Genomic DNA, 67,708 nt, shown 5'->3' on the forward strand with positions numbered 1-67,708 from the left:
AAACTCCTCATCCGTCATTTTATCCGACATCTTTTCCTTTCCTTGTAGTGCTAAATCTAAGTCATCCTGAATTAGGATAGCTTTTATTTTTAATTGTCACATTTCGATGTTTGCACTTCGGTAAAATTTCTCAACATAAGACTTTGTTAGAGTCATTTTGGCTATTTAAACTAACCCGGTTAGATCTGACTGTGATACCAATTTGTTAGGATCGGTAAACCGGGTAGTGCAGAATTTTAGCCAAACAATGTTATAATGACAATAACAAAGATAATACAAGTTGATAATAACGGCAATTAAAGAAGATAAAGAAGACACAAATTTAACGTGGTTCAGTCAAGGTGATCTACATCCACAAGCGGAGAGGAGCAATTTTACTATACTAACAAGAGTACAAAAGAGAGTACAAAATTAGAGTAAATACTCTAATTAATCCCAAATACCCCAAGAGAATAACCTCACAAGATCACTCCAAAGAAAGGGTTCACACAATTATTTTCCAACACTCACTCTCTTACAAAATACTCTATAATAAAATAAAGGAAGAGAAAGAAAGACAAGAGTGAAAAGCTCTTGAATTGATGTATTTGCAAATGAGGAAAAACTCCTCTATTTATAGCAAGAAATCCTTGGCCTAATAGTAGATATTATGTCATGGCAAATGTCATAATTCACAAATTTTGTTATAATAAATATTATGTCATGGCAAATATCATGAAAATTTGGCGATATTATATTACTCTTTTTGTCTCGTAATGCTTACGCCTTAGGCGCCCGAACATATGTCGAGATGTGTCCAATGCCAACATTTGAGGCTATAGTTTAATAGTTAGATCTTCAATATTCATTAACTACTAATTGTAAAAGTCTGGTTGAAACTCCATCATTTTAGCCAAATAAAAAACTTTTAGCAAAAATAATGAAAGTATTAGTTGTGTATTTTCTGTTATTTTTTTCTTTAGATATAATGTCTATTTTTTTTAATTGTGTATTTTTATTTTCGAGTCAAATCAGTAAAAAAACAAATGGCTACAACTCCATTATTTTTTACCAAATAAAAAGGTATAGCCAAAATAATGAACTTGCAATTGTACACTCTTTTTATTTCTTTTGATACAATGACTATTTATTTCAACTGTGTATTTTTAATTTTTCCGGTAATATCTGTAAAAAAAATATTTTAAAGCTATATAAAAAATTATAGCCAAAATAATAAAAATCAAACTATGTATTTTTTATATCTTTTTAGATGCCTTGACTATTTATTTCAACTGTATAAATCTTTATTTTCATGTCAAATTCAAGAAACAATAACTAAAACTTTATTATTTTTAGCCAAATAAAAAAATTAGCCTAAACAATGTAGTTCTAGCCAAGTTTTATTATAAATATATTCGAAAAAGATTATCTAAAAAAGTAACACAATTAAAAAGGTATAAAATATACTTTATTTTTTGAAAAATGCCACATGGATAGGAAAATCCACGTGGCAGGTGAGTGCATGCCACTTTCCTAGGATAAGATCGTCCAAGGGGTAACAACTATCGAATAACCAAGTATATTGGGGTAATTAAGATCACAAATAGGTTAAGGATGTAACCAATAATACGTGCCAAGTTTAGGGGAGGGGTTTAAGGTATTTTGCCTAAAATATTCATATTTTTACTTTTCCCAGGTCTTCATTATTCATTTTTAATACTTTTCTCCCCAAGTCTTACATTTCACTCTATTTCGGTCATTTATAATTGTTCTTTGGCAAAAGGTCCAAATTTACCTCTCTATTTTCAAATATTGTCTACATCTAACTCCCGTTATATTATTCAGCCAAATTTATCCCTACTGTTATACTATCCGGCCAAATTTACCCCTACCATCAACAAATTTCAAAAACTACCCCTCAATCCGTCATGTGACCCAGAATCTCCCAAATCATTTTAATTGAGTCACTTCTTCTTCTTCTTAATTCACTACTTTCGAAATAGTTGACATTTACCTGCTTTCTTAATTGAAAAAAATAAGAGAAATAAATATTAAAATATTACATCGGTTAGTAAACAAAGTATAGTAAATTGAAGAATCTAAATTAGGTAGCTTGTCTAAATTTCAAAAGTATTTACAACACCCCAACTTTAATGAATTCGTTGCACCAAATGTATGGAGACTTTGCAAGTATTAGTAGTAGGAGTTGAAGTTCCTTAAAGACTACATTGTCGAATTCAACTTTGCTTTAATCAAATGCCTAAGGATTGTGCACTCTTAAGTTAGTCGATCGAACTCTATACTAACCAGACAATAATAAAATATATTCAAATATACATGTATATACATGATGAGCAACTACATATAATACACAATAAATAGACCCACTGAATTCTATGGTGCGTATATGGTTGAAAAATAAATAAAATTTTAAACCAATTCCAAACTCATTATCACAAGAAGAGAAGTGGGTGCAATGGTAATTAAAAATATTTATGAATAATTTATATAGTGTAGTACCTTTAGCATTCACATAAATAGTAATTTATGGAAATAGTGGAGCAAGAAGAACAAGTGGTCTAAATAAAAGAAAATTGGGAGATTTTGGATTACCTAACATATCAAGGGGTAATTTTTAAAAATTTGTTGATAGTAGGGGTAAATTTGACTGGATAGTATAACGGAGGCTAAATGTAGACAATATCTGAAACTAGAGGAGTATATTTGGCTCTTTTCCCTTGTTCTTTTCATGTGACGGGGGTATGGAAGTGTTACAAGGTATAAGAGATAATTAATTTCGAGATTAAATTTGAGATGAGTTTATCCCACGTTTGGTTGGGATAAAATCGTGGTATAACTAATCCAGTAATTAGTTATCCCGTGATTGTAGCGTCATATTTATTCCAATAGGAGGTTGAATAACAATTTTCGGTTAACTAATCCCACGATAATTAATCATGTAATGACATGTTTCTCAACCAAACGACTTTCTTAATAGTTTAGTTTTAGCCAGTAACAACTTACATATAAGTTATGACCTATATTCATACCATACACTTTTAGGTTGAATTTTAGTATTTCAGTTGTTTGTTAAATTCTTAACATTTTGAAATTACATAATGTGAATTGTATTATATAATTGTAAATTATTCATATAAGACCAAAAATCAATTTTCTGATTTACAGGATTTATCTGTAAGTTGATTATCCTCCCCCCCCCCCCCCCAAATGCAATAATGGAAAGAGTAGTCTTTCAATAAACAAGATTTAAACATTGTATTCGAAAATGTTTCTTTATTTTTTATTTCTCATGATGCACGCATGAAATTTTATTTTATGATGATTTATTTAATGTTTATGTTGTTAATTGTTAGGACGTTATAGTTGATTCGTATGGCATGGTAATTTAATATCGTTTACATTTTCCGTAATTATACCAATACTTAGGATTACGTAGAAAGTCTCAATACTTTATTTAACTTATAAATTTTATGATTTTTGTATTTTTTATAGTGTATACGGTTAAAATCGGGCCCACCCGATTTTACTACTTGACCGAGACCGGGAGGTTGCATCGAAGGATGACCTCGTAATGGAACATAATACATCACGAGGACAAGGTATCAAGTTCGGGATTCGAGGTACCTGTCGAGATCGAGGCCAACAACAATCGAGACCGAATGAGACAAGCATCGAGCAAGCTCGAAGATAACATAATAACGGAAAGACGAAATATCAGTGACTGGTCGAAGATCATGACAGAAATCTCGGAACTGATCAAATTAGGAACAGTTAATTAGCTAATCATGAGATTTTCTTTTGTAATTAGAGTTAAGCCATACGTAGAACTCATCATCTATATAAATGAGAGTACTAACCATTTGTAAGACACATTGTTCTCACATAAAAAAGCTAATATAACGCTCTCTCTTTAGCTTATACTCTCTTGGTCATCAGCTTGCTTTATTTTTAACTGTTTTAGCATCAATCAGTTCGAGGGCACCCTAACTCAAGGGTTGAATTCCGGTTCAACACTGGTTCGCTTTACTTTATAGTTTCAATTCTGTTATTGTCGCGTCCCATTTTTCTCTCGCGAGATCGGGTTTCGACATGTGACCACTCTTTTTTAGGAGGTATTAAAAGAGGCGAGTCGCCACCTAACGGTTTTAAGGTGCGTTAGGACATCTATTATGCAGATAACTCTGTTTGACTAGTCTATGTTACCAAAGATCGGGTAAGGGCTCAAGTTACCTCAAAGAGAAGGTGTTAGACACTCCTCGAGGTCCACAATTGTAGGTCCCGACTGAACTTAAGATTATGTGGATTATAATTAAGTTAGGTGATCAAATAAACCAAGGAATTCAGAAGTCACAAAACTTTATTACAACATAATTGACACAGATCTTAGTGCAAATATAGGGATACGACTATTTAGATCTAATAACGACATACGAAGAAGAGAGAGGGGGGAGGGGGGGGTCTTAAGTTTTTTAGCCTAAAGGATCACCCCGTGCAACATAAATAATACTTTGTAACTCCTTCAAGATGAGGTGTTACTCATATTATTCAGCGGGCACAAAATATCATCTTCTGCTACCCGATTACTATGTTAAAGTTTTTACCTATAAGCGTTCTAATTCAATTATAGGTCGTACCCTATGCGTGCACTACTCGTACCATACCTATGGTCCAGGAGGTTTTGGACCTCTATTTAGATGGTTCTAGACCTTACTTTGGTTGCTCAAAAAATAATAAATCTAAGTGACATTCAAAACATGTAGGACTTCACATAAAGACAATAAATGGCTCAAGTTGGCCTCCACATGTAAGCAACAAATACCCGCGAGCAAGTTAATGTTATGTGCAGTAGACAAATTTCAGAATTAAGAACCTTAAGCCCTATAAACATGATTTCTATGTGACTATACATTAAAACATACAAGAGGATTCAAAGGCTAGGCGCTGCTTATCTCCAAATAATATACGATTGTTGCATGCTGATTAGAGATTGTAGATTTCCTATAGGTGCTATTTCTAGGTGATTTACACACTAAGTGACAATGAAATCTGTTGGAGAAGAGAACAGAATTATTCATGCTTTTTTGACAGTAGCATAAACGAACAACAAACATCGTTTGGAAAATTAACCTTTTTAGGCGAGTAGTAATACCCTATATGCAGGATCTCTAACAATTGACGATTGGGACCAATTCTATTGTTATATTTTAGCCCTATAGGCATGCTTTCTAGGTGAACAATGCGATGGAATGATCAAAATCCTATAGGCATGATTTCTAGTGGATATGCTGCAGTTATGCGAATTGGAAGAAAGTTTAGTGGTATTTGTTTCCTATAGGCAGGTTTTCTAGTAATACATAGCAATAGTAATAACTGAGGCATTTGTACTCATGTTTGCAAATAGCCGAATGGTGTAAGTGTGTGCCTCTCCTAATGACATGATTTCTACAGTGCACATAGAAATTGAATGACATATATAGCAAGTAAATCATTGAATCCTATAGCCATGTTTTTTTACCTTATATGCAAGCATCAGAATCTACCCATTCTCCATTTTACTAACACCTCAATTATTCATTACAAAGTTATTACAGGCCCAGTAATGAATATGATTACAAATATCATATAAATAATGACAGTAAGCTCATAAAAAGCCCCAAAAGGAAACATCTAGCATTTCCTGGGCCTTCAACAACTCTCACGTAGCATACCCAGGAACCATATTCATCAGCACAACTCAGAATCGATAGAAGAACTCGAGCCAAATCATACAACTATAGGTTGACCACATTACCCAGACATTGAACCACTTGAACCAAGCAGTTCACATATCTAGTAGACAGTAGGAAGAAAGAATTGAGTGTCAGAGATAGCTCAATAGTAGAGGGAATGGCTAAAAGACCCCAAATCCCAGTGTATCATTCTTGGCCGGCTGAAATCCAAGGCCACCAAGGCTCTTACTACTGACCTCTTAGTGTGAACATTGCTCGGCAATAGCATGTGTAACAAATGAGAGAGATGACAATGGTTTGAGAGGTAGAAGTTGAGGGAATACATTTATAGCTTGAAGTAGACATAGAAAAGTTGAGAACACAAAGCAACTAATCAAACATGTCACAAGACTTAGAAGCAGGTTCATCAAGACTTAAAAGCAAGTTCAACACTTAGCAAAATAACACATAGGCAGTCACATATTGAAAGAGTTAAGGGAGAAACAAGTTTGCAGTATTAACAAAGATTATCATACACAGGTGCATAATACTAAACAAGTTTAAGTAGAACATTAACTTAAAGTATTAGCACCTAGGGGACCAAATCATGTTAATTATCCATCACAATACCAAAAGATAGACATGTTAACTTACATCATGAAGCAAAACAGTATCAAACATGGTAAGAAAACACAAGTTGAGATAGCTACTCTAAAGGTTCAAATAATCACTAAAGGATATGTGATTCAGCAAACAAGGACATGACAAAGTGTCAAAACTAGCATAGGAGCGGATCATAGTTAACAGTGAACATATTACAGATGGGAGTTAGTCATTACAGGAATGCATAACAGAGTAGGAAAAACAAACTCATGTCAAACAACAAGTATAGACATTCAGGTATCAACACATTAAGCTTAAAAGAGTCTAAATTATTCAGGTGAAGCATATTCAAATAACTGTCACGACCCGAAATTTTCACCTTCGGACCGTGATGGCGCCTAACATTTCACTTGCTAGGCAAGCCAACGTTAGAATAATATTAACTAATTTTTTTAAAATAATTTTTAAATTTATTAATAACAAAGAAATAAACGCGGAATTAAGGTTTGAAATATAGTGATTAATCCATAAAAATAATAGTGTCTAAATACCATCCCAGAATTAGTGTCACAAGTGCACGAGATTCTAAAATAATACAAATAAAGGTCTGAATAAAATAAAGTTGTCTAGAAATAAACACACAGCTAAAGTAAAATAGACGGGGACTTCAGAATTGTGGACGCCATGCAGTTATACCTCAAGTCTCCTCCGAGTAGCTGAAATCCGGGCAAGTCTATGGCACGTCGCTGGGACCAACTCCAAAATCTGCACAAGAAGTGCAAAGTGTAGTATCAGTACAACCGACCCCATGTACTGGTAAGTGCTGAGCCTAACCTCGATGAAGTAGTGAAGAGGCTAAGGCGGGTCACTTATATTACCTGTACGCAATATTAGTAACAACAACAATAATAGAAATAAATCAGGTAACTCATTTATAATAATTGAAACCAACTCAGCAGTCATAACCAATTATCATTTCCATCAATTATGTTGCAGCGTGCAACCCGCTCTCACAATATTTTCACCTTCAGTTCTGTTTCATCGTGCAACCCACTCTCACAATATATTCACATTCAGTTCTGTTGCAGTGTGCAACCCACTCTCACAATATATTCGCATTCAGTTATGTTGCGGCGTGCAACCCGATCCTCCAATATATTTATTTTAATCAAGTCTGTCATATATTTATTTCAATCAAGTATATATAGACTTTTTAATAAGTCTGTTGCGGCGTACAATCCAATCCCCCAATATTGACTTTTAATAAGTCTGTTGTGGCGTGCAATCCGATCCTCCAATATGGACTTTTTTAATAAGTCTATTGCGGCGTGCAATACGATCCCCCAATATTTACTTTTAATAAGTCTGTTGCGGCTTGCAACCCGATCCTCCAATATGGATTTTTTAATAAGTCTGTTGCGGCGTGCAATCCGATCCTCCAATATATCTATTTCAATCAATTTTTGTTGCGGCGTGCAACCCGATCCTCCAATATATCCATTTACCAATTCTTATAGAAGAAATTTCCCCAATAAATGCAACAATTGATATAAAATTATAAGACAACACACATACAATAATTATGATTTAATTATGAAACAAACAATGACAAATAACAAATTATTATGTAAATCAGGAAGAAAATAGGCAGTTTAATATTTAATATGCTAAATGTCAAATAATAATTAAAACACATAATTCAAATAGCATGTAACAATTAATGCAGGAATTCAAGTATTTGACAAAGAATAAGTGATAAAAAATTATTATAATAATTAATTTATAATTTAAAATAATTTATGATTTTTCGAGTAAGCAGACAAACAATTAATTTGACGACGTATAGACACTCGTCATCTCGTCTATACGTCGTTCACATACATTTCACATAACAAATAATTTAATGGTTCTATTCCCTCAAGTCAAGGTTAACCACGACACTTACCTCGCTTTGCAAATTCTAATCAATTACTCGACCACAACTTTTCCTTTTAAATTTGTCTCCAAAAGCTTCAAATCTATTCATAAACAATTTGATATACTCAATACGAATCATAGGAATTAATTCCATATGAATTTACAAATTTTCCGGATAAAAATCCGGAATTCATTAAAATATTCGGCAGTGGGACCCACATATCAAATCCTAGGAAAACTTACGAAATCCGAACACCCATTCCGATACGAGTCCAACCATATAAAAATTATCCAATACCGATGTCAAATGGACCATCAAATCTTAAGTTTTCATTTTTTGAAGAATTTAAAAAAATTTGATTTTTCTTCCATAAATTCACGGATTCATGATATAAATGAGTATGAAATCATGAAATATAATCAATATATGATAAGGAACACTTACCCCAATATTTTTCCGTGAAATATTGCCCAAAAATTGCCTTACCCGAGCTCAAAAATGAAAAAGAGTTGAAAATGGGTCGAAACCCCATTTCTAGAACTTAAGTTCTGTTTCTCGGATTTTTACCCTTCGCGAACGCGGTCAGTGCCTCGCGTTCGTGAAGCACAAATTTGTGCTGTCCAATTTTACTCTTCGTGAACGCGATGCTTGCCTGCCTTGGCCTTCGCGAATGCGAGATGCCCTTCGCGAACGCGAAGGCTAATTTTCCTGGCCAACCTCTTTCCCTTCGCGAACGCGAAGCTTTGCACTTCAAGCCTTCGTAAATGCGTCCCCCTCTTTGCGAATGTGTAGAGTAATTTTCATATTACTCTAGTTTCTTCTTCGCGAACGCGAGCCCCCTCTCGCGAACGCGAAGAAGGATACCAGAAGCAGATTTTTGTAGTTTTCCCAAGTCCAAAAATGATCCGATAACTACCAGAAACCAACCCGAGCCCTCGGGGCTCCAAACCACACATGCACCCAAGTCCTAAAATATCATACGAACTTGCTCGCACAATCAAATCGCCAAAATAACACCAAGAACTATGAATCGGACACCAAATTAAAGGAAATTTCCAAGAAAACTTTAAAACTTATATTTTTACAACCGGACGTTCGAATCACGTCAAATCAATTCCGATTCTCACCAAATTCGGCAGACAAGTCATAAATATTATAGTGGACCTACACCGGGCTCCGAAACTAAAATACGGACCCGAGGTCAATAAATCCAACATCAGTAATTTCTTAAAAATTATTAAGCTTTCAAGCTTTTAATGTTTCATCAAAATTCCCATATCTCGAGCTAGGGACCTCTGAATTCGATTTCGGGCATACTCCCAAGTCCCAAATCACGATACGGACCTACCGAAATTGTCAAAATACTGATCCGGGTCCGTTTTCTCAAAATATTGACCAAAGTCAACTTAGTTGAGTTTTAAAGCTCTATTTCACATTTTAATCCATTTTTCACATAAAAACTTTTCGGAAAATTGTACGGACTGTGCACGCAAGTCGAGGAATGATAAATGGTGCTCTTTGAGGTCTTAGAACACAGAATTACTTATTAAATTTAAAGATAATATTTTGGGTCATCATAATAACATATTTTAGAATTGGCAGCTTTATTTAAAATCAAATGCTAAATAGGTTCAAACAAGTGCAAAAACTAACAAGGCTGCACACAAAAGTAGCCCAGAACACATTAGGTCACGAATTTCAGAGGTAAGAATATGCAAATTGTGAACACAAAAGAACAAAATTGTAAAAGCCAAAAGACTTACTAGTTATTAGTTGACAAAAATAGACAACAAGAAAGAATCAACTCCACAATACTCTGAATATCAATCAAAGAGCGAGAACCCAGAATCTTAGTGCGTCAGAGTTCCCAGGGGCTTTGAATAAACCCGGGCAGTGCTCGCACCAAGAAAAGTTAAAAAATCAAAATCTGGTAGCCTTGGCTTTTAGCGGCCAACAATCAGAGTATAGAATAAGAGAATAAGAGAATAATAGAGTAATAGCTTCAATTTTTTAGTGAATCCGGGTGATTTAAAGAGTGTCGTAAAGGGGAGTGTGGAGGGGTTTATATAGTAGTAGGATTTGAATGAACAAACATGAAAAATAGTCAATCAAGCGCAAATAAGGAAAAAAAACTATCACATGCAATCACTACTAGAACCATTGAAGGGAAAATCGGATTTCATACGCCAATCGGAATCATACTCAGGGTAAATTGTTCACAGACTCTAATCACGAAGGAATCAATAGGGATATGCCACAAACAAGAAGAAATTTACTCTTTCTGAGTGTATAGAACCACAATCGCATCCAGAACCATAGAATCAGATCCAAATCTGTGAGAATCGAACTTGCCATAAGTATTAAGGTAATAAAAGTCACCATAAGTGAATGATAATAGCAGAAAAGGTAAGTATGATCCGCGTCTAACGCGTATGAGAAAGGGAAAAAGGGGTATTTTGGGCTGGTTAGTATTTGGTCTCTGAAGGAGAAGAGAGCAGGTGAGGGCGGCTATAGAGAGATGAGTGAGGTCTTAGGGTTTGGGTGAGTATAATAAAAAATGGGGGAAGGGTTGTGGGTCGTTGATCATTTAAAATCAACGGCTAGGATTAGAGGAAAAGCGGGACAGGTCAAATAAACGGGTACCGACCGGGTTAAGGTTAAGGGGCCGTTTGGATTGGGATGCTGAAGAGGAGAGTGAGTGGGTTGAGTGTCTGGGCCAAAATTGGTCCGAAAAGTAGCCTAAAATTGGGCCAACTTTTAAATAAGAGATTAAAGGGAAATAATTTAATAAAATAGTTAAACAAAAATATAAAAAATGCTACTTATGCAACTTAATAATTTAAAATAATAGTATAAGACTATAAAAATGTAAAAAATTATTTTGACCTTGAATAAAATGACAAATGCAATAAATTGCAAAATATAGGCTATTATTGCAAGATTGTATAAATAGCCTAAAAATACTAATATAATTATATGAAATGAAGTAAAATATTTTAAATTAAATAGATCTTGTAAATTAAATAGTGATGTAGAATGATATTCTGAATGTATGCATTCTATTTGAAAAATATGAGGGTAAAATTGGGTATCAACATTTGCCCCTCTTTACCTGAGAATAATGAAAGAGTTGTCGGGTAAAGAAAATGATGACCGATTTTGACCGAATGAGGTGATTTAAAAGATGGAGGCCGAACCCTGGTTCCTGAGTTGCCTACATATCCCTGGTGTTACGAGAATCAGGCTGTGTGTAGTTCTGGATCCAACGGTGAACTGAACCGATGGAGTTGTTATAGGAATGTCGTGTGTTTCAGAAAAGGTTCCTTTGGGTAGGATAGTATTGGATGAATTTATGCGACATCATGAATGCGAATTTGAAAGTTATGGATGCAAATATCTGAACGGTCATAGAGTAAAAGGCAGGTAATTGATGGTGGTCGGTTATGTTTGAAACAATTGCAGGATGTGAATGCTATGAATGAAAACTAGAGCGAAGATTGCTCCTGTTAGGAGAACGGTTACTTTCTGGATTACCTGCAAAACTTAAAACATGATGCATGCAAGTATATATGGATTATTGCGAGAATTTAAACATGATGCAAATTCCCTTTGGGCCATGAAAGTTGTCTTTGGACGGTGAGGATGATGTCCTTAGACCATGACGTCCTGGGCCATGAATCATGTGATAAGGGATTCGCATGCCATGAAATGATGTCCTCGGGATATGATAATGGTGCCTCTGAACCATGACGCCTTTGAATAATGATGTGCACTTTTGAGAGATCCTCAGGCCGTGGAATGGTGTCTTCCGGCTATGAGGATGATGCCTTCGGACTATGACGCCTTTGGACAAAATGGTGGTGTTTCAGCCCATGGAATGCAAAGACATGATGTTTGGTCATATGCGAAGATACGACAAGACAAAGCTTTGTCTTGGGTAAGGTGAGGGCAATGCTTAGCCCTGGGTGAGTAGAGGATAGTGTCAGGTTTTAGATGGCATAATGGAGATAGCATTTAATCACGAGGAAAGGCAGTGCTTAGCCTTGTGGAATGAGGCAGGCAATGTTTAGCCTCATGCAGGAAGATGAGACAATGATTATTCTCCTGCAAGTAAGGGAAGCAATGCTTAACTTCAGGTAGGAAAGACAGTGCTTAGCCTTATACAATTAAGGACGCAGGGCTTAGCCTCGTGCAAATAGGGAGACAATTATTAGTATCATGCAAGGAAAGGCAGTGCTTAGCCTTGTGCAGTCAGGGAGGCAGGGCTTAGCCTCATGCAAGTAAGGGAAGCAGTGCTTAGCTTCAGGCAGGAAAGGCAATGCTTAGCCTTGTGCAGTCAGGGAGGCAGGGCTTAGCCTCATGCAAAATAGGAGAAAATGCTTAGCCTCATGGAAAGAAAGGCAGTGTTTAGCCTTATGCAGTTAAGGAGGTAGGGCTTAGCCTCACGCAAATAGGAGACAATGCTTAGTCTCATGCAAATAGGAGACAATGCTTAGTCTCGATGAAAAAAAAAGGAGACAATGCTTAGTCTCATGCAAGGAAAGGCAATGCTTAGCCTTATACAATTAGGGAGGCAGGGCTTAGACTCATGCAAAATAGGAGACAATGCTTAGTCTCTATGTAAGGAAAACAATGAGTGATAGTAGAGTGTTTCTTAGCTGGAGATGCTTGGGATAGATAATCTTCTATCTTGAAGGTAGTGACCTGATGTGTCTGCAGATATTATTGTCTTACTGTGCCTGCATCCAAAGAAAAATTGTGAGTTTTGTAGGGGAAGGTTGGTTTGCGCTTTTGTCTTCTGATTTGCTTGTGCTCCTATCTTGAGATCCTGTTTGGGTCACCCTGGGTAACATCTGTTTGTTTATAGAAATAAAGATTTTCGAAAGAAATGTGTGCATTTGATGAACGTGGTTATTTAAAATATAGTAGTATGCAATATCGACTAAGTTAGATGAACCAATGACTGTGACATATTTTAGAGACATTGCGGCTTCCTTGCTCTAGAACTTTGAGGGTCCTCCTCAAAATTCTGCCCCAGTTTAAAAGCAATTCTTTGATTGTTCTGTGTATGACGAAATTGGATGGACTTGCTTTAGAATTTTGAGGGTCCTCCTCAAAATTCTGCCCAGTTTCTGATCATGGCAAAAATGAAGATTTTATTGAGATGTGACCGAACCCACATGGCTGCATACGTATCCCCTCTTAAACGAGAATCAGGTCAAGCGTAGTTTAGTTACATGAAGAAATGTAAACAGTCTAAACATAATATCTCTTGACTGCATCTGAGTTGATAGGTTTTTGCCAAACTTCTCCTTCCATCCCTGCAAGTATGAGCGCCTCCTCCTGTTAGTACTCTGTGAACCATGTAGGGCCCTTGCCAATTGGGTGAAAATTTCCCTTTGGATTCATCTTGATGCAGGAAGATCTGCTTCAGCACCAGCTGCCTCGGTGTGAATTGTCTAGACCTAACCCTTTTGTTGAAAGCTCTGGACATTTTGTTATGGTAAAGTTGACCATGACATACTGCGTTCATTCTTTTTCCGTCAATGAGAGCCAGTTGTTCATAATAATTTCGTATCCATTCTGCATTACTGAGTTCAGCCTCTTGTATGATTCTCAAAGAAGGAATTTATACTTTGGCGGGAATGATGGCTTCAGTGCCATAGACCAGTAAATAAGGAGTTCCCCAGTTGATGTGCGAACTATGGTACAATATCCAAGTAGGGAAAATGGTAACTTCTCGTGCCATTGTTTGTGATTATCTACCATCTTCCTTAATATCTTCTTGATGTTCTTATTGGTGGCTTCCACAACTCCATTCATTTGTGGCCTGTATGCTATGGAATTCTTATTCTTGATCCCGAAGGTTTCACACATGGATTTCATCAAATCACTGTTAAGGTTGGCGGCGTTATCGGTGATGATTGATTTCGGTGCCCCAAATCGACAAACAATATGATCCCTAACGAAATCTGCGATGACCTTTTTAGTTACAGTCTTGTAAGATGTGGCTTCAACCTATTTTGTGAAATAATCTATGGCCACTTGAATGAACCTGTGCCCATTTGAAGCGGCGGGTTCAATTGGACCGATGCCATCTATCCCCCAAGCGGAAAAAGGCCAATGTGCACTTGTTGCATTGAGTTCAGTGGGTGGCACTCGTATCATATCTGCATGTACTTGGCATTGATGACACTTTTGGACATACCTGATGCAGTCCGTTTCCATAGTCATCCAAAAATATCCTGCTCTTAATATCTACTTAGCTAAAACAAAGTCATTCATGTGTGGTCCGCAAGTTCCGGAATGTATCACTTTGAGCAATTTGGATGCTTCCTTGGCGTCGACACATCGTAATAATCCTAGATCTGGAGTCGTTTTGTACAGAATTCGTCCACTTTGGAAGAAATGGTTGGACAATCTTCGGAGTGTGCATTTCTGAGTATGATTTGCGTGCTCTGGATACTCTCCTTTTCCCAAGTATTCTTTGATGTCATGAAACCACGGATTCCTATAGATTTCTTCTTCAACGTGAGCATAATAAGCTGGCTGATTATGGATACCTACTGGAATAGGATCGATGAAATTCTTGTCTGGGTGTTGTATCATGGAAGATAGAGTGGCCAATGCATCTAGGAACTCATTCTGGATTCTCGGAACATGTTTGAGCTATATTTTTGTGAATCTCTTCATCAACTCTTGTACATTGTACAAATATGGCAATATTTTGGTATTCTTTGTAGCCCATTCTCCTAGAACCTGATGTACCAAAAGGTCTGAATCTCCAATTACCAGCAATTCCTGAACGTTCATGTCAATGTCCAACTTGAGCCCCAAGATGCAGGCCTCATATTCTGCCATATTGTTGGTACATGGAAACCTGAGCTTTGCGGATACTGGATAGTGTTGAATTGTTTCTGAAACTAAAACTGCTCCAATACCTACTCATTTGAAGTTTGCAGCTCCATCGAAGAACATTCTCCAACCGTCATAGGTTTCAGTGATATCTTCTCCTACGAATGATACCTCTTCATCGGGAAAATACGTTTTCAGTGATTCGTATTCTCCACCCATAGGATTTTCTGCCAAATGATCTACCAACGCTTGTCCCTTGACCGCTTTCTGTGTTACATAGATGATGTCAAACTCACTCAATAGTATCTGCCATTTTGCCAACTTTTCCATAGGCTTGGGTTTCTGGAAGATGTATTTTAACGGATCCATTCTTCATATGAGATATTTGGTGTAGGCACAGAAGTAGTGCCTCAACTTCTGAGCTATCCACGTCAAATCATAGCAGGTGTGCTCCATCAAAGAATACCGTGCTTCGTAGGGTGTGAACTTCTTACTTATATAGTATATGACATGTTCCTTTCTTCCTGTCTCGTCGTGTTGTCCCAAGACACAACCGAAATCCCCATCCAGTACAGATAAATAGAGTAGCGGAGGTCTCCCAGGTTCTGGTGGGACCAGAACAGGTGGTTTGGATAAATATTCCTTGACCTTGTCAAAGGCTTTCTGGCATTCTTCAGTCCAACTTGTTGCGGCGTCTTTCTTTAACATTTTGAAAATTGACAAATCACAGTGATTATGCTATGAAATGGCTGATGTAATTGAGACGCCCCAAAAAACTCATCACATCTTTCTTGTTCTTCGGAGGTGGCAAATCTTGGATAGCCTTGACCTTTGACGGTGTAGCTCAATTCCTCGGCGGCTGACGATGAACCCTAACAACTTTCTAGCAGGGACTCCGAAAGCACATTTTGCGGGATTTAGTTTCAGGTTGTATCTTCGAAGTCGATCGAAGAATTTCCTCAAATATGCTATATGATCTGTGCTTCTCTTGGATTTGATGATGATATCATCCACGTAAACCTCTATCTCCTTGTGTATCATGTCGTGAAAAATGGTTGTCATGGCCCTCATATAGGTGGCTCCAGCACTCTTTAGGCCAAATAACATCATTTTGTAACAATATACTCCCCATGGTGTAATAAAGGCTGGATAGGTAATAATAATGATGTAAAGAAAAAATGTAAAGAATAATAATAAATACTAAAATAACAATGCATTAGATAAATCTTGAAAACGTCAAACAAGTACGGCTCGATGACTCGAGCAATTATTTCAAAACAAAATATGCTTAAAACAAAATACTGAAAATGTCTTAGATGCTCATAAAATTGCTTTCAAAATAAATGGTGCTAATTTCCAGGCTACCCAGGAACTCGACGGGCCCTTGATGGTGCAGCAGTCCAGTTACTGAGAATAGCTCCCTTCTCCACGGTCTGAATATAAGGCATTCCTCCTCCTCCTCTTCCTCAACTATCTCACTGCAATCCATGTATTCATCATCCAGAAACAGATTCCTTATACTAGCTAGAACTTCATCTTCTTCGGACTCCCATATCATGTCAGCTTGATGAAATGCCTGGCTCAAATGTGGTACTGGTTGCTCTAGAGGGTAATAAGGACCACTCTATAGTGGCCTCCAATTCTGATACTTGTGCCAGGTGTATTCATACCCAAGCCCAAAATTTATGCCGTAACGCTTTAGCTGTATCGGTTTGGTGATCCCCTGGATATTCTTACCGAGACCCTTGCCAGGTTCATACCCTGTCCATGCCAATATGCCTTCTATCTTACTGCTCTACCATTTGTCCTTTTTAATTGCGTTGACACGCTCAATGTGATGGTATGTTTCTCCACCCAACTTCCTTCTACCCTCAATGACCAGAACAATTTGATTGGTGTAAATGGGATTACTTCCATCCCCATGGATGATCATTTCCTGATGGTTCCACTCAAACTTCACGACCTGATGTAGAGTAGAATGTATGGCCCCAGCGGCATGTATCCATAGTCATCCCAACAATAGGTTGTAGGTAGTAGATATGTCCACCACTTGAAACTCAACATCAAACCAGGTTTGGGCCCATCTGTAGGCTGAGGTTGGTCTCCCTAATTGTGGCCCTTTGAGACCCATCAAATGCTTTCACATTCATACTTTATGCGTGTATCTCGTGCAAACCTTTATACAACCTTTTCAAAGTAGTTAGTGGACAGATGTTGAGACTCGAACCCCCATCTATCAGGACTCTAGAAATGAACTTGTCCTCAAACTGCACTGTGATATGCAGTGCCCTGTTGTGACTTAGTCCTTCTGGTGGCAACTCATCTTCATGAAAAGTGATCTTGTGGCATTCCAAAACCTGCCCTACCATGTTGGCCATTTCTCCACTGGTGATGTTGTTGGGTACGTAGGATTCATTCAACACCTTCATTAGGGAATTCCTGTGTCTCAGAGTTTTTTAGCAATGATAAAATGGATATTTGAGCAAGGGTTTTGTTCAAATGATCAACCACATAATATTCCTTGCTTGCACCTTTCTCCAAAGGTCGTCCGGGCCAGTCTCAATGACAGGCGATTTAGATGCAGCTTCTTTGCTCGTTCCTCCCAGATGCTCGGGTGTATAAACCCTACCAGTTCTGGTCATGCCTTGCGCTGCACCTGTTTTTTCTATTTTTGCATATCCTTTCCTTCTTGCTTCCATAACATAATCCCATGGTATAACATTAGACTTATAAGACGGCATAGGTGATACCATCACATTGAAGGTTGTTGTTACTTCAACCTCAAACGGAGTTGGTGCAGCTACCTCAACTTTAATTGGTGCTTGAGTTTGTACCACGGTCAGTGTGAGAGTGACTAGAGATGTTTTAGGATTATCCCCTTCTCGGATGAGTCCAAACGATCCTTCCGAGTCCCATTCTTATCTATCACGTTTACTCCTCCACCCCTGTGGTCTGGGAGAGGATTGTTACGGACATCGGGTGCAACCTCATTTGCCTGTATGACTTTGGTGTCAATTAATGTCTGAATCTTATCCTTCAAAGTACGACACTCATCAACAGTATGACCCTTCATGCCTGAGTGATAGGAACATGTCTTATTTGTATTAATCCACTAGGAGGAATTTTCCATAGCAACAATGGGAATGATATAACCGACAACCTTCAGTCTCTCGTACATTTTGAACTTAGGAGGTTCGTAACCCTCTGTAGTTCTATTTCTGGTTGAGTACACAAATCTTCATAATTCAAACCCTCAACGCATTTGCCCCCTTCGACACTTTGAACTCTGCCACTAAGTTTCTTGAGGTCCTCTGCCATGTTCTTGATGAGCAGGTTCTTCTCGGCAGATTCGGGTATGTATAGGGTCTGTTGTGGGGTGTGGAGTAAGGTTTCCACATATATGGGGTTGCTTTGGTGGACTCCGAGAATCTGGGCATAATGGTGGTCATTCTTTGAGTTTTGTGGGTCAGGAGTAGGCTGTGGTGCATTTTGAGGGGTGTGGTATGTGGTTGTTTGCGGGTATTGAGTTGGATGGTGATGGTGTTGTTGAGGAGTAGGTATCGGTGGAGGGTTGTGGTTCTGAGGTGGTGTGGCATATTGATGTGGTATGGGAGGATTTTGTAGATTTTGTGTGTTTTGGGGAGGTACCAGGTTTTGGGCGTTTGTGTTTTGTTGGTTAAAATCGGGGACGTTTAGGGTGAGGGAAAAGTTTGACAAGTTCCAGACCTGCTCAAGTTCCCCTTGTATCTCCAATATTTTCTTTACCAGACGTAGGACCAATTCATTCTGTGCTGGAGTATTCCGACCGTCTGAGGTTTCAACGTTCTCTGCATTATCTTTTCTCATACCGCTTAAACCGTCCATTTTTTCTTTCTCTTTGCTTCTGCCTTTAGGATCACTTGGTGGAGGAGGAGTGGAGGACCTCTGGATCTAGTGTGATATGCTGATGATGCGAGTATGCACGAACCAACCTTTAGGGAATGGAAATAAACAAAAGAAAAACAATAAAGGTAAACAAGATAGTAAGGGATATTGAAAGGATTCATGTGTTGCAAAATCAGTAAATAAATTCGCGTCCTAATTTGGGGGACCTCGTTGTGCCCGAGGTAGGCCTAAGAGACACATAGACTTGGAAATAATTGATGCCAATAATTGTTTCATTTCATTAATGCGAAAATGATTCAAATCCTTACTAAAATGAAAATAATAAGAAAGTCACTAATGACATTTGCCGTATTACAATCGAAATCTAAAATTAGGCTAAAAAGTAGTAAAGCACATCATTTCCTAATCTATTTGGCCCCGGAGGAACCTTCTCCATGCTTGGCCTTCTTGGATCCATCAATCAAGTTCCCCAGGTCGCGTATGCCCAATAGTAGGTAAGCTCTTGCTAGGTGCCCTCCCTCATTGCCTTCTGTATTCTGACAATCTGAGAACCTCTTCCTCATCTTCCCCTCGAGTTCCATTAACCCTTGCTCCAAATATTCCAATCTTTCTTTTGATTTAGTAGCAATTTCTTTCCATTCGCCGATAACTTCCATATCCACTTTGTGCTATTCCAAATGTCTAGTTTCAGACTCGAAAACTCTCTTGCGCATCATCCTATACTTGACTTGTACTTCAACAGCGTCATCGATAACCCTATTTTCCAGATTAATCCCTAGCTTGACATCTCCCGCTATATCAGCTACCAACCACGATGGGTAGAAATATACATGGCCGGCATGGTACCTGTTTGGCTCGATAGTGTCTTTATCTACAACGAACTTTTGATTCCACATATGCTGCGCCTCGAACTTGAGCAGAATGATGTTCCCTTTAAAGTCTGCTTTATACTGGACCATGTTGGAAACCTGAGGTATAACCTGCTTTCTTCCCGCTTGCCTTATTACTCTTATATGAGCATAATGATAGATTCCTCTTAACCCGATCAGCACTAAATGAGTGGTTTATCTTGACCTGATAATGAACTTGCTGCTAGGTAACCATTCAAACATCCAATGTACCCTTTTGTCAGTCAAATTGCTGACAAAACGCACCCAACTCACAACATTTCCGGGTTGCGCGAACCTATCTAGGATAAATGTCATTCTTTTGGGATGGTGGTAGGCTATGCAGTTATTCAATGGTCGTCATAGAAGTTCCTGACAATATTCACCTCTCTGGAAATGTTCTAATAACCAAACCTATAGCAACAAATTACAGCCCTCAAAATGCCCATACCCCTACTTGCATCGATCTAGAGCTCGATACATTTCGGCCAAGATCATGGGGATGATAGTGTAAGTTTGTCCTTCAATTTCTTCCATTAGAGTCCTAGCGACCATGGCTAAACGAGTGTGGAACCTCCCCCATTTCATTGGAAATATCAGCAACCCCAAGAAATAAACAATGAACACAAAAACTCGGCGGTGTGTCCAGCCCAAAGAAGTAATGGCAAGTTCATCATGGTGAAGGCGATATGACTTGCTATGCTCATAACATTCATAAAGGAATTCAAATGGTATGTATGACTCCTTCAGACAGAGTAATTCATCATTCTTCTTGAAACCCATAATTTTCAAAAAACCGCGGAGAGTGCGATTTTCTGGTACTAATAAACCCAGACTATCCCATGGCAGCCTAGCGAAGCCTCCTATTCCCTCTAAGAGAGGGGTCATCTCTATATTACCAAAGCGAAAGACAACTCTTTTCTCATCCCAAAACATAGTGGCGGCCTCAATTAATGCGTTATTTGGCCGAATGTCCAATAAGGAAGGTAAATTTCTGAGGATCCTTTTCACATGATTCTGGTCACTAGGTGAGAGGTTCTTCCACCAATCAAGCAACAAAGGTGGGATGTTTTGAACCATGCCGAACCTGGGAACTTCGTGCCTCATTTTCTGCAAAACAAATAGAGTTAGCCCTTTCACCCTCCGGTTCTGACAATTTACACATTAATGATCAATATATCGGCATGTTTTCTCCAAGTAATGCACATAACGTGATGGTTTCCATTGAGATTATGGAAATCCCGTCGGACTTTAGACAAAAAATAATAGTGGATTATCACATGGACAATGTTCTAATCCATACTAGGTTTGACATGATGCATGCACAGTTGATATTGGAGTGAGGTTACTAGAAGGGTCTAGACCGGTACCCTCAAGTGGACAACTTGAGAGGGAAAGGTACGGAACCGTCGACTGCACCGCTGATCGACTAGTTTTACCGTAAACAAGTTTTTCCAAATTATAAGGGTAATTTTTGGAAGAGTGCAGACAATCATCAAGTGCCGCTATGGTATTAGTTGGGCACGAGTGGAATATGATGTGGAGCATGCTTTGTGCAAAGATAATAACACATTTCCAAGTATTTGCATGATAAATATGTAAAAAGCGGTAAATACAGTATTAAGGTAAAACATAAAAGAGAGACAAAGGAAGAAGTTAGTCTGTGTAATATATGCGAGAATGTAATAAAGCAAACAATATAGTAGTTTTTAAACAAATGAAGAACAGTTAGAGAAAATAAGGGCGAATAGGGAAATGGATGTGCATGTCGTAACAAATTTAAGAAAATAAAGGTGGAGAAGGGAAGGGACGCGCATGTTATAACGAGTTTAAACAAGTAAAGGCGAATGGGAAAGGGACGTGCGTGTTATAGTAAATCTAACAAATAAAGGTGGGAAAGGAATGTGCATTTATAACAAAAAAACTATTCCACATAAGCCAAGTTCATTATGGTAAGAGCCTAAGTATAAATCCCCAGCAGAGTCGCCATGCTGTCGCACCCTATTTTTCTCTCGCGAGATCGGGCTTCAACATGTGACCACTCTTTTTTAGGAGGTATTAGAATAGGAGAGTCTCCACCTAACGGGTTTTAAGGTGTGTTAGGGCACCTATTATGCAGATAACTCTGTTTGACTAGTCTACGTCACCAAAGATCGGGTAAGAGCTCAAGTTACCTTAAAGAGAAAGTGTTAGGCACTCCTCGAGGTCCATAAATGCAGGTCCCGACTGAACTTAAGATTATGTGGATTATAATTAAGTTAGGTGATCAAATAAACCAAGGAATTCAGAAGTCACAAAACTTTATTACAACATAATTGACACAGATCTTAGTGCAAATATAGGGATACGACTATTTAGATCTAATAACGACATACAAAGAAGAGAGGGGGGGGAGGGGGGTCTTAAGTTTTTTAGCCTAAAGGATCACCCCGTGCAACATAAATAATACTTTGTAACTCCTTCAAGATGAGGAGTTACTCATATTATTCAGCGGGCACAAAATATCATCTTCTGCTACCCGATTACTATGTTAAAGTTTTTACCTATAAGCGTTCTAATTCAATTATAGGTCGTACCCTATGCGTGCACTACTCGTACCATACCTATGGTCCAGGAGATTTTGGACCTCTATTTAGATGGTTCTAGACCTTACTTTGGTTGCTCAAAAAATAATAAATCTAAGTGACATTCAAAACATGTAGGACTGCACATAAAGACAATAAATGGCTCAAGTTGGCCTCCACATGTAAGCAACATATGCACGCGAGCAAGTTAATGTTATATGCAGTAGAAAATTTCAGAATTAAGAACCTTAAGCCCTATAAACATGATTTCTATGTGACTATACATTAAAACATACAAGAGGATTCAAAGGCTAGGCGCTGCTTATCTCCAAATAATATACAATTGTTGCATGCTGATTAGAGATTTCCTATAAGTGATGTTTCTAGGTGATTTACACACTAAGTGACAATGAAATCTGTTAGAGAAGAGAACAGAATTATTCATGCTTTTCTAACAGTAGCATAAACGAACAGCAAACATCGTTTGGAAAATTAACCTTTTTAGGCGAGTAGTAATACCCTATATGCAGGATCTCTAACAATTGACGATTGGGACCAATTATATTGTTATATTTTAGCCCTATAGGCATGCTTTCTAGGTGAACAATACGATGGAATGATCAAAATCTTATAGGCATGATTTCTAGTGGATATGCTGCAGTTTTGCGAATTGGAAGAAAGTTTAGTGGTATTTGTTTCCTATAGGCAGGTTTTCTAGTAATACATAACAATAGAAATAACTGAGGCATTTGTACTCATTTTTGCAAATAGCCGATTGGTGTGAGTGTGTGCCTCTCCTAATGACATGATTTCTACAGTGCACATAGAAATTGAATGACATATATAACAAGTAAATCATTGAATCCTATAGGCATGTTTTTTTACCTTATATGCAAGCATCATAATCTACCCATTTCCCATTTTACTAACACCCTAATTATTCATTACAAAGTTATTACATGCCCAGTAATGAATACGATTACAAATATCATACAAATAATCACAGTAGGCTCATAGCAGGCCCAAAAAGGAAACATCCAACATTGCTTGGGCCTTCAACAACTCTCACGTAGCATACCTAGGAACCATATTCATCAGCACAACCCAGAATCCATAGAAGAACTCGAGCCAAATCATACAACCATAGGTTGACCACATTACCCAGATACTGAACCACTTGAACCAAGCAGTTCACATATTTAGTAGACAGTAGGAAGAAAGAAATGAGTGTCAGAGATAGCTCAATAGTAGAGGGAGTGGCTAAAAGACCCCAAATCCCAGTATGTCAGAGTTCACAAAGGTCTCGAGTGGACCCCGAGCAGTGCTCACACTAGGAGGTAAGTAGTAAGAGCCTTGGTGGCCTTAGCTTTCAGCCGGCCAAGAATGATAGGTTCAGAATAGCATGTGTAACAAATGAGAGAGAGGACAATGGTTTGAGGGGCAAAAGTTGAGGGAATACATTTATAGCTTGAAGTAGACATAGTAAAGTTGAGAACACAAAGCAACTAATCAAACAAGTCACAAGACTTAGAAGCAGGTTCATCAAGACTTAAAAGCGATATCCCGCGAAACAATCCACAAAGGATTGGAGTTCATGCTTGGCATAGTTGTCAATTAGTATGTGTATATTGGGCAAAGGGAAATCATCTTTGGGACTTGATCTGTTTAAATCCCGATAGTCGACACACACTCTGACCTTCCCATCTTTCTTTGGAACCGGCATAATGTTAGCCAACCAGGTCGGATATACAACCACTCTGAGAACCTTATCTTTGATCTGCTTGGTGACTTCCTCTTTTATTTTCAGGCTCATATCTGGCTTGAACTTTCTGAGCTTTTGCTTTACAGGCGGACACATAGGGTTGGTAGGTAGTTTATGGGCCACTATGGACGTGCTCAAACCGGTCATATCATCATAGGACCATGCAAAACTATCCTCATACTCTTTCAAGAACCGGATGTACTCTTCCTTCTCTGACGGTGATAGGTGAATGCTTACCCGTGTTTCCTTGACTGTTTCGGAGTCTCCCAAGTTAACTATTTCGGTCTCATACAAATTGGACTTAGGCTTGTTTTCAAATTTTTTCACTTCTCTGACAATTTCATCGGGTATTATATCCTCTTCCAGATCCTCTAAATTATTATCCTTATGTTGCGTTGTCTCATTACATGTCACAGTCGTAGGTTCTTAAAGTACTAGAACCTAGGGGACCAAATCATATTAAGTATCCATCACAATATCAAAAGATAGACATGTTAACTTACATCATGAAGCAAAACAGTATCAAACATGGTAAGAAAACACAAGTTGAGATAGCTACTCTAAAGGTTCAAATAATCACTAAAGGATATGAGATTCAGCAAACAAGGATATGAAAAAGTGTCAAAACTAGCATAGGAGCGGATCATAGTTAACAGTGAACATATTACAGATGCGAGTTAGTCATTACAGGAATGCAGGACAGAGTAGGAAAACCAAACTCATGTCAAACAGCAAGTATAGACATTCAGGTATCAACACATTAAGCCTAAGAGGGTTTAAATTATTCAGGTGAAGCATATTCAAATAACATATTTCAGAACTGGTAGCTTTATTAAAAATCAAATGCTAAAGAGGTTCAAACAAGTGCAAAAACTAATAAGACTGCACACAGAAGTAGCCCAAAACACATTAGGTCACAAATTTCAGAGGTACGAATATGCAAATTGTGAACATAAAAGAACAAAATTGTAAAAGTCAAAAGACTTACCAGTTGACAAAAATAAACAACAAGAACGAACCAACTCCACAATACTCTGAATATCAATCAAAGAGCGAGAACCCAAAATCTTAGTGCGTCAGAGTTCCCACGGGCTTCGAATAAACCCCGGGCAGTGCTCGCACCAAGAAAAGTTGAAAAATCGAAATTCGGTAGCCTTGGCTTTCAGCCGGCCAACAATCAGAGTACAGAACAAGAGAATAAAAGAACAATAAAGTAGTAGCTATGATTTTTCAATAAATCCGGGTGATTCAAAGCCTGTCTTAAAGGGAAATGTGGAGGGGTTTATATAGTAGTAAGATTTTTACGAACAAACATGGAAAATAGTCAATCAAGCGCAAATAAGGAAAGAAGCTATCACATGCAATCACTAATATAACCATTAAAGGGAAAATCATATTTCAAACCCCAATCGAAATCGTACTCAGGGTAAATTGTTCACAGACTCTAATCATGACGGAATCAACGGGGATATGCCACAACCAAGAAGAAATTTACTCTTTCTGAGTGTATAGAACCACAATCGCATCCAGAACCATAGAATCAGATCCAAATCTGTGAGAATCGAACTTGCCATAAGTATGAAGATAATAAAAGTTACCATAAGTGAATGATAATAGCAGAATAGGTAAGTAGGATCCGTGTTTAACGCGTATGAGAAAGGGAAAACGGGGTCTTTTGGGCTGGTTAGGGTTTGGTCTCTAAAGGAGAATAAAGCAGGTGAGAGCGGCTGTAGAGAGCTGAGTGAGGTCTTAAGGTTTGGATGTGTATAATAAAAAATGGGGGAAGGGTTGTGGGTCATTAATCATATAAGATCAACGGTCATGATTAGAGGAGAAGCGGGGAGGGTCAAATAAATGGGTACCGATCGGGTTAAGGTTAAGGGGTCGTTTGGATTGGGCTGCTGAAGAGGAGAGTGAGTGGGCTGAGTGTTTGGGCCAAAATTGGTCTGAAAATTAGCCTAAAATTGGGCCAGCTTTTAAATAAGAGATTAAAGGGAAATAATTTAATAAAATAGTTAAACGAATATATAAAAAATACTACTTATGCAAATTAATAACTTAAAACAATAGTATAAGAATATAAAAATGTAAAAAATTATTTTGACCTTGAATAAAATGACAAATGCAATAAATTACAAAATATAGGCTATTATTGCAAGATTATGTAAATAGCCTAAAAATACTAATATAATTATATGAAATGAAGTAAAATATTTTAAAACATATGGAAATAATAATTTGGATGAATAAGTCATCACAAGAAATAATTTAAAGAAATAATAGATGAATATTCAGGTAAATTAAATGCAAGAAAATTAATTTTAAAACTCTGAAAATTATGAAAAATTATAAAAATGCTCATATAGATCTTGTAAATTAAATAGTGATGCATAATGATATTTTGAAGGTATACATGCTATTTGAAAAATATGAGGGCAAAATTGGGTATCAACAGTTATTAATCTTCACATTTATCAATTGGTATTAGGTGAAATCACGTGTCCTTAAAACCACATTTTAAGTTTAATTGTTATCCAATTTTAAGGGTAAACAGTTTGGCGCCCACCGTGGGGCAAAGGATAATAGTGATTGCTTAATACCGATTCTGATAACACACACTGCTTTACACTTGTTCTCGTAAGAATCTTTGTTTTCAGAATAAACATGTCAAACTCACAAGTAATGCCTACACATGGTGACAACGACCTCGGATTTCACGGATAAAATGACAATATAGTCGCCCCAGGAATCAAGGTGCCTCAGGCTGACCTCGAGGAAGCACCAATTGCAAATCCCGTCTATCTCAGTTCACATGTCGCCCTAAATGCAAATTTGAGCGTTGATCCCGAAGATAGTGTACGCAGGGAAGTTTGATCAGGTGGTCGAGGTACGTATGTTGGAGAAGATGGTGGAGTTAGCCTCCAATTGATATTCAAAATGTTACAAGCTCAACAAGCCACTATAGCACAACTAGAAAATCAGCACCGAACACCGAGTAGGATCGAACCTGAAGTCATCCACAGGATCGAGCCTGTGCCGGAAAGGTCGAACGCCAACGAATCGTGGACTGACCCCACCGTTATAAAAATGCTCGAGGAGATCACTAAACAGATTGTATTGGGAGAAAAGAAAATCGAGGCAAATGACAAGAAAGTAGAGATATACAACTTCCGGATTGACCAAATATCGGGGGCGCCGCCAATTCTAAAGGGTATGGATTCCAAGAAATTCGTACATAAGCCTTTCCCTCCAAGTGAGGCACCGAAACCCATTTCAAAGAAATTCCGAATGCCAGAAATTCCTTAGTACAATGGGACCACCGACCCTAATGACCATGTCACTTCTTATACATGCGCAATAAAAGGGAATGACTTGGAAGATAATGAAATTGAATCTGTTTTACTGAAGAAATTTGGAGAAACCTTGTCGAAAGGATCAATGATATGGTACCACAATTTTCCGCCTAATTCCATCGATTACTTCACCATGCTTGCAGATTCCTTCGTAAAGGCACATGCCAGAGCAATAAAGGTTGCAACTAGGAAGTCGGACCTCTTCAAGGTGAAACAAAAAGATAACAAAATATTGAGGGAATTCATATCTCGGTTCCAGATGGAACACATGGAACTACCACTGGTCACAGATGATTGTGTTGTTCAAGCCTTTACTCAGGGTTTGAACGAACGTAGTTCGGTGGCATCACGACAGCTAAAATAGAATTTAATTGAATATCCAGCGGTAACCTGGGCCGATATACATAATTGGTACCAGTAAAAGATTAGGGTCGAGGATGATCAATTGGGGACCCCTTCCAGTTCCGTTTATCCAAACAGAACCGTCGACAAAACCCAAAGGGATATCGACAGAGAACCCTGGTCGAACAGAGATTGGTATCAACCATACAACGCAGATCATAGAAACATCGGCCCATGTGTAACGACCCGGCCAGCCGTTTTGAGAATTAGAGCCCTGATCCCCTAATATATGCTTTCCCCATATGAGTTTCTACTTTTGGGACTTTCCGGAGTGATTGGTTATGGAATTCAGAGAGTTTTGGGACACTTAGTCCCGAGTTGTGAGTTTAAGCCTTAGAGTTTGGACCGTAGTCATAACTATGTGAAGACGTATCCGGAATGGAATTCCATTGACTCGGTTAGCTCCGTTGAGTGATTTTGGGATTAGGAGCGTGTCCAGAATGTGTTTTGGAGGTCTGTAGTAGATTTAGGCTTGAATTGGCGAAAGTTAGTTTTTCGGCGATTTCGGCTGATAGTGGAAATTTTGATATCGAGCTCGGAATGGAATTCCGAAAGTGGCTGTAGGTTCGTAGTGTCATTTGTGACTTGTGTAGGTCCGACGTCAGTTGTAGAATTCGGAAAATTTTAAATTCTTAGGGTTGAATCCGTGCTTAATTCATGATTTTGGTGTTGTTCGATGTGGTTTGAAGTCTCGACTAAGCTCGTATGGTATTTTAGGATTGGTTGGCATGTTTGGTTGAGGTCTCGGGAGCCTCGTATGTATTTCGGATGCTTAACGGGAAGAAATTTGGACTTCAAAAAATCTGGTGCATTGCTGGTTCTGGTGTTTTCGCACCTGCGGAGGGGAGTCCGCAGGTGCGCTTGGGAGTCCGCAGATGCGGAAATGGACAGGGCATGCTGGGCTCGCAGGTGCGGCTGGTCAGCCGCAGAAGCGGAGCCGCAGATGCGGCCCAGGGGTCACAAATGTGGACCCAACCCAATAAGTGACTTCCGCACCTGCGTTGATTTTTCTTCAAGTGCGGGACCGCAAATGCGTCCCCATGAGCACATATGCGGAAATCGCTGGGCAGAAAAGGGGATTTCGAGGGTTTGAAATTTCATAACACAAAATTTGATTTGGAGCTCGGTGGGAGGCGATTTCTCAAGGGATTTTGAAGGAGAACGATTGGGTAATGAATTCTAACTCTATTTTGATCATAATTCAATAATCTATTGTTGTTTTCCTAGTCTAATTAAGGAATTTGAGGGTAAAAGTTTGGAAATGGGGGAAAAGGTTCCCCAATTGAAAATCTGAGATTTGAATGGGAATTTGACGTCGGATTTAGATGATTTTTGTTCGAGTGAACTCGTGAGTGAATGGGTGTTCATAATTTGTAATTTTTACCCGATTTCGAGACGTGGGCCCGGGGAGACTTTTTGGGCGTTTTTCCTAATTTCATGTTTTAGCTTCGAATTAATTAGTTAAATTAGTTACTTGTACTTATATTTACATTATGCAATTACTTTGAATCTCTGTTTTAAAAGGCATTTCTGGGGCGAGGTGTACCAAAAATGCCCCGGGGTGATGGTGTGGGGCGAAAGTCTCAAGAGACATATGCCCCGCAATTTGGGGCGTACGCCCGGGCGTTCGGGGCACATTTTTTTAGTAAGAAGTATGCCCAAGAGACTTTTTTCAAATTAAAATAAAATTTGTTGAATTAGTCTTTCATATAATACTCAAATTCTCAAAAGTCAGTTTGGTAATTATTCAAAAGGTTTAAAAAGGAACTCAAAAGTATTAAATGTAAAAGTAAAGACCTTTTTTATTGATTTAAGCCCTAATTCATGATTTTTCAATTTTTTATCTTGTCCGCTAGTCTGCTAATATCTCCTAAAAGCAACGAATATTTAATTTTTTTTACAAATACAAAGAGAACTACATGTTTCTTTATAGCAGCAAATTCAAAGTTCAAATTGCAGGTTAATCATCCTTTTTGTTCCTCCATATATAAAACTTTATTATTTTAGACTCAAATTACTTGTGCTTATAAGTAACGTATAATAGATTGTTTTGATTAGGTTTTTATGGGGATGGAGCACACATATATATAGTTTTCTTCAATTTTTATTCAATTTTACCTGTTTATATATATTAACTATTATTATATTATTTTATAAAACATTAAATATTAAATACCTATGGGGCTTACACCCCGCTGAGGCATATGTAAAACGCCCCGCCTTACGCCCACGCCTTTTAAAACACTGCTTTGAATAGATTCAGGCCATTTGGAGTCGGATACTAGTTGCAAGAGCTTGATATCGAGTTGATTTGAGCGGTTGAGGTAAGTGGCTTGCCTAACCTTGTGTTGGGGACTTTCCCCTTAAGATATTTCGATATTATTTGGTGTGTGTGCGCCGTGTACGTGAGGTGACGAGTACGTACACAGGCTGTTATTGCAAAAATCCTGTTTATCCTTTTTAAATCATAAATTGTTTCTCTTATTAAATTGCACTAATATGTTTAATCGTTTAGTTTAGACTAGAAAAGCATGCCTACGTGTTTTAACTGCCTATTTGACATTATGTGCGCCATGCTTAGTTAAATCCCTATTTTCCTTATTTGTGTTCAGTATAAACTGTATAACTCGATGCCATACCTGCCATTTCATCTTGCGTTGCATATTTAATTTGGGACTACGAACGTATTCCAGGAGATCCCCATGTCTTGCATATTTACTTTGGGACTACAGACGCATTCCGTGAGATCCCCCAGCACTGCATATTTACTTTGGGACTACGGACATATTTCGGGAGATGCCCCAGCACTGCATATTTACTTTGGGACTACGGACGTATTCCGGGAGATCCCCTTGTACTGCATATTCATTCGGAACTACAGGACGGTATCCCGGGAGATTTCCCACTGTGTTTACCTTGTTTTGAGCCAAGGGCTCCCTTAACTGTTAAATTTTCGAGAATTTCTTTAACTATGTTATCGTAAATTTCATTTATATCTTTTACTGTTTAATTTATTATATTTTACTCCAGTAGGGCCTTGACCTGACATCGTCTTTACTCAACCGAGGTTAGGCTTGGCACTTACTAGGTACCATTGTGGTGTACTCATGCCCTTCCTGCACATGTTTTCGTGTGCAGATCCAGGTACGAGCTATCAGCCTTGGGGTTAGTGTGTGCTGCTGATTCTAGGAGACTTCAAGGTACTTCTGCTTGCTTCCGCAGATCTTCGGAGTCCCCTTCTACTCCCTCGTCTAAAGACTTTCCTTATTATCTTTAGACTTTTGTATAGAGCTACATAGATTATAGCAGCTTGTGACTTAGTGATATTCCCGGTCTTGGGAGAAATTATTTTGTATATGCCGAGTGGTACTACTCTTGGCTATTTATAATATGTTGTTTATCTTTAAAATGTTGTGTTTTCTTTATATTTTTTGCAATATTAGGCTTACCTAGTCGTAAAGACTAGGTGCCATCACGACACCTTATGGAGGGTTAATTTGGGTCGTGACACCATGATGCAATCCTATCCGAATTGATCGAAGGAACGATTGAGGACAGAGCTCTCGAGGGCTCATGAGCAAAAGTGGCTTCGATAAATATGCCGATCCCACAGAAGCACCACGATTATCAGAATACAACTTCAGCATCGACGCATCAGGTATTGTGTCAGCCAATGGGAGAATCAAAGATACTAGATGGCCCAGACCCCTACAAACCGATCCATCCCAAAGAAACCCCAAACAAATATGCAAATACCATGGTACAAATGGTCATAGAATCGAAGACTGCAGACAACTAAGGGAGGAAGTGGCTCGTCTATTCAACGAGGGTCACCTTCGAGAATTATTGAGTGACCGAGCTAAAAACCATTTTAGAGACAGGGATGCGAACATGAAAAATGAGCAGGAAGAACCACAACACGTGATTCACATGATCATTGGTGGGGTCGATATACCGTGCTTAAACGCACCAAAGTATCAATCACCAGGGAAAAACAAACTCGAGACTATGTGCCAGAAGTCACTTTATCATTCTAAGATGAGGAAACAGAAGGGATCTCACAATCCCACAATGATGCTTTGGTAATCTCTATCCTTATGAATAAAATTCAGGTTAAACATGTTTTAATTGATCCAGGAAGCCCGGCCAATATTATTCGATCGAGGGTCGTGGAGCAGCTCGGCCTTCAAGATCAGATCGTACCCGCAGTTTGGATTCTCAATGGCTTCAGCATGGCCAGTGAAACAACTAAAGGTGAAATCACCCTACCAGTAAATGTAGCCGGAACTATTCAAGAAATAAAGTTCCATGTGATTAAGGGCGATATGAGATACAACGCACTACTCGGAAGACCCTGGATTCATAACATGAGGGCGGTCCCCTCAACCCTTCACCAAATGCTGAAGTTCCAAAAATACCGGATGGAGTAAAAATGGTGTATGGGGAACAACATGCTACAAAAGAGATGTTCGCGATCGACGAAGTAATACCGGTATCGGCACTTTCGTCAACAAAGGGATTAGAGTCCAAAGGAAAATAGGGAGCTAAATAGCAACCACAACCACCAGCCTCGACTCAGTCAGAGAAGCAGAGAACGGATGAGGACGATGACTACTGGATCCCTCAATCTTTCATAATCCCCAAGGATTCTGACGCCACCAAATCGACTGTCGAGGAACTGGAGCAATTCATACTAATCGAGCATCTACCCGATTGAAAGGTATACCTGGGTACGGGGTTAACCCCCAAGCTTAGGGAAAAACTCATTAGATTTCTTATCGATAATATAGATTGTTTTGCTTGATCCCACCTAGATATGACAGGGATCCAGCTGGAGATCACTACACATCGACTGATCTTGGACCCGAAGTTCTGCCCGATAAAACAAAAGAGAAGGCCCCAGTCCGAGGTAAAACATGCATTCATCAAGGACGAGGTAACCAAACTTCTCAAAATAGGATCCATTCGGGAGGTAAAATATCCTGAATGGTTAGCAAACGTAGTAGTAGTCCCTAAAAAGGAAAATAAACTTAGAATGTGTGTAGATTATAAAGATCTAAAAAAAGCATGTCCTAAAAACTCTTTTCCTCTACCGAATATCGATCGCATGATCGATGCCACAGCCGGCCACAAGATCCTTAGTTTTCTCGATGCTTACTCTGGGTACAATCAAATACAAATATAGCTGGAGGATCAGGAAAAGATTTCGTTCATCACTAAGTACGATACCTATTGTTATAATGTAATGTCGTTTGGACAAAAACATGCTGGTGCCACTTGTCAACGCTTAGTAAATCGAATGTTCGAAGAACAAATAGGTAAATCAATGGAGGTTTATATTGACGATATGCTAGTTAAGTCCCTGCGAGTAGAGGACCATTTGACACATTTGCAGGAGACCTTTGATATACTAAGGAAATACAACATGAAGCTCAACCCGGAGAAATGTGCATTCGAAGTAGGCTCGGGCAAGTTCCTTGGCTTTATGGTATCAAATCGGGGGATTGAAATCAACCCCGATAAGATCAAGGCAATCAAAGACATCACGGTCGTGAACAATGTTAAGTCCGTACAAAGATTAATAGGGCGCATAGCTGCCCTAGACGGATTCATCTCGAGGTCTTCAGATATAAGTCACAAGTTCTTCTCACTGCTCAAAAAGAAGAACAATCCTGCATGGACCCCGTAATGCCAACAAGCATTGGAAGAATTAAAGCGGTACCTCTCGAACCCGCCACTGCTTCATACCCCAAAAACGGACGAGCGACTATACTTGTACTTAGCAGTATTGAAAGTCACGGTAAGTGGGGTTATAGTTCGAGAAGAGCAAGGTACGTAATTTCCTGTTTACTATGTTAGTCAAAATTAAGTGAGGCCGAGACCCGGTACCCATACTTTGAAATTAATAAGCGCCTATAGGAAACTAAAATCATATTTTCAGTGTCATCCGATCCGTGTGGTGACTACTTATCCAAATCGCAATATTTTGCATAAGCCCGAACTTTTGGGCCAATTGGCCAAATGGGCTATCGAGATTAGTGGGTACGATATCGAGTATCGACCCCGAACAACCATCAAGTCTCAAATCTTAGCAGATTTCGTGGCTGACTTTACGCCAGCCCTCGTCCCCTAGGTCGAAAAAGAACTATTATTAAAGTCGGGTACACCATCGGGGGTGTAGACCCTCTTCACGGATAGCGCTTCAAATGTGAAGGGGTCCGAGTTAGGCATCGTTTTGAAGCCGCCCATGGTTAATACAATTAGACAAGCTATCAAAACTTCCAAGTTAACTAACAATGAGGCCGAGTATGAGGCCATGATTGCAGTTCTCGAGCTAGCTAAAGATTTGGTAGCAGAGGTCATCGAGTCCCAATGTGACTCCCTGCTTGTGGTAAACCAAGTCAACAGAACCTTCGAGGTCCGAGAAGATTGAATGCAGAGGTACTTGGACAAATTACAGGTGACGCTACATCGGTTTAAAGAATGGACCCTACAGCATGTGCCTTGAGAACAAAACAGCGAGGCTGATGCCCTTGTAAATTTGGGGTCATCAATCGAAGACAACGAGATTAGCTAGGGGCCTGTCATACAACTTTCAAGGTCAGTAATCGAAGAAGTCCACGCCGAAATCAACTCCAAAAGTCTGGCTTGAGATTGGAGGAACAAATATATCAAGTATCTAAAGAACGTGAAGCTTCCATCGGATCCTAAGGAATCGAGGACTCTACATACGAAGGCCGAACGATTCACATTGGCCGAAGATGGAACACTATATAGAAGGATGTTCGATGGACCATTGGCAATATATTTGGGACCAGGAGATACCGACTACGTCCTACGAGAAATCCACGAGGGCACCTGCGGAAATCATTCCGGTGCTGAATCATTGGTTCACAAAGTCATCAGAGCAGGATACTATTGGGACTATATGGAAAATGATACAAAAGAGTTCGTTCGAAAGTGTGACAAATGTCAAAGGTATGCACTGATAATTCACCAATCCGGAGAACAACTCCACTCACTCTTATCCCTATGGCCATTCATGAAATAAGGAATGGGTATCATCGGCCCTCTGCCATCGGCCCCAGGTAAAGCTAAATTTGTTTTATTTATGACTGACTATTTCTCTAAGTGGGTTGAAGCACAGACTTTCGAGAAAATTAGAGAGAAAGAAGTCATAGACTTCATCTAGGACCACATTATATGCCGATTCGGGATGCCTACCGAGATCGTATGCGACAATGAAAAGCAATTCGTCGACAACAAAGTGACAAAGATTCTCGAAGATCACAAAATAAAAAGGATCCTGTCAACGCTATATCATCTTAGTGGTAACAGATAAGCCGAATTGACAAACAAGACCATCATTCAAAATCTAAAGAAAAGATTGAACGATGCTAAGGGAAAATGGAGAGAAATATTGCCTGAAGTACTTTGGGCGTATCGAACAATGCCAAAATCTAGTACGGGGGCAACACTGTTCTCTTTAGTATATGGCACTGAAGCTCTGATACCGGTTGAAGTCGGGGAACCCAACGTTAGGTTTCGATATGCAACGGAAGAGTCAAATCACGAGGCTATGAATACGAGCCTTGAATTTCTAGATGAAATACGGGAAGCCTCCCTCGTTAAAATGGTCGCACAGAAATAACGGATCGAAAGATACTACAATCGAAGAGCCAATCTCCAACACTTTAAAATCGAGGATTTGGTTCTAAGGAAGGTCACCCTCAATACTTGAGACCCAAACGAAGGAAAGCTTGGCCCGAACTGGGAGGGACCGTATCGGGTCCTCGATATCATCGCAAAGGGATCCTACAAACTTGGCACGATGAACGGCGAACAATTAGCAAACAATTGGAACGACCTTCTCAAACAATATTACTGCTAAGGTACGACCTTCTCCATTTTCGTTTATATTTTATACTAACCATTTGCAGGTGTTTAATCGAAGACATCAAAGGATTCTTCAAACACAAAGTCATTAGGTCTGAAAGAACGCGTTGCACTCATTTTCCCTTAGACCGATTTTTGTCCTAAATGGATTTTTCCGGCGAGGTTTTTAACGAGACAACCATTGTTCGTGCTAACTTAGAGCAATTCAAAAGAATATGAGGCTCCTTTACACTCAACCTCGAATACTGGGGGGCATCACACTCGGATAGTTACAAGAAAAATACTTCGTGTCGACAGGGTCTCGATAGGTAAATTTTGTAAGGGTCAAACGGTCGAATGAACCATGCCCATGTAGATTACTCAAAACCTAATGGCAAACATGTACACATGTTAATCTATTAAAAAAGGTATTTTTCCTTGCCAAATATTTCATGCCTTAGAGAAATTCTTACTTTACAATGTCGTGCTTGTGATCTATTATGGAAACTGGCTTAAGGGACAGTCACAACTAAAGTTTGAACAATTGACCCCGCACTCGGGGACTGCCATCCAAAAAATTGACATGATCAAATTACTAAAAACTCGAGATCGTAAGACCTTAAAAAGGTAACCCTCGATTTTATAGGCAACGGCCACCCCACTCGGGGACTGATACTTCGAACAAGTTGGAAGTATAATAGGGGAACAAGACCAAAAGGCGAATCCCAAGCTAAAGGCTACGGCCAAATTAACACGATTCGGAGACGTCCGATTTCCGTCATAAAATAGGCCTTCGAATATTTTCCTAAACCGGTTAAAAAGGTTACCCTCGGTTGAATTACTAAGGGTCTCGATAATATCGACCATCGAAAACCCTAATGGGTACAAAGTCGTTCGAACTCTCAAACAAATTCTTTATTTTGTGCTAAGGCATTACGAAACAAAGGGTCTCGATAATATCGACCCTTGAAAACCCTAATAAGTACGGAATCATTCGAACTTTGGAGCAAATACTTTATTTCATGCTAGGGCACAACATATTTTATATGATTAAACAATAAACTTTTCAAGTCGAAAAGGAGAGAAAGCCATTCTTTTTACTATGGCCGTATCGGCCTAATTTAAGAGCCTAAAGGGCCATTTTATTTATGAGTTCGAGAAATAATCCTCACTCAATTAAAACCTAAGGGTCATCCTACTCCGAGTTCGAGCAAGTACTCACTCGATTAAGACTACACTAGTCCGGCTTCGATCAAGTTTCCTAAGCCTCGAACTTATAAGCAAAAATTTTCATTAAGTATGAATGAAACAGAAAAAAGATCTTTTATATATACGAAGATATTTACAAGGACCGATCGGGGTCCCGCACAAAAAAACAAAAAAGAAAAAGCCGAAGCTTCCTAATTTTCCTTAGGGGTAGCTTCTTCTCCATCGAGGTCCTCCTCATTCTCGGATCCGCTCTTGCTGCCATCATCATCATCATCATCGGAAGAGGCCAGCGCTCCAGCATCAACTTCATGCTCTCTAGCCTTTATTATCTCATCGGTAAGATCGAAACCGTGAGCGTGGAACTCCTCAAGGGTTTCCCTTTGAGATTGGCATTTGACAAGTTCAACAATCCAATATGCTCAAGTTTGAGCGGTCTCGGCTGCCTCTCTCGCTTGGACTTAAGCGGTTTCAGCATCGGCCAGGTAGACGGCCACGATCGCATCTGCCTCGGCCTTTGTCTTTTCGTCTTCAGATTTGGCCTTTGCAAATTCGGAAGCCAACCGAGCCTCGAGATCCTCTATTTTGTTTGCCTGAGCGGAGCTCTTCTCTGTCATACCTCAAAGCTGACTTTTGACCGATGACAATTGGGCTCAATCAGCCTCTTTTTCAGCAGCAAAGCGGTCCATACTTTCTTTCCACCCCAAGGTCTCCACCTTCATCATGTCGACCTCCTCGCAGAACTGCTCGATCCTCTCGACCTTCTACTGCAGCTATGAGATTGAAATATTAGCCACCGTTCCCGAATCGAGCCCATGAGCTTTTAAGATTTTCATTACCTGCTCGATCAGGTCGGTCTGATCTTTATGAGCCATGGCCAACTCGGCTTGGAGGTCCTTGATCTTTTGTTATTTTTGCCCAGCGAGAAGGTTGAGGGCATTCCGCTCCTTGGTAAGCCTTTGAATGTCAGCCTCGTACCGACTCAGCTCAGCTCAAGACTGAGAAAAAGCTTCCCGATGAAGCGTTGAGGCCTACGCAGAAAGAAGAAAAGAAGTTAGACATGAAGAGAAATGTCACGACCCAAACCGATAGGCCACGACGGGCACCCGGTACCTTACTCAACCGAGTACCAATGTAACGTATCTTTTGTATCATACTATCATAGGTAAATGAGTTGGAGAGGCTGTCGTAAGATAAGTAGAATAAAACATGAGTAAATACTCAATATAGGATGACCCAACTTGATATACCGACTTATATATATGACGTACTGGCCTATAAGGCCGACGTGATCCTTAATATACTCAAAACATAGGCCGACAAGGTCATACCAGTATCCGTATACATGACATTTGTCTACAAGCCTCTAAGAGTACATAAATGTCATAAAGGTCGGGACAGAGCACCGCCATACTAATCAATACATGTCTAAATCATACTGACCAAATAGGCAACTCCGGAGCAAGTAGAGTGCACCAACATCTTCCGCTGATCTGATAGTCTACTAGGAGGACTCTCAACCTGTCTATCGGGATCTGCGGGCATGAAACGCAGCGTCCCCAGGCAAAAGGGATGTCAGTACAAATAAAGTACCGAGTATGTAAGGAATGAACAACAGTAAATAAAAGTAATGAGAGAAACATGGAGTAAAGGACTCGACATGTAATCTTGGATAGCTTTGTGAATTATTTAATATCTATAATGCCATGCATATGCATATAAATGTCATACCATACATAGGTGTATGCGTTCATAACATCATCAAGCCTCTGAGGAAATTCAATCATATCATCTCGGCCACTATGGGCAAATCATCAACGTATAACAGCTGATCAGGTGGTGGTGCGTATATAACATCATAACCTTTTCCCATATCCCATATACATATAATATACATATATACATGTATATAACTCCATCTGGTCATAGGTCAATATACATATATAAATGAATGCAATGCATGAGAAGTACGTCAATAAAATCTTTCGAAATGTCATAAGACCACTATGCCTTGATTAATATCATGAAGTAAACTTTATCAACTTACGTATTTTCTGAGACCCATTAACAGATGATAGAATAATAGGACACATGGGGAATCAAGAACATAAGCATCTCTAGCATTTCTATGAATAAAGTCATTTATGGAAGTTGCGTATTTTGCTCGTTTCATTTGTATCATTTGGATCATGCCAAAAAGAAAGAAGGGATAGACATAACATACCTTAACTCCATTGAGTCCTTAATACCTTCCAAGAAATGTTTCTAACAACTCAACTCAATCTACCATAGCATAAGGAGATTTAAAATCAGTGTTGAGTAAAGGCTAAGTCCGCAACTTAAACTAGTAGCTCTCGTTTACGTAAATTTTGGCAACATCTCCCCTGTAACTAGTCCCTCCTCCAATACCATATAACAAAAACAACAAGAACAGAACAATAACAACATGTAAGCATCATTTTCCAACCTTATCTCCATCACAATATACCATAAAATAGTCCACATACCCTAATCACTTCATACATAAAACAATAACCAAAGCAGTGTCAAACAACCAAAATACTGTAACGATGAACGACCAGCCCACCATTCCGTCATTATGTGGTGTTTATCCCCACCATTTGTTCTCCAAAACTCCATTAAACACTATAAAAATATACAGCCCAAAGGCAACACGAAACAGCCCACAAAACAGTCCACTATAAGTCAAATAATTCGAACTCACGGCTTTCGATCACCGTCCCGAGAGTTCTAACTATTAGGAAACGAATTTATCAACATTCCTTTATATTGAAACACTTAAATACAGAAAGTACACATTTTATTAACTATGAAGTACCTTCCAAAACTCAAATTACAAAGAAAAAGAGAGACGATATAGCGATACTTACGTCATAGGGATCGTTTTAATGTTAACGCTTCATGATTCTGTGCCCGGAATGATAATCTTGTTTGAAGCTCTTGCACAAAGCTTAAGAGTAAAGTTAGGGGTGTTATTTGGGTGTGTTCTCTGGAAAAATGGAGAAAGAGACGAGATGGGGTGTAAATATCCCATTTTTTAAAAAGTCAAAAAGGTGCTACTTGGCACCCTATGATTGGCCTTTCTTCCAACGCTTATAAATTTTTATGCGGGTGTCGTATATATGAACGGTTAAGAGCGTTGGAAATTAAATTCCAAGGCCTTCAATTTTGTATAAAATATGTCCCAAAAAGATCTCATATATCACACAAAATGTATTTCTTAAAAAGCTCTATTACAAGGCAAATCCTTAGTCGGGTTTTCCGCAACTTTAATCCGATTTTTCCCAAACTTCATATTTTCTATCCAAACATCACGTATAGCCATATTATAACTTTAAAATCATTTAAATCATGATTAATAAGTCTCATATTTATACGTCACCTTGAGACGCACATGGTGTAACAATCTTCCCCCCTTAGAAACATTCGTCCTCGAATGTTAAACTCCTAGAAATCTATAGAAATTTTGGCAGAGTATCCTCTGTAACGGTACTACTACCAACCTGTCACACTGTAAACCCAATAATACAAAGCCACACATGGCCACAATCATCAATAACATCAATGGCCTCACACGACCAATAACAATAACTAACATAAGAATCAAGTACCATATATGTACCTAAAGGTTGTGATGTCTCAGTCTGATCCTCCTCCGGAAGTGGACACAAGTGAGGATACCTAGTCTTCATTTCTTCTTCACCTTCCCAAGTCATCTCCTCCACATTATTATTAATCCAAAGTACTTTAACCGAAGCTACATCCTTAGTTCTTAATCTTCGAACTTGTCTATCTAGTATAGCAATGGAAGCTTCCTCATATAATAGTTGCTCTGTAACCTGAATATCGTCAACTGGAATGACTTTATAGGGATCTCCAATACACATATGGAGCATAGACACATGAAATACTGGATGTACAGACTCAAATTTAGAAGGCAAGTCTAACTCATATGCTACTTGGCCTACTCTGTGTATAATCTTATAAGGTCTAATGTACCGAGGGCTAAGCTTTCCTTTCTTACCGAATCTCATAACGCCTTTCATCGGTGATACCTTTAGGAATACCTAGTCATCTACCTGAAACTCCAAGTCTCATCATCGATTATCTGCATAGGACTTATGACGACTCTGAGCTGCTAATAGCCTTTCCCGTATAAGCTTAATCTCCTCAACTTCCTGTTGTACCAACTCTGGTCCTACTAACTTAGTTTCCCTAACCTCGAACCATCCTATAGGTGACCTACATTTCTGTCTGTAAAGAGCTTCGTATGGAGCCATCGGAATGCTGAAATGATAACTATTATTATATGCGAACTCAATAAGTGGAAGATGATCATCCCAGTTACCCCTGAAGTCCATCACACAAGCCCGTAGCATATCCTCCGGTGTCTGAATAGTACTTTCAGCCTGAGCGTCTATCTAGGGATGAAATATTGTACTAAGACTTACCTGAGTCCCCAATCCTTTTTGGAAGGACCTCCAGAAATTACATGTAAACTGAGCACCTCTATCTGAGATAATAGATATAGGGACACCATGAAGTCGTATTATCTCCTTAATGTAAAAACTTGCATAATCCTCTACTGAATACATAGTCCTGACATGCAGAAAATAGGCTAATTTTGTAAGTCTATCAACAATAACCCATATAGAATCAAACTTACGCTCGGTACGAGGTAAGCCTTTGATGAAATCCATATTAATCACTTCCCATTTCCAAGTTGGAATCTCTATAGCCTATAATAATCCACCGGGTTTCTGATGCTCAATCTTAACCTGCTGACAATTAGGGAACTGAGCAACAAACTCTGCTATATTCTTCTTCATTCTGTCCCACCAGTATATTTCCCTGATATCATGATACATCTTTGTCGCTCCTGGATGAATAGAATAACGAAAATAGTGACTTCTCCCATAACCTGCTGGCGCAACCCTGTCGCATTAGGAACGCATAATTTACTTCGATATTCGAGGACTCCATTTCCTGTAATCTCAAATGGTGTATTATCTTTTTGAGGGGATATATCTCTATAATGAGTTAGCACAGGATCCTCATACTGGCGTTCCTTCACTTCAGTTACTAAAGTGGATGTTGTTGTGTCCTGAATAGTAACTCCAGTATCACCTGAGTCCAGTAATCGAACTCCAATACTAGCTAGCTGATGAATCTCATGGGCTATCCCACACTTCTCTGGCTGTAAATATGACATGCTATCCATAGATCTACGGCTGAGGGCGTCGGCTACTACATTCGCCTTCCCCAGATGGTATAAAATATCAACTCCATAGTCTTTCAGTAGCTCCAACCATCTCCTTTGGCATAAATTCAATTCCCTTTGATTGAAGATATATTGAAGGCTCTTATGATCCGTATAAATATCAACATGAATTCCATACAAATAGTTCCTCCACATCTTTAGTGCATGAATCACCGCGGCTAACTCTAAATCGTGGGTCGGATAATTCTTCTCATGCCTTCTTAGTTGTCTTTAAACATAAGCGATTACTTTTCATGGTCGTTCTGCCACTTGTTGCATGAATACATGGATTATCTCATTGCCCACAATTACTGGAATTTCCTGTAACTCATATGATCTCAAATATCATCTTTTGATTTTTTTTCCCGTTCATTAGCCACGATAGGTGCCACTTTCTTATGGAGTGAATACAATGTTGTTGTGTGACTATTGTTACAACACCATTTATTTCTTATGTCACTATGCTTAAGTTGAAGTCTTCTTCCTTATTCCCCCAGCTAATCTTTCTTTGTAGTACTTAAGAGAGACCCTTTGACTCCTATAAATCTGCGAGCTTATTACATCGTATACTCAAAAGAATTTTTGATGTTCTTACTCACCTATAATTATACTTAATTACATACATCCGTGACCTTGTACTCGTAGGGTTACTTCTGAACTCAAATTTTGATTGTCCCCTTAGTAGCACTCTCTCTTATTTTTGTAACACTTATACGGTTACTTTAATTACTCCAACTCCTATCTGAATATTTCTCAAGGATTACGATGTCATCATATTTGCGAGACTGAATTCCCTATGTTGGGTTTCACTATGTTTATCTTGCACAACCTGCTGATTTATCTGTATCCTCTTGTATAGCCATGGCTAGACTCTTCCTGAATCAACTACTAACTACTCGTTAGTCCATATTATGTGTAATCTCTCTTGGGTTATATCCTTTATCTTAACTTACCCCGCACACTGGCTCCTTATGTATAAAGTGTTCATTTGCACTTATTTATCAATAATATCTAGTGATGGAACCCTTTCTGCCTCTCCCCGTCGTCATGCTTACATAATGTTCTGGAGTCATATCATATCTGTAGGATCTAAATAAATGCAATATCATTCCTTTCGCCTTTCTACCACATTCTTCCTTTACTATTCTATAGTTATCTTAACCACATAACTCCGACTTAATACCATATCACACCATATTCCCCCTTTAGGGGAGTACTAACATTTATTGCTATGAAGATTTACTTATAAATGTTTCACTTCTTCATATTTGGCGTCTTTTTTCATCTTCACGGACTCTTACTTGCCTTGCGGTAACCCTTCTGTACCAGGGATAACTGAATTTCTTACGCACGAAGGTGAAACCTAGTGTAACCGGCACACTTAGTCCCTTAAGCTTAACTCTGCTCACAGTGCTTGTTTTAGGGAAGCGTCTTCCTGAATGACCTTTAAAGGTTATTCTTCTGTTATCCATTCAATTATCGCCGGAACGTGATCTCTAAAATTCTCACGATGTCAACTATTATCAAATTCTTTGGTCCCGAATTCATGTTCAGTTTATCTTATTCACTAGCCCATACTAATTTCTATTACTCCGGGGGGTCTAACTTTTCCTTCTGGTAATCATGTATGAGTTACTAACTCATTTCTCGAAATGGGGACATGACTTTATGGCTTATACTCTTTTATTGACTCAAGTCCTGTAACGTCTGACTATAGAATCTGTAGTCCTATCATATTTTGATTTACCGTCATCATCCATTTATCACATCTTACTCATAATGCTTCATTTACTTTCTTCTTATTCTCCTGCTAATATTTCTATCTATCACCTTATTATGAAATTTCTTCAAAACATTCTTTCACTTTTAGCCCCCCTTGATTCAACTCACTAGCTCTTCGGGTTGCCTAACACTCTCTCTTTACTAGGGACGAGAGCCATACAAAGGTAAATATTTATCTCTTCTAGTATTCCAATGCTAATCTTCTGAAATTTCTGAATATTCTAGTATTCATATCTGATTATACAATTCTAGAGTGCACCATTTGGGTGTCTCACAAGGAGAACCATTACCACGTTTGCAATATCCCTTAGAAATGTGAGCTAATGATAACAATCCATCCACAATTTTGGATTATTCTAACCCCAGCTAGATGCTGATATCCCATCCTTCTCTTAAATTATATCTGTTAGCCCCCACATGGCATAACTGAAATGGGTGTTGTCAAGTGAATATATCTTTGTTATTGTTGAAAGTAACTTGGAATGCTTATATTTCTCTGCCTGAATTGTAAATATATATAATATTCACTAACTGGTTACCTCGTGTCCTTCTTCACCTATCTTCTTTTACTTGTTGAAACTTGTATCTACCTTTTGATTCTCTCATTGCTTTTTACCATAGGGGTAGGTAGATATTCATGCCTTAGGGATCCTTATCAAGAGGCGCACACATCATAGTACACACATATCTACTGAAGGCCTTACATTTACTCATCATAAGCATGACGCAAAATCGAGTTCCTCTTTTACAGCCACATTCAATCTCTTACCAACTGTCTTTCTGGATGTAGATGTCGTGGTATAATGAATAAAATAGAATTTAGGAATTTGAATTTCTTACAACTAAGCTCTACCATATGATCTAGATTAAGAATAAAGAGTGACAGTCCTAAATGCCATGTAGCCTCCTGCTTATAAGTATGGTGCATAACAGACCCATAAATAAGACTCTACTAGATACGGCTTATAGACTCCCTAGGACAGAACTACTCTGATAGCACTTTTGTCACGACCCAAACCGATGGGCCATGATGGGCACTCGGTACCTTACTCAACCAAGTACCAACGTAACGTATCTTTCATATCATACTATCATAGGTAAATGAGCCGGATAGGCTGTCGTGAGATAAGTAGAATAAAACATGAGGAAATACTCAATATAAAGTGACCCAACTTGATATACCGACTTATACATATGACGTACTGACCTATAAGGCCGGCATGATCTTTAATATACTCCAAACATAGGACGACAATGCCATACTAGTATCCGTATACATGACATTTGTCTACAAGCCTCTAAGAGTAAATAATGTCATAAAAGTCGGGACAGAGCACCGCCATACTAATCAATACATGTCTAAATCATACTGACGAAATAGGCAACTCCGGAGCAAGTGGAGTGCACCAACATCTTCCGTTGAGATAATAGTCTACTAGGAGGACTCTCAACCTGTCTATCGGGATCTGCGGGCATGAAACGCAGTGTTCCCAGGCAAAAGGGACGTCAGTACAAATAAAGTATCGAGTATGTAAGGAATGAACATCAGTAAATAAAAGTCATGAGAGAAACATGGAGTAAAAGACTTGACATGTAAGCCTAAATAGCTCTATGAATTATTTAATATTTACAATGCCATGCATATGCATATAAATATCATACCATGCATAGGTATAGGCGTTTATAATATCATCAAGCCTCTGAGGGCATCCCATCATATCATCTCGGCCACTATGGGCAAATCATCAACGTATACCAGCTGATTAGGTGGTGGTGCGTATATAACGCCATAACCTTTTCCCATATCCCATATACATATAATATACATATATACACATATATAACTCCATCTGATCATGGGTCAATGTACATGTATAAATGAATGCAATGCATGAGAAGTACATCAATAAAATCTTTCGAAATGTCATAAGACCACTATGCCTTGATTAATATCATGAAGTAAACTTTATCAACTTACGTATTTTCTGAGACCCATGAACAGATGATAGAATAATAGGACACATGGGAAATCAAGAACATAAGCATCTCTAGCATTTCTGTTAATAAAGTCATTTATGGAAGTTGCGTATTTTGCTCGTTTCGTTTGTATCATTTGGATCATGCCAAAAAGAAAGAAGGGATAGCCTTAACATACCTTAACTCCATTGAGACCTTAATAACTTCCAAGCAATTGTTCAAAAAACTTAACTCAATCTACCATAGCATAAGGAGATTTAAAATCAGTGTTGAGTAAAGGCTAAGTCCGCAACTTAAACTAGTAGCTCGTTTACGTAAATTTGGGCAGCATCTCCCCTGTAACTAGGCCCTCCTCCAATACCATATACCAACAACAACAATAACAACATGTAAGAATCATTTTTCAACCTTATATCCATCACAATATACCGCAAAACAGTCCACACACCCTAATCACTTCATACATAAAATGACAACCAAAGTAGTGTCAAACAACCAAAACAATGTAATGACGAACGACCAGCCCACCATTCTGTCATTATGTGGTATTTATCCACACAATTTGTCCTCCAAAGATCCATTAAACAGTAGAAAAATATACAGCCCAAAGGCAACACGAAATAGCACACAAAACAGTCCACCACAAGTCAAATAACTCGAACTCACGGCTTCCGATCACTGCCCCGTGAGTTCTAACTATTAGGAAACGAATTTATCAATATTCCTTGATATTTAAACACTTAAATACAGAAATTACATGTTTTCTTAACTATGAAGTACCTTCCAAAACTCAAACTACAAAGAAAAAGAGAGGTGATATAGCGATACTTACGTCATAGGGATCGTTTTAATGTTAACGCTTCATGATTCCGTGCCCGGAATGATAATCTTGTTTGAAGCTCTTGCACGGAGCTTAAGAGTAAAGTTAGGGGTGTTATTTGGGTGTGTTCTCTGGAAAAATGGAGAAAGAGACGAGATGGGATGTAAATATCCCATTTTTTAAAAAGTCAAAAAGGTGCTACTTGGCACCCTATGATTGTCCCTTCTTCCAACACTTATAACATTTTATCCGGGTGTCGTATGAACGAATGGTTAAGAGCGTTGGAAACTACATTCCAATACCTTAAATTTGGTATAAGTCCCATAAATACCTAATATATCACACAAAATGCATTTCTCAAAAAGCTTTGTTACAAGGCAAATCCTTAGTCGGTTGTTCCGCAACTTTAATCCAATTTTTCCCAAACTTCATATTTTCTATACAAACATCATATATAGCCATATTATTACTTTAAAATCATTTAAATCATGATTAATAAGTCTCATATTCATTACGGCACCTTGAGACGCACATGGTGTAACAAGAAAAATGAACACAAGGGTAAAACCAACAAAGGGAGTTAGGGCTTACCCGATTCAGAGCTTGATGTGCTTCGTTGAAAAGGATCGATGCCTTGCCCGAGTCCTTCCTCGAGACCTCAAAGTCGCTCAGGCCAGTAGCATTTTTGACTCCAGTAAAGTAATCACGGAAGGGGTCCTCCCTTCCGTGGATTCCTTCGATGGAGGGGATCTTCAAGGCCCGAGCCTCTTGAATCATCTCCTCAGAAAACGAGGGGAGCAGCGGGGAGACTCCAATTTCTATTGCCCCAAGTGGATCACTTTGGGAGTTCTCTCCATCTCTTGAGACCTCAATACAAGCCCCTACAACCGTACCCACCGTTGGCTCATTAGGGTGGGAGTTATCTTCAATTCTCGATGACTCAAGGACTTCGCCCAAGTCTCTTCCCGAGACCCCCTCATCTCAAGATGGATGATCGGTTCCAACCCTGCACTACTATTGAGTAGCGAGGATAGTCGATGCAGTTTTACCCAACAAGGTCGGGATCGAATCCACAGGGAGTTAATTAATTTGGAATTAAGTTTATATCTAAGTCTAGATGCGTGTTTTGTTCCTAATTACGCTTCCACATATTTTGGTTTTGATTCTACTTCTAATTCTATTCTATTGTATGCAATGATTAAAGCTAAGTACAATATTTTTTATGTTAGTTTTCAAGTGTTTAAAAGGACTAGGGTAGTGACTTCCGCCTAGGTGAACATCTAACGGGAAGCAAGAATCTAGGGCAAGCTTGAATAATTTGGGGTCGTAATATAGCTATCTCACCCAAGTACTCACTCTATACCTCTCGATAGTTTGAGTGATTTTTCCAAATTTGGCTTTCTCAAGTCCAAATGGGTATTCATGCAAGTCACGTGATATTAGCTCAAGTCAGGTATTACTATCTCTAGGTTTAACCCTTTAATTGGGGCTATCAATTTCTTGTGTTCACCCCAATTTCTTGTTAGCTTAGTTTTCCTAGACTTAGTCCCTCTTTCTCAAGAAGAGACTAAGTCATACAGGCATGAATCAGTGTTTGCAACCACTAATTCTACAATTCTAGAAAGAACTAGGCTAAATATCATTAACCCATTAACATTCAAGCCCTAAAATTTAGTATCCATTAAATACCCACACTAGGGTTGGGTCACAACCCTAGCTATGGGTCTAGCTACTCATAGAAATAGCAGAAATCAAAGATGAAAAGAAGATAAAATTTATAATACTAGATTAAAAGATGAAAATCTAATGTTGTAAGGAGAATCTAATACAAAATTGCAGAACAGAAAAGTTCCATCCGTCTCACGTGCTCAGCAAATACACAACATAACCTAAAAATGACAAAAAGTTCTATTTATATTAAGCTGAAATTTTTGGACAAAAATACCACTGCGGAGGTTACGCTGCCACGTAATTCTGACTGCGGCCGCACTCCTGCTTTAGCTATCACGTAATTCTGATCGTGGTCCACGTTCTTCACTTCTTAAATATGGTTTTACGGATCGCGTAATTTCCATCGCGGTCGTGTAGGAGACTTTCGCGGCCGCATAATCTTGACGCGGACCACACTTCTTGTTTTTGCTTAAAATGTAAGCTCTCTGAACTTCAGCAACCGCGGTCTGCGTAATTCCAATCGCGGTCGCGCAGGTACTTTCACGGCCGCACATTTCTGACGTGGTCCACATTCATGTTTTAGCCCAAAAATCCATCTCTCCGAATCTTCCTTTTGCGGACCTCGAAATAGTGCTCGTGACCGCATTGTAGCTTTCGCGGCCGCATAATATTTGTGCGGTCCGCGTTTCACATCTTTTGGCCCGGTCTTGGTTTTTGTTCAAGTTTTGACTCCTTTATGAGTTGATTATGACTCCTTTGGCTCATTTACAATAGTTTACGGGAATACCTTCACGCATTTTTGGCCTTAAACACAAGTAAAAGAGAGCAAATAATAGGTTAAAATCCCTACTTATCAAATCCCCCAAACTTAAGCTTTTGCTTATCCTCTAGAAAATAGGGTAATTCCTACCTCCACAAGAAAAAAGAAAAGGATATTTCAGCTGGCCTAAGGTGATTCCATCAAGCATAAATTGGGACTAACAATTACCCTCAACACAAATGAATTATCAACAACATCATGTTGTGACCTTTTGAGTACTATAGTTCTAATGTGACACTAGAGCATCAAGAGTTGACTCAATTCATCAAGGAAGCTCGCTCTATCACATAAGTCATTGTGGATCCCAAACTCCTCCTCCTCTACTCTCCATGAGCAAATTTCACTTTTTAGAATGTACCACTCAAAATAAGGATTGTGAAGAAGTGCGCTCATCACTCTCAAAAGAATGCCACAAGTCCGGCTCTAAGTACTATAAGCTTGCCCCTTATGTAAATCACCACTAATATAAGCTCACTCAACTTGAAATCATATAGGGCTTTAATGGGATGTAATGAAGGCTTTTGGATCAAGGTAGGACTTTATCGAACTATGATGGTTTCATCTTTCCTTAAGCACTCCATTTTCTCATTTCAGCTCATACTTTCTTGACTCTTTGAGTCATTTTCTTCTTCCTTGGGGGAACTAGAAAGACACACCGTCACTCTTTCTTACTCATGACAATCATTTTTCTCCTTTTCTCATCATTTCATGACTTTCATCATTGCGTTCTTTGAATCCCTTCAACCTTCACTTTCTTTTTGACGTATTTCTTTTTGGCTTTTCTTCCTTTTCTTTGCCTAACCTTTTCAACAATTCTTTTTCTTCTTTGAACCTTTTATCACTTTCAAATTCCTCGTCTCTCCCCAAACTTATGTTTTTTCCAATTGCTCATCATGAATGCTAAGGAAAGATTGGGTGCCAAGAGAGGGTCATTATAGAACGGATAAAGGTTGTAATATGGTTATTGAATGAAAAAGGCTTAGGCTCAAAGGAGTTGACTAGGGATATCATATTGGTAGGCTACGGAAGCTTTCAAAGTTCAAATTGGACCAAGGAGAGCCTACAATCATTTCTCAAGTCGAGCTACACTTAGAACTTTGCCTAGACAAACATTCAGGGCAAGTTCTAGACTTATTGGCACGGGACTTGGACTTGCAATTCAATATCTCACCTCTCAAGTTGCTGGATTGTTAAAGAGAATAGAGTCGAGGGCCTACAACAACCCTAGCTAAGATTGGAAATCAAAAATGGTTCAAGTAAACCACTCGATGATTGTTTTAGTCAACGCAAGAGTCTAAAGGTCACAACTAGAGTTAATCTTTGCTAATCAACTTGTCTATAACCATGAGGTCGAAGATAATTGTGTTAGTACCAATTGAAGCCTGCTTGAGACACTTTTATTTATTACTATTACTATATACACCAAAACAAAAAGAAAACGGACTCGATCCCTTAAGAAGGTTGTCACGCCATCCATCGTTGGGAAGAGCCACCCGGTTCACACAACATACACCTTTGGAAGGCATTAAGAAAACCAAAGGCTTATTGTTCACACAAAATGTAAAAAGAAGCTAAAAACTTAAAAAGAAGCTATTAGAGGAAATAAGAAGCTAAGCTATTAAGGAAAAATAATGAAAGAAGTTATGAAGTAAACTACAGAAAGTAAGCTGAATATGTACAAAATGGAGTAAACGAATATATACATCGAATGGTAAAATTATATACATACCAGAAGTGAAAATAACGGTAAATAAAGATAAATAAAAATAGTATAATTTATTACATACCAAATGTCATCACAAATAAAATCAAAATGGACCTCCCCCCCCCCCCCAAATAAAAAATATAGCATTGTCCTCAATGCTAATATCAAAATAAGATCAGGGAAAGGTTAGAGAGTCAAGAGAACTCCCTATGTGGTCTTTGTCTGCATCGGGTCAGGAACATGAGTGGGGTCCTCAGACTGCATAGGATCATCAGCTCCCTCCGTTTCCTCTAACCGGATCTCCACATCCTCTGACTGGGGGACCATGGGCTTGCTGAGCATCTGGATCATCTCCTCAGCAATATGTGTAGTGGCAGCCGGCTCCTCAGACTGGCCAGCTACTGCATCTGATGCCTCATGCTCTGCTGCCTGTGCTGCTGAGGCTGTCTCCTCCATGAGCAGATCCAGTGGGATATCTCCAGCAGAGGCAATCTTCTCTACCTTTTTTTTCAGCATATCTAGTGACTCCTTTGAGGCCTGAGTCTTCCTCATCTTCTTCACCTGCTTGCCCAGATCCTTGATAACCTTACCATGTGCATCCAAAGTCTCCAGGATCTTCTTTTGGTTGTCCAGGAGCTTCTTCCGGTTGCCCAGAATCTCCTTCAATGAATCCTTCACTGATGGAGGTACCTGAAGCTGTGTTGGGCCTGACTGTGCTGGTACTGCACTAGATAGGACAATCGGCTTTGTGGTAGCTGCCTGCATCCAATTGTTGAGGCTGGATAGTGTCTGTGAAACCCGCAGTGCAATCTGAGGGTATGTGGAAGATGAAGGCACATATAATGGCACTGTGATGGATAGCCCGGAGGAAGGAGAAGGCATGGCAGTTGCTCCGGCAGAAGTACCGGCTGATATGGAGGGCTTGGCAACTGATCTGGTAGCCACTACCCCCGGCTCTTTAGAATGGCTAGTGAAGGTAGTGGCTTTACCCCTGAATTTAGGGTTGTCCGCTCCCTGGAGGTGGTACCATGAGAAAGGCTTTTTATCTTTCACCTCCATATCAAAATGTCTCGGCTCTACCCCTTGGTCTTGACAATACTCTATGAGGAAGTTTGGGTAGGGATACGATCTCTCTTCTTTCTAGACTGCATTGGAGATGTTGTAGGACATCAAGTTTCCCACATTAATAGGATAGCCGGCCGTAATGGAAGCTACCAATAATGCCCGGGGGAGTGGAAGGACATTCTCATGTTGGCACGGGTCAAGACGGCTGCACACAAATGTTGCCCACCCTTTTGCTTCAAAGTTAAGAGTGGCTCTGACAATTTGAACTCCTGCTGTGAGCCATGCAGGTGTTGTCCCCGGAATAGCAAGTATCTCAGCTAGCCATGGGCGAACTGCATCACCCAATGCTAGCTTCTCCAGGTATTGCACTTCCTCGACATCCTCAAACCCTGCATATGTGTTCAGTGTTTGGCCATCAAATCGGATTTTCAAGTTCCGGACCTTTGTCACCTTTGTACCCTTTTTGATGTGGGAAACATTGGCATAAAATTCCTTGACAATGTATTCATTTGCATCGTGCATCCAGCAGGTGAACCATTTACATCTTTTTCTCTTCATAAATTGTCGTAGGACATTAGGATTGTGCTGGCTTAGGTCTTTGGTTATGAATTGTCGCTCAAGAGTGAGCGACCTTTGGGGCCACCATTCCCGAAATTTTCCATATGTCTTCTCACTTACAAATCTATCAGCCCACACCTCCGGCCTCTTTGATCTAGCCAGGCCTCCCATAATTGTGTCACCCCCTCTCCCGTCATCCGAGACCTCATCATCCTCATCTAAATTAATTGGGGTAGCTGCTGGGGAAGTTGTTATAACAGGTGGGGAAGATGGTTCGGATGCCTGACTACCTCTCTCTGAGCCATCAGAAGAACTAGAGGAGGAGGTAGGTTCATCAACTAAATGGAATCTGTCGGGGAATTGTTGTGATTGTTCCCCCGGTTGTAGTTGTACAGAATCCCCCTCAGATGTTTACCAGGATGGGAGGTATTCACTGGTGTCCGAGGAGTCGGCAGGAGGTCTAACAAGGGTAGCCTTTTTTCCTACTGCCCTTTGGGCTGCTAAGGGTAAGGTTTGCTTTCCTTTACCACGACCTCGGGAGGATTCTGCCCTCCCCTTTGAAGTGTCTCCTCTCCTACGAGAACGCACCATTTTTTGCAACATACAAGTAGTGAAAGATAGTTAGAATTGGGGTTCAATCATGTGTTGAAGCAGTACAAAGGAAATGAAAAACAATGCTTCTCATAGCAGGGCATCGCAGACCGCACAAAAATGAGTACGGCCGCGAACTGCCCATCGCGGACCGCGTAAAAATGAACGCGGCCGCGAAGAGGCCAGGCTCAGACTACTGGCTCTCCGAACTTGATCAATCATGAACCGCACAAAAATGAGTGCGTCCGTGAAAGACTAATCGCGAACCGCATAAATATGAACGAAAAATGAATGCGGACGTGAAGGCAAATGATAGAGTTTCTGAAGTTTACACGCTCGGACCACGAAAAATTGGGTGCGGCCGCAAAAGACCAATCGCGGACCGCACAAAAGTGAACGCGGCCGCGAATTCTAAACAACCATCTGTGCCTTGAAGCTAGGGTAACGTGGACCGCATAATTTTGGACGCGGCAGCATACCCTATCGCGGATCGCGAAAAGAATTATTGCGGATGCAAAATTCAAAATAAATCTGCACTGATGAACACCTAAAACTAAGGTTTTCACTAATTACCCAAGAATTGTAGCAATTAAACATGCAAAATTACTAACCCCAACCCCCATTATGCATACAAACACTACCCATATGTTGTTAATAAAAAATAAACATTAATTTGACATTTTGGCATGATTCTAATCCTATCTAAAAAGAAAAATTAAAACAAAGAGAAAAGAAAAGAAAAAGATAAAATCAAATTATTGAAATGAACATACCAGTTGTAAAATGTGGTAGGAAATCGACAATTGATGAGAATAGGATGAGTTTGAAACCAAGTTTGGATGCACAGTGCTTTAGGTGAGTTTGAGAGGTTAGGGTTCGTAAAGTGTGAAAAGATTCAAGAACTCCTATTTATACTCAGAACCCAGTGACCCCACCGCCTTACCTGAGTGTGGCCGCAAAATTTTTATCGCGGTCCGCACTCTTTACCTTTTTGTAGATCTGCCTCAGATGCACGGGCGCGGTCAGCGAAAAACTTGCAACGGCCGCACAATTTGTGCGGACCGCAAAAATTTGAACGCGGCCGCGAACTCTGATGGAATTTTGACAGGCCAACTTCAGAGAGTTGGCATTTTTCCCATTTTAGATATGCGACGGCGCGCAGAATTATGCAGCTGCGAAGTGCTCATGCGGTCTGCGAAATTTTGAGCACGGTCCGCGAAAGTTCACCAATTAGCCAAATTTTTTCCTTGCTAATTTCCTGCATTGCACACCAATTCCTACATACACTTCACAACCAGTTAGTCCAAAACAATGACTAATCTATGAAGAAAATCAAAAGAAATAAAAACACATAGGTTGCCTCCCAATAAGCGCCTGATGTAACGTCGCGGTACGACGTATGTTGCCATCATCATTTGAAATAGATCAATGCCACAACGTGGCTATCATCAATCTTGCCAAGGTAGTGCTTCACTCAGTGCCCATTGAATCTAAAGATCTCACCATTCTTGTTTTTCATATCTAGAGCACTGAAAGGAGTCACATGTACCACTTCGAAAGGACCACTCCACTTCGACTTGAGCTTTCCCGAAAACATCCGTAACCGAGAGTTGAATAGAAGTACCAAGTCACCTTCCTTGAATTATTTGTTCCGAATATTCTTATCATGTAAGTACTTCATCTTATCCTTATACAAGAACGAGCTGGAATAAGCATGGAACCGGAACTCATCAAGTTCATTTAGTTGCTCTACCCGAAGATTGGAAGCTACATCTCATTCAAGGTTTAATTTCTTCAGCGCCCACATGGCCTTGTGCTCTAATTCAACCGGAATATGACATGCTTTACCGAATACCAACCGGTACGGAGACATACTAATTGGAGTCTTGTAAGTTGTTCTATAGGCCCATAAAGCATCGTCAAGTTTCCTTGACCAATCAGCCCGGTTTGCATTGACAGTCTTGGATAGAATGCTCTTGATCTCCCTGTTGGATACTTCAACTTGTCCACTTGTCTAGGGGTGATAGGGGGTTAACACCTTATGATTGACACCATACTTGGAAAGTAAAGTGTCAAAGGCTTTGTTGCAAAAAATGAGAACCCCCATCACTAATGATAGCCCTAGGGGTGCCGAACCTTGTGAAGATATTTTTCTTTAAGAAAGCCACCACACTCCGTGCCTCATTGATGGGCAAAGCCACAGCTTCAACCCATTTTGAAACATAATCCACAGAAACAAGAATATAAGTCTTCCCACATGAACTCACAAATGGTCCCATAAAGTCGATGCCCCACACGTCAAAAATATCAATCTCAAGGATGGTGGTGAGAGGCATTTCATTCTTCTTGGAAATTCCACCGGCTCTTTGGCACTCATCACAATGCCTAACGAGCTCCCTAGCGTCTTTGTACAAGGTAGGTCAATAGAATCCACAGCTTAGGACCTTTGTTGCAGTTCTCGCCCCACCATTGTGACCACCATAGGGCGAGGAATGGCAAGCTTCAAGAATACTCAATTGCTCTTCTTCTGGAACACATCTCTGGATAACACCATCATTGCAAATTTTGAAAAGATAGGCTCGTCCCAATAATAATCCAAGTAGTCATGTTTGAGCTTCTTCCTTTGGTTAGAATATAGCTCATTCAGGACAATGCCAGTCACAAGAAATTTAGCCACATCGGCAAACCAAGGTATCCCAGTCAAAGACACGAAGAGGAGTTTTTCATCCGAAAATGAATCATTAATCTCGAGGCCATCATGGGGCCTCCCCTCCTCTTCCAAGAAGGAAAAGTGGTCTGCCACTTTATTCTCACTCCCTTTTCGGTCTATGATTTCAAGGTCAAACTCTTGTAGAAGAAGAACCCATCTCATCAACCTAGCCTTAGAGTCCTTTTTACTCATCAAGTAACGAAGTGTCGCGTGATCGGTATGCACAATCACTTTGGTACATATGAGGTACGGGCAGAAATTTTCCATGGCGAAGACAATGGCTAATAGCTCTTTCTCGGTCACCTTATAGTTGACTTGGGTGTCGTTCATTGTTTTGATTACATAATAGACCATATGAAATATCTTGTCAATTCTTTGCCCCAATATCGGTCCTACCGCAACGTCGCTAGCATCACATATGAGCTCAAATGGTAAGCTCCAATTGGGTGCGGTAATGATGGGAGTGGTAGTCAACCTATACTTGAGTAGCTCAAAAGATTTCATGCAATCATCATTGAGCACAAACTTGGCATCTTTTTCCAACAACTTGCACAAGGGGTTCACCACTTTTGAGAAATCCTTGATGAACCTACGGTGAAACCCCGCGTGACCAAGAAAGCTCCTCGCTCCCTTGATGGAAGTCGGAGGAGGGAGTTTTGATATCACTTCAATTTTTGCTTTTTCCACTTCAATACCCTTCTTGGAGATCTTATGGACGAGGACAATTCCCTCCTCGACAATAAAGTGGAACTTCTCCCAATTAAGCACTAAGTTGGTCTCTTCACATCGAGCCAACACTTTATCAAGATTATCCAAGCATTATTCAAAGGAATCTCCCACAACACTGAAATCATCCATGAACACCTCGAGGAAGTCCTCCACCATATCCGTAAATATTGCCATCATACACTGCTGAAAAGTAGCCGGTGAGTAACATAAACCAAACGGCATCCTTGAGAAAGCAAATGTACCATACGGACAAGTGAAGGTGGTTTTCTCTTTTTCTTCAGGTGCAATAATAATCTGGTTATATCCAGAATACCCATCCAAAAATCAATAATAAGCACGTCCGGTAAGTCTATCCAACATTTGGTCAAGAAATGGCAATGGAAAATGGTCTTTTTGGGTCACTTTGTTCAGCTTCCTATAATCCATGCATACCTCCAACCGGTGACAGTTCTTGTGGGGATCAATTTATTTCTATCATTTGTGATCACATTCATGCCCCCATTCTTTGGGACACATTGTACCGGCGAAGTCCATGAACTATCAGAAATGGGATACACAACCCCTGCATCTAGCTACTTGATGATCTATTTATTGACTACCTCTTGCATGGCCTCATTCAACCTCCTTTGATGTTCCACTGAGGGTTTGGCATCTTCCTCCAATATGATTTTGTACATGCAAAAGGCGGGGCTTATACCCCGAATATCCACCAATGTCCAACCTATTGCCTTATTCCTTCTTTGAAGCACCGCAATGGTGGAATCTACCTGGACGTTAGTTAAGCACAAAGAGAGAATAACATGTAATATGGAACAAGGGCCTAAGAACTCATACCTGAGGTATGAAGGCAAGGGTTTCAACTCTAATGTGGGTGGCTCCTCGATTGAGGGCTTTGTTGGCAGAGTCTTCCGGTTCTCAAGGTCCAAGGAAAGTTTTCGGGGTCCATATGTGTAGGATCCCATTCCTTGCAAAGCATTTGCACATTCTACCAAGCCTTCCTTCTCATCCTCATCCTGATTTAACAACACAGCTTCCAAAGGGTCTTCCACATTAATCATAGCACGTGTGTTATCAAAAATCACCTCAGTAACAAGATCCACAAACGAACATACTTCATTGCTATTAGACTGCCTTATTGAGTTGCACACGTGGAACATAACTTTTTCATCGCCCACCGGGAAGGTGAGCTCCCCAGCTTCCACATCAACTAAGGCCTTACCTGTATCTAGTAAAGGTCTCCCCAATATGATTGGCACCTCATAGTTAACTACACAGTTGAGTATCACAAAATCTGCGGGAAGTATGAACTTATCGACCCGAACTAGCACATCATCAATTATCCCCAATGGCCTCTTCATTGTTCGGTCCGCCATTTGCAACCTCATGGAAGTAGGTCTTGGTTACCTAATCCCCAATGTCTTGGACACAGAATATGGCATCAAATTAATTCCCGCTCCCAAATCACACAAGGCTTTGGCGAAATCGGCACTACCAATAGTGCATGGAATTGTAAAGGCATCGGGATCTTCTAGCTTTGGAGCCATGGAATGCACAATGGCACTCACTTGATGTGTCATTTTGATCGTCTCACAGTTCATTGACCTCTTCTTTGTTACCAAGTCCTTCATGAACTTGGCATATCCCAGCATTTGTTCTAGGGCTTCAACCAAAGGCACATTTATGGACAAACTTTTCATCATATCAATGAATTTATTGAATTGGTTCTCGTTGTTTTGCTTTGCGAGCCTTTGAAGATATAGTTGAGGAGGCCTTGGCAAAGGAGCCTTGGCTTTGGTCACTACTAGATCCGATATGTCTATCACATGTTCCCTAGACGGGTTCACATCATCTTGTGTCTCCTCCACATTTTCATCAATGTCTATCCTCACTTCATCGTTCACATTCTCATCATTTCTTGGCTCATCCTCTTCTTGCACAACCACATCATCATTCACGATCTTTCTTGGATTGGAGGTACTAGCAACTCCATCTCTACCACTTCTTGTAGTCACCACCATAGCATGGCCCGTATTGTTTCCACCCTTCGGGTTTACTACCGTATCACTTGGTAGTGCCTCCTTAGGGCGAGTATTCAAGGCTTGAGAAATTTTACCCATTTGGACTTCCAAGTTGCGGATAGAAGTATTGTGGGAGGCTATTTGGGCATCGGAGTCGGCGTTTCTTTCCATCATTTGCTTGAACATACTTTCTATCTGTCCCATCTCATTGTTAGAAGAACTTTTCCCTTGTGACAGATATGGAGGCGGGTTGTTGGGTTATTGATACATCGGGGGCCTTTCAGAGCCCGACCCCCGGTTCCCTTGATTATTGTTGTTCATACCCGCTTGGTTTCTATTGCCTCCCCAATTACTATTATTGTTGCCACCCCAATTGCCTTGGTTATTTCCGTGATTCCCCCAATTTTGATTGTTGTTCCCCCAATTATTTGGATTGTTGTTGTTTTCACTATTCCAATTCCCTTGGCCTTGGTTGCCCCAATTTTGATTGTTTCCCTGTGATCTCCACTGTTGTTGATTTGGAGCATTGCTCCGTTGACCTTGGTAATTGTTCACATATTGAACCTCTTCACTTTGATCGTCATAAGAGTCATCTTGGTTGTACCCACTACCACTTTGCTCAAATTGATCCTGATTATGTTGAACTTGTTGACCTCTTTGTCTCCTCTTGTTAACCATTACATTCACTCCTTCCGTGGCATTTACTTGCTTTGGCCCCTGAACTTGCTGAAGTTGTGCCTTGGCAAACTGATTCATGGTAGTTGTCAACTCTGCTATAGCTTGTCCGTGATCATGAAGCTCCTTGTGAAGGTGGATAACATTAGGGTCACCCTGAGGAATGTTGGCCCGATTTTGCCAAGATGAAGAGGTGTCCACCATCTCATCTAATATTTCACATGCTTCTGAATATGGAGTGTTCATGAAGTTACCCCCTGCGAGCTTATTCACCACACACTAGTTAGTTGTGTTGATACCGCTATAAAAGGTTTGTTGGATCATTGCTTCAGTCATATCGTTGTTGGGGCATTCTTTGACCATTGCCCGGTACCGATCCCAAATCTCATGTAACAGTTCATTTGGCTCTTGTTTAAAAGTAAGGATTTCATCTCTCAATATTGCCATATGTCCCGGAGAAAAGAACTTTGCTATGAACTTCTCGGCCAACTCATCCCAAGTGGTGATGGAATGGTTGGGTAGCCTCTCAAGCTAATCCAAAGCCTTCCCTCTAAGTGAGAAAGGGAAAAGCGTTAACCTCAAAGCGTCCTCAGATACATTCGTCAGCTTGCTCCCCCAGCATGTGTCTACAAAACCTTTGAGATGCTTATATGCATTATGATGTGGAGCTCCGGTGAAGAAACCCCTTTGTTCTAATAGAGTAAGCATGACATTGGTTATTTGAAAATTGCCTGCCCGAATCTAGGGCGGGACAATTGCACTTACGTAGCCTTCATTGGGCAACACCCGGTGTGCTGCCCTTGGAGGAGGTGGGAGAGGGTTTGGAATGTTGTCATGAGGCAAGCGGCCTCTTCTTTATACTTGAGGTTCAAGATGAACCTCATCCACTTTATTTTCATCTACCTCCTCCCCCTGAGGAATATGTACGAGGACCTAGTTAAGAGCCATTTGGTAACTAAAATCAATTGACACACAAAAATTAGAAAAATAGAAAGAAACAAAAACAAAACACACAAATAGTTAGATATATATCTAAGATCGTCTAACTCCCCGACAACGGCGCCAAAAATTGATCAGTTCCAAGCCTGCACTACTATTGAGTAGCGAGGATGATCGATGCAGTTTTACCCAACAAGGTCAAGATCGAATCCATAGGGAGTTAATTGGTTTGGAATTAGGTTTATATCTGAGTCTAGATGCGTGTTTTGTTCCTAATTACGCTTCCACACATTTTGGTTTTGATTCTACTTCTAATTCTATTCTATTGTATGCAATGATTAAAGCTAAGTACAATATTTTTGATGTTGGTTTTCAGGAGTTTAAAAGGACTAGGGTAGTGACTTCCGCCTAGGTGAACATCTAACGGGTAGCAAGAATCTAGGGCAAGCTTGATTAATTTGGGTCATAAATTAGCTATCTCACTCAAGTACTCACTTTATACCTCTCGATAGTTTGAGTGATTTTGCCCAATTTGGCTTTCTCAAATCCAAATGGGTATTCATGCAAGTCACATGATATTAGCTCAAGTCGAGTATTACTATCTCTAGGTTTAACCCTTTAATTGGGGCTATCAATTTCTTGAGTTCACCCCAATTTCTTGTTAGCCTAGTTTTCCTAGACTTAGTCCCTCTTTCTCAAAAAGAGACTAAGTCATAAAGGCATGAATCAGTGTTTGCAACCACTAATTCTACAATTTTAGCAAGAACTAGGCTAAATATCACTAACCCATAAACATTCAAGCCCTAAAATTCAGTACCCATTAAATACCCACACTAGGGTTGGGTCACAACCCTAGCTATGGGTCTAGCTACTCATAGAAATAGCAGAAATCAAAGATGAAAAGAAGATAAAATTCATAATACTAGATTAAAAGATGAAAATCTAATGTTGTAAGGTGAAGCTAATACAAAATTTCTCAAAAGGGAAGTTCCAGCCGTCTCACGTGCTCAACAAATACACAACATAACCTAAAAATGACAAAAAGTTCTATTTATACTAAGCTGAAATTTTCGGACAAAAATACCCCTGCGGAGGCTACGCGGCTGCGTAATTCTGACCGCGGCCGCACTCTTGCTTTAGCTGTCATGTAATTCTGATCGCGATCCGCATTCTTCACTTCTTGAATATGGTTTCGTGGACCGTGTAATTTCCATCGCGGTCGCGTAGGAGACTTCTGCGGTCGCATAATCTTGACGCGGACCGCACTTCTTATTTTTGCTTAAAATGTAAGCTCTCTGAACTTCAGCAACCGCGGTCCGCGTAATTCCAATCGCGGTCGCGCAAGTACTTTCGCGTCCGCACCTTTCTGACGCGGTCCGCGTTCATGTTTTAGCCCAAAAATCCATCTCTCTGAATCTTCCTTTTGCGGACCTCGGAATAGTGCTTGTGATCGCGTTGTAGCTTTCGCAGCCGCAAAATATTTGTGCAGCCCGCGTTTCACATCTTTTGGCCTAGTCTTGGTGTTTGTTCAAGTTTTGACTCCTTTATGAGTTGATTGTGACTCCTTTGGCTCATTTTGAATAATCCCTGCAAGCAAGCATATTACATTAGTTTCCGGGAATACCTTCACGCATTTTTTGCCCTAAACACAAGTAAAAGAGAGCAAATAATAGGTTAAAATCCCTACTTATCAATGGAGTCTCTGCAGCCTTCACCGATTCAATGGCCTTTTTGGCCTCGGTGCTCATTCCCACTCGGGCCACCAGCCCGGAGTCATCTTCTTCCTCTTCTTCGTCTTTCTCCCTTAGACGCCGAACAGAGTCTTCGGTCATCAAGATGATGTTCTTCTTCGGCTTACAAGCCACCTTTTTCTTAGGTACTGGATCCTCTATGGTAAAATTGATTAACGACATGTGGATGTTTAATAAGTTGACACGTGAAAAGCAAAGACAAGTAAGATATGAGTTAGCAAATAGCTGGCACCAGTTACGAACAAGTGATCGTTGTCGAGTACGATCTGAGGATAGTGAAACCGGTGCCGGGTACAATCTTATCGCAGAAGTGGCCTCGGTTGTGGCCTGTAGACCGTAGAAGCGAACTCGCGTCTGCAAGGAAGCGACCGCAGGTGCGCTTGGAGGCTAGCCAGGCCTGATCGCAGATGTGACCTAGCTTCCGCAGAAACGGTTCCGTAGATGCGGTAGACCGTCTACAGAAGCGAAATCACTTAAGGCAGTGAGGTCGTGTAAGACGAACTTAGACTATTATTTTGACTCATTTCTTTTATTTTCTTGGGAGATTTTGGAGCTTGTGGAGAGAGGTTTCCACCTAGCTATTTTGAGGTAAGTAATATGTAACGACCCGGCCGGTCATTTTGAGAGTTATAGCCCCGATCCCCTATTTACTTCTTTCCCCATATCTTTTTCTGCATGTGTGACTTGTCATGAGGTTGTTGTTGTGGTTTCGGAGTGAAGTGGGACACTTAGTCCCTAAACAGAAGCTTAAGTGTTAGAATTTTGACCGTAGTCAGGACTGTGTGAAGACGACTCCGGAATGGAGTTTCGTCAATTTTGTTAGCTCCGTTGGGTGATTTTAGACTTAGAGGCATGTCCGGATTGTGTTTTGGAGGTCTGTGGCTGATTTTGGCTTGAATTGGCGAAAGTCAAATTTTTGGAGATTTTGACCGGTAGTGGACTTTTCGATATCGGGGTCGGATTCCGATTCTGGAAATTGGAGTAGGTCCGTAATGTCAATTATGACCTTTGTGCAAAATTTGAGGTCAATCGGACGTGATTTGTTAGTTTTCGACATCAGTTGTAGAAATTTAAAGTTTCAAGTTCATTATGTTTGAATCGGAGGATGATTCATGTTTTTAGCTTTGTTTGATGTGATTCGAGGGCTCGACTAAGTTTGTATAGTGTTTTAGGACTGGTTGGTATGTTTGGTTGAGGTCCCGGCGGACTCGGGTATGTTTCGGATGCTTAAAGGATTGAATTTGGACTTAGGCTAGTTGCTGAAGATTTTCTGGTTTCTGGTGTTTTCGCACCTGCGGAGGGGAGACCATAGGTGCGGGATTGCACGTGCGGAAGGAGGAGTGCAGGTGCATTTTGTTCAAGCTTGGTTTGTGAGTACAGGTGTGAAATAGAAGCCGCATTTGTGCATCCGCAGATGCGGAGGATTGACCGCATGAGCGAAAAGGGGCAGCCTGGGCAGAGTCGGAGATGCGGAAGGTCATCCGCAGAAGCGGGCCTGCAGGTGCATGCCCTGGTCCGCAGAAGCGGATCTTTGGACCTTAAGCCATCTCCGCACCTGCGATGGAAATTCCGCAAGTGGGGCGTCGCAAGTGCGACTGGTAGTCCGCAGATGCGGAATCACTGGGTAGAAAAGGTCAATTTCGAGGGTTTGATCTCATTTTCATTTTGGGTCTTTGAGAGCTCAGATTGAGGCGATAATTCAAGGATTTTTCAGAGAGAACTTTGGGGTAATGATTCTTAACTCGTTTATGGTTATATTCCACTAATCTATAGTTGATTTCATCACTTAATTAAGGAATTTGGTTGAGCAATTTGGGAAAAATGGGAGAAGTTCTTCAACTAAGTTTTTGAGTTTTGATTGGGATTTTGATATCGAATTTGGATAATTTTGGTACGAATGAACTCGTGTGAATGGGTGTTCATATTTTGTGACTTTTACCCGATTCCAAGACGTGGGCCCGGGGAGGATATTTGGGGTGATTTTCTAATTTCTTGCTTTAGCTTTGATTTCATTAAGTAGATTAGTTTCTTATAGTTGTATTTATGGTATGTAATTGATTTTGGCTAGATTTGGGCCATTCGGAATCGGATATTCGTGGAAAAAGCATTGTTACCGATTGATTGAGCTTGGTTCGAGGTAAGTGGCTTGCCTAACCTTATGTGGGGGAAATCCCCTTAGGATTTGGTATTGTTGTGATATGTGAGCGCCGTGTACGTGAGGTAACGAGTAAGTACACGGGCTATTTGTTGTAAAACCCGATTTATTTTACTGAGTAGCAACCTGTTTTTCCTTTTATTTGAGTTATACCGTTTAAATAGGTATTAGTTTGTTTTCATTCTTAATTGAGCTATTCCAATATGTATAATTATCCTGTTTAGTCTAATATTGCATGTCTACGTGATTTAACTGTTTATTTGAACTCTGTGAAGCATGCCTAGTTGATTTCCTGCTTTTCCTTGTTCTTTATCAGTATAACTGTAGAAATCTTGATGTTAACTGTTGTATTTATCGGTTTGAGTTGCGTGTTAACTTTTGAGACTACGAGGCGATTCCTCGGGAGTTCTCCCTGCACATTTACTTTTGACACTACGAGGCGGTTCCTCGGAGTTCTCCTTGCACATTTACTTTTGAGACTATGAGGCAGTACCTCGGGAGTTCTCCCTGCATATTTACTTTTGAGACTACGAGGCGGTACCTCAGGAGTTCTCCCTGTACATTTACTTTTGAGACTATGAGGCGGTACCTCGGGAGTTCTCCTTGTATATTTATTTTGGGACTACGAGGCGGTATCTCGGGAGATCCCCTACTGCTTACCCCTGTGTGTTGTACTGTTACCTTGATGTGTTTCCTTTTGTTAAACTCTAGTCTCTCATTATACTGTATATTCTCTTGCCTAATTTATTATTTACCAGTGGGCCTGACCTGACCTCGTCACTACTCGACCGAGGATAGGCTTAGCACTTACTGTGTACCATTATGGTGTACTCATGCTACTCTTCTGCACATGTTTTCGTGTGCAGATCCAGGTTCATCATACTAGCCTCGCTATTAGTTGTGCATTTGTTGTTGTTCCGGAGACTTCAAGGTATATCTGCTCACGTCCGCAGACCTAGGAGTCCCCCTTTATTCTCCCCTATGTCAAACACTTCATGTATTTATTTTATCTGACTCTACTGTATAGAGATGCTATTTTCCTTATGTAGCTTGTGACTTACGATGTTCCGGGTTTTGGGAAGACTGTGTATTTATAGAGTATTGGTCATTGTACATGTCGAGCGGCATTGTTACTTGTTATTCAGTTATCCAATGCTGTTAGTTTCCAAGTTTTACTTTCGTTTTGTTATTTCCCGCAATTTGTTAGGCTTACCTAGTCATAAAGACTAGATGTCATCACGACGTTATACAGAGGGAGTTTGGGTCGTGACAAGTTGGTATCAGAGCTTTAGGTTCATAGGTGTCGTGAGTCACAAGCCAGTTTATTAGAGTCTCACGGATCGGTACGGAGACGTATGTACTTACCTTCGGGAGGCTATGGAACTGTTGGGGAAAAACAATTCTTCACTTCTTTGATTCTTTGTTGTGCGAAAAATTGTTGACTTCAAAGTTCTAAACTTCTGTATTCTATTCTCTCAAGATGGTGAGGACACGTACAGGAGGATCTGATGACCAGGCACCCGTGCCCCCTGCTAGAACCGCGAGAGGCCGGGGCCTGGGTAGAGGCCGAGGACATCCACGTGGTGCAGCTAGAGCACCCGCACGAGCTGCAACAGAGGAGCCCCCAGTAGATCCAGCTGGAGGGCAAGCACCTGAGGTACTTGTTGTTGCACCAGCCCTCCAGGAGACTCTAGCCCAGTTCATGAGCATGTTCAGCACCTTAGCTCATGCTAGATTGATTCCACTTGCACCGGCCACATCTTAGGCCGGGGAGGAGCACAGACTCCCGTTGCCGGTATTCCAGAGAAGCGAGTTCAGGTCGACCAAGTTCCAGAGATTTTACCGATGTAGCTAGTAGCTCCAGCTCAGCCTGAAGTTAGGGCAGCAGTTTCTAAGGCGGAGCAGCTCAGACTTGAGAGGTACAAGAAGTACCACCCTCCTACCTTCAATGGATTGGCGTCAGATGATGCCCAGGGTTTTCTAGAGGAGTGTCACCGTATTCTCTGCACTATGGGTGTAGCGGAGTCTAGTAGGCTTTCTTTTACTACATTCCAGCTTAGAGGAGCAGCCTATCGGTGGTGGCGCACTTATGAGTTGAGTAGTCCGGCTGAGATAGCTTCACTTACATGGACTCAGTTCTCGGACATGTTCTTGAGGGAGTATGTTCCCCAGAGTCTCAGATACGCATGGCACGCGGAGTTTGAGCAGTTGTGCCAGGGTGCTATGACTGTGTCAGAGTATGCAGTTCACTTTAGTGATTTGGCCCAACATGCACATGCCTTGGTTACCACAGTTCGAGAGAGGGTTCGTCCGTTTATTAAGGGACTCCACCTAGTATCAAGATTAGTATGGTCAGGGAGTTGGAGATGGATATTCCTTACCAGCATGTTGTGAGTATTTCTAGGAGATTGGAGGGCATGCTCGCTCGGGATAGAGAGAAGAGGGAGGCCAAGAGGTCTCGAGAGTCTGGCACTTACAGTGGTACTCGTTCCCTAGCTGCAGTTCGCCATGGTAGGGGTTATGTGAGTCGCCCCGTTCATTCAACTCTTTCAGCCGCCAGTGGTATTCCGGTCCCTTCTAGGCCCCATGAGCCTTATTATGCACCGCCAGTGTCTAGTGTGCCTCCTGCACGGGGTGATTTTAGCGGTCAGTCCAGCAGACCTGGCTCGAGCCAATCACAACAGCCACGCTCTCCAAGAGTTTGTTTTGAGTGTGGTGACACCCGCCATATAATGAGGGGTTGCCCTAGACTTATGAGGGGTGCACCTCCACATACTTCTCAGCCACTGTGTGCTCCACCGAGTCCTCAACCTATGATTCCAGAACCAGCTACCACCTCACATGCTCAGCCAGCTCGAGGTGGAGGTCAGGGAGGTCGAGGTCTCCATAGAGGGGGAGGGGAGGCCAGATATTATGCTCCTCCGGCTCGTATAAAGGCAGTTGCTTCCGACTCTATCATTACAGGTATTGTTCTGATCTGTCATAGAGATGCATCGGTTTTATTTGATCCAGGCTCCACTTATTCCTATGTGTCCTCTTATTTTCCCCCGTATTTGGGCGTATCTCGTGATTCCTTCGTTCCCCTACTTATGTGTCTACTCCTGTGGGAGATTCTCTTGTTGTGGACCATGTGTATCGGTCGTGTTTGATTTCTATTAGTGGTTTTGAAACCATAGTCGATTTATTATTGCTCAGTATGGTAGACTTTAATGTTATCTTGGGCATGGACTGGTTGTCGCCCCATTATGTTATTCTTGATTGTCACGCTAAGACAGTGACGCTTGTTATGCCAGGATTACCGCGATTAGAGTGGAGAGGTACCTTAGAGTATACTCCCAACAGAGTTATTTCATTTCTTAAAGCTCAACGAATTGTTGAGAAGGGATGTGACGCGTATCTAGCTTATGTGAGAGATGTCAGTATTGATGCCCCTACAGTTGAGT

At 40.1% G+C, this 67,708-nt stretch overlaps 2 protein-coding genes across 2 annotated transcripts; both read right to left on the reverse strand.

Moving 5' to 3' along the window:
* Positions 1-55,062: 55,062 nt before the first annotated feature.
* Positions 55,063-55,624, reverse strand: LOC138893262 (uncharacterized). Its single transcript, XM_070177156.1, has 2 exons — positions 55,457-55,624; positions 55,063-55,302 (listed from the first exon to the last, which is right to left on the reverse strand). The coding sequence occupies exons 1-2, from the start codon at positions 55,622-55,624 to the stop codon at positions 55,063-55,065; spliced, it is 408 nt and encodes a 135-aa protein (XP_070033257.1).
* A 176-nt stretch (positions 55,625-55,800) lies between these two features.
* Positions 55,801-59,624, reverse strand: LOC138893315 (uncharacterized). The gene is made up of 6 exons (XM_070177479.1): positions 59,399-59,624; positions 58,319-58,825; positions 57,717-57,994; positions 56,907-57,021; positions 56,525-56,795; positions 55,801-56,473 (listed from the first exon to the last, which is right to left on the reverse strand). Exons 1-6 carry the CDS (start codon positions 59,622-59,624, stop codon positions 55,801-55,803), a joined length of 2,070 nt encoding a protein of 689 aa, XP_070033580.1.
* Between the last annotated feature and the right edge of the window lie 8,084 nt (positions 59,625-67,708).

This window comes from Nicotiana tomentosiformis, chromosome 1 (assembly GCF_000390325.3).
Source record: "Nicotiana tomentosiformis chromosome 1, ASM39032v3, whole genome shotgun sequence".
NCBI classification, from domain to species: domain Eukaryota; kingdom Viridiplantae; phylum Streptophyta; class Magnoliopsida; order Solanales; family Solanaceae; genus Nicotiana; species Nicotiana tomentosiformis.

What these genes read in the sequence shown, in the direction of transcription:
- LOC138893262 (XM_070177156.1), bottom strand. Translation starts at nt 55,624, where the DNA reads ATGCCTCTCACCACCATCCTTGAGATTGATATTTTTGACGTGTGGGGC. An exon ending in TCAATGAGGCACGGAGTGTG is followed by an intron (nt 55,303 to 55,456) that starts GTGGCTTTCTTA and finishes TATCACCCCTAG; the next exon opens with ACAAGTGGACAAGTTGAAGT.
- LOC138893315 (XM_070177479.1), bottom strand. Translation starts at nt 59,624, where the DNA reads ATGGTGGACACCTCTTCATCTTGGCAAAATCGGGCCAACATTCCTCAG. An exon ending in TAACAAGAGGAGACAAAGAG is followed by an intron (nt 58,826 to 59,398) that starts GTCAACAAGTTC and finishes AAATTTCTCAAG; the next exon opens with CCTTGAATACTCGCCCTAAG. An exon ending in ACCGGCTACTTTTCAGCAGT is followed by an intron (nt 56,796 to 56,906) that starts GTATGATGGCAA and finishes ATCTTGATAAAG; the next exon opens with TGTTGGCTCGATGTGAAGAG.